The sequence below is a fragment of the Macrotis lagotis genome, chromosome 7 (assembly GCF_037893015.1).
Source record: "Macrotis lagotis isolate mMagLag1 chromosome 7, bilby.v1.9.chrom.fasta, whole genome shotgun sequence".
Lineage (NCBI taxonomy): Eukaryota > Metazoa > Chordata > Mammalia > Peramelemorphia > Peramelidae > Macrotis > Macrotis lagotis.
The window spans coordinates 43,752,070-43,824,158 of NC_133664.1; the positions used below are offsets into that span (position 1 = coordinate 43,752,070).

Here is a 72,089-nt window from a genome sequence, read left to right on the forward strand (position 1 = left end):
CAGAATTCCCTCGTTATAAATTTTAAAATATAAGCAGGCTTGAAAATGGATTATGAAGAGAAAGCTTCAGCATAAACAAAAGGAAGATGGAGTAGCATTCTTGTCAGTCAAGCAGTGAGAACTCAGCACAACAAATCTACATAGCCTCTACACATCGAAACACTGGCTGACTTGGAAGTCTTTCTCATTAGCTTAAAGGTCATTTAGAAGATGAAAAAAAAATCCCTTTAGAGGATATATATATATACATAAATATGTATACATAGAAATATATATATTTTATGCATTTTACTTTGAGGCACTGGTATAGAATGTATTGGGTTCCACATAATTGAGCATCCCCTTCTAGACTTGAATTGCTGGGAATTCAGAGCAAAAGGTTAAGGAAATCAGGATCATGTGCTGGCAAAAACATTTGTATTTTTTTTTGACAGTCTAGGCTTTGATTTGAAGACCTCCTTCCTCACCCTCCATCTCAGCAAAGTTTGAACAACCTTGAAAAATAGAATGGTCAATGATGATTTCATTATTTTTTATTACACTTAGGAAGATCAAAAACAACAACTGATGAAACCTAACCATACCTCTTGGAGCTATAATGAAAACAAATATGATTTGTCCCTTGGTAGTATCAAGGATGTTCAATGAGGAAAATCAAATGGGGGTGCACTCTCAGTTTGAGAATCCTTCCTTCAGAAATAGTTTTAGGGAAAAAAAACTGCTATGCTTTTACTTTTTTTAAAAACAGGCTCAAAGTTATTTTTGCCTAGTGATGCAAAATGGAAAATGGAAAATGGAAAAGGGACAGTTGTTTCTAGGCACTTTGGCTCCTTCCTTCAGTCTCCTGCCCTTGTTATCTTGCTGCAATATGTTCCTGGCATCTACTTGCAAGGTAACCATCGACCACTTTTCCATAAACAGTAGCATTTGTCAGTAGGTGAGAATAAAATTCTCTTTCACCTCAAGGAAGATGGTTAAACTGTAAACACATCTTTCCTCTCCTTCTGCCATAAGATGAATAGACGATCCTCAAAACTATGAATTCATATTACTGATTATTTAGCATTGTTGTTGTGGTTTTTACCCTTTAACCAGACACATGACTTCTTAAGAGAGTCTAATTTTTTTCTTTTTAATCAGTGGAGATCTTCAAAACAACAGGCTAATTCCTTTGAAATAACTGTCACATATGAATTTTCCAGTTAGGCTATCTCATAAAGCATTCATATGTTAAAAAAATTCTATATACTTCTATCACGGATAATACTACCTTGATTCCATACATATCTGCTAATGGCTAAACCAGTTTTTTTTTTTTGGTTGAAAAGTGAAATGGAGGTAGAGGTAGGGAAGGGAGGGATGCTTTTCGGACAATAGGCATGTGGAATATTGACAATAACAGGACATCTTGTTCTGTATTTTGTTTTAGCATGTGGGGGGAATAATAATTGTATTCAGACTTTAAATGGCTTGGGTTATGCAGTTCAGAGCACAAGCACCTGCAGCAAATTAATTTGTTGTAGCACATTAATTATCTCATAGCTTCTATTTAGGCTGCAGCTGTTGCTATTATGTTAATAATATTTTTATCACCACTGTATACAACAGGTTATGGCAATAATAGAAATATCTCTTGGGGGGGGGTTCCTCCCCTGTTTTCAATTTTTCAGTGTGAGTAGAGAAAACTGAAATTTAGGCAAACAAGTCCCGAAGTACCTTCTAATTTTCTATTTCTTAACTGATTTGTAAGAGAATGGGCAACTGAAATTAGAAAAGAATAAGCCCACATAAAGATGGCGCGTGCAGAATTTGTGAAAGCGAAAAAGAAGAAGAAGAAGAAGAAAAAGAAGCACATGGAACACCGCAGTGCTGGGGTGGTGAGTGTTCAGATGGGGGCGGGGAAAATGCTGCAGTTTTCATGAAATAATAAGGTGAAAAAAAAGGCATACAAAGAGTAGGTTTTTCATTGTTTGTAAAATATAAACACAGATGAATTCTGTCTTTGGTTTGTTCATGCTTTTCACTCTGCACAGCAGGGATGTTCTTAAGAAGTTGCCCTCTGCGAAATTTCACTAAATGGGAACCGTGGACCCTGCATGATGTGATTATAATCACACCAGCCACCCCTTTTACATAATTTTTTGTTTAAGATCCAGTAAGACTCCTTGTTTTTAAAATATAGAGACAAATAGTCATATAGATATGTGTATATGTCGATTAGACTATATGGTTTTTGTGTCCCTACAGCCAAGTATGAGCTGAGACTAAAACCAGTAATATCTCATCTACAAATCTCAATGGACTCAAAAAACAATATGAAAATTTTTAGCTGACAAGAACATGTCTGCTGCCTGCAGTCACTGCAATAGCTCACCATGTTGCCTACTAACCGAAAGATCAAAAATTATCGATTTCATGGCGCTGCGTGCTCGGGATAGAAAGGCTACTTTAAAATTTGCATTGTTTAAGAAATGAATTAAAAGGAAAGGATCATGTTTTTGGAACACTTTGGAAACTAAAAATGGCTTGATGTTTTAATCTTATCAATGATTTACTATAATTCTATTATTTTTGGCAGCTGGAGTCCAGAAATGATTTTTTTCGATGAATTTAGGATTTTGCCGCAGTATACATCTGCAGTCCCAGAATCCTCCGGTAAGATAATCCTTCTTGCGATGGGGAAACGCCTTTAACCTTTTCGTGAATGAAAAATCTGCAACCATTTTGGAATAAAAAGGGGGCCAGAATCATGATTTCTAAGGGATGGGATGATATTTATCTTGTACTTTAGAAATTCTCAGAGATCCTCACCATTTTGTGTTTCGTATAGTTTAGGTGATGTGTCCATTGCTCATCCACTACTTTCAATGGTGGTCATAAATATTTACTCGTTGGGTCTGAGTAGGACTGTTGTTTCAGTCTGCTGAAGAACTAGGGGCATGAAGCAATGAAATGTGCTATGTTTTCTTTGTATGATTATAGAGCGGACATCGCTAATGCCGCCATTACTGCTATCCCAGTTACCATCACCACCACTAGGATTCTATCTCGCTACACTGAAGACCAAACACAAGTTGAATTTGTCCATTCTCCATTGAGAAAAATTCTCCATTGAATTTGTCCAGTGGATTCTTAGATTGCTCCTGAGTATGAGTGTAGTCAACGGTCTAGTATGATAAAAGATATTTACAACTACTTAGTCTGCTCAGCTGGAAAAAAATCAAACGATTAAGCTTTGAGATGATGTATTGCAAATCAAAAGTCGCAATCCATACATAGCCCACTTGGTGATATATTCAATGAACAGCTTATCCTGATGGTTGCCTTAATGTTTTCAGGTTTGCCTTAAAGCAAGGACAAGGGCAGTTTCAACAAGGGAACTTGGCCTTCTATTCCAAGCAGACTCAAGTATTTATTGACAAAGCCAGTATATGGTCTTACCTTTGCATTGAATCTTGGTCGCTTTCTTCTTTTAGACATGTTAGAGAGCTGTCCATAGGTAAAGGTAAGGGGACTTGTGCAGTTGAAGACATAGGAGAGAGGAAAGTCACGTCTTGGCTGTTGTGGCTCTTGATTACTGACTCGAAAATTCTTTCCCTTGTAAGTCTGACTTAATACTGGAAACATGCACTGACTTAAGGTATACAATGTGAGGAATCGAATGTCTTTTTTTTTAATATAGATAGGATGTTTATTACTAAGGGATTTATCCATGTTCAAATGGGCCTTTTGCTCCTAATGTTGGCTGACTTAATGTTTATTTCTTTTATTTACAAAACAATCTGGTTATTCATTTGCCTATTAGTGAGTAAAAGACACATGTTTTAGTAACAGAAAGCTTTACACTCATGTTCCATTATAACTACTGCTTGATAAGCCAATAATCAGATATTAAGATGAGTAATGCCTCCATGGTGAAATCAGCTGGAGACATTTTTGGTTTCTATAAACACACCCTGAAATTCAGAACTTAACGCCTGCTAAAGATTCACAAACTGAATTAATTTATGTCAGATCAAGGGGATTGGTTCTAAAATAGAAAAGTGAGTAAAAATGAGTCATGTGTATTTCTGAAACAATTGTCCATTGTCAATAATAATATTTAATATCACTGATTTGATAGCTTACTCTTATATTTTGACCCCTGATATTCTTTCTACCAGGATAACATTACCTATCTCCATTCCACGTGTTATTCATCTCATATTTTCAAGGAAATAATTGGAACCGCTACTGTCAAATTCAGCTAGCTTGTTTTACTGTGATCATGAACAATGGTTCTTTCATAATTGGAGTTTGATTGAGATAAATAATCACTTACTTTGTCACTGCAATGTTTCTGATTTACATTAACAATCAGAATTTATTTAGGCTCAGGAATTGAAGATTCTATTCCTGCAATTGGATTAAAATACTCAAATTGCAAAAGCAGACCATCCATTTGTGCACCTCATTGGAGAATGTGTAAGTGTGTGGGATTTTTTTAAGCTTTTAAATAGCAATAAAAGGAAAGAATCATCTATTTCAATGTAATAGTTTGCTGCATTTAGAAATGATAAATGACATGTGAATGGCATAATTTCTTTTAAAACACCACTTAGCATTTATTCAAGAGTTTTTTTTAAATGTACATAATTCAAACAAATTAATCATGATATGTATATATTTAGTCTATAGGATCAAAGATTTCAGAACAGGATGTTTGATTTGCCTTAAATTGTCAGGAACTTTGTTACTTTAAAAAAAATTGAAAGGGGGAAGCTATATTTCATTTTGCTCCATTGGAATTATGACCAATTAAGATTATCTCAACCTACGATTTATACTTATCTATTCTTTAGCAACAATGATGATATAAGAAAAATCTCTAGAAGTCCTAGCAAAGAACAAATATAAACAGGGAGAGCATTATTCTAAGCAAGGGATTTAAGTCATTATCTGAATATCATCTTTGTAGTTAGGCATTCTCCACTGCAGATACATACATGTTTGTATGAATGGTATTTGACATAAAAGCTAGAGCAAAATTGTCTTTAGTGCAGTCACAAAATAGATCTGTTTAAAAAACAAATCAGTTCCGAAATAGTCTGAAACTACAAAAAGTATACCATGGATCCATCCTGAGAAAGTGAATAACTAAATTTTCACTGTATTACCTATGTGTAAAGAGGTCCATTGTTTGTGAGAGCATTAATTATAGCTTTGCATTCTATAGAACCACTAAGATAACTTTTGTTGCCTTTCTTTGCATTCTCTGTGTTTTAGATAGGGGCAAATTCAAGACAAAAGATTATGAAAAGTCATTCTATTATATGATCCAGTTTTGGCAAATACTAACATTGTTAGATTACTATTGGATCTCCATTTTATTTTTCCCTTGGAAAAGCCCCTAATTTCAGCCTGTCAAAACAAATTAAAGAAGATAGGTCTTTTGGAGGATGTGGGGGGATGTTGCCAGATAAGATTTTGTTTGAAAATAAGAGATTGTTTATTAGAAGGGGATATTTAGACACCATATACTTGAACTTCTTAGGACAAAAGGTATTACAAAAATACACACACACACACACACACACACACATACACATACACATACACACACACACACACACACACACACACACACACACACACACACATCTACCCCTAAACCCACAAAAAAAAGCCACAGACATGACAATGCATTTCTCAGCACAGTTGAATTAAAGTTAAAAAAATAGAATTTTGCAAATGATTATCAGGAAAGCAAAGGTAGTTCAAATCTTGTTAGTCCAAAATTCTAAATTAAACATTGACAGCACTCAATAAAGGCATATTGAACTTGGATTTCTTGATTATTTAAAAAATAACTCACAGTTCTATGGTAGGAATGGAAAGTATTATTCTGAAGGAGTGTCTCACAAAGTTATACATATTAGGAAAATACTGGTGTTACCCAATCTGGGTTCCGGAGACTGAAAGAACTTTCCCTCTTTCTTAGAAATAGCTTTGGGAACAGAATATTGTATTGTATTGTATTATCTATTAAAGTCAGACACGATGCCCTATGGGTTTGTTGAACTTGGGTTTGACTTAAAAGTTTGTTTTGGGGGGATTTTTTTGGTTGTTGTTAGGAGGATGGGTTCCTTAAGGGATATATTGGAAAAATAACAGTGGTAAAGAAAACAGCATCAATAAACCACTGTAAAAACAGTTAATATCTTAGAGAATCTACAGGATAAAGGGGCCCCTGCAGGATTTTCCCAAGATAGACATATATGTTTAGGGAAAATTATATATATGCATATAGGCATATGTATACATATGTGCATATATATATATAATTACATCATTTATGGCTAATTTCTGCTTTCTATACATGCACTTGCACGTGTACGTAAACAGTTCCATTAGATTGTGTTTGAGCGATGGCTTGGTAAATGAGATCTGTAGGGGCATCCCAGATGAACTTCAGACCAATTACACAAATTTCCTCGGGGGGCGAAGGATCTATTTGGGTTCTCTAAACCATACATTTTCCTAAAGGTGAAAGTTATCCTTTCCTTTGTGCGGTGGCCAAGCACCCTGACTCACACCCGAAGGACCCCGATATTGAGACTAGTTGCCCCTGGAAAAAAATGCGAGCAAGAAGCCGGTGCCCAGCGGGCTGGGCCAAGCTGGGAGGGCGCGGGAGGCCCCAGCCCCTCTTTGTCCGGATCCGCCGCTCCGGCCTTCCGAGTCCCAGGGGGAGGAAGGGGGAAGCCCCTTCCCTGCAACCCCCGTCGGCGTTCCCGCGCCTCCCCGCCGGTCGGAGCGCCTTCCTCTGCCCAGCCGGGCTGGCCATGTGCGCACGGCGGCCGGAGGGCCGGCTGCCCGGCCGAGCGCCCGGGGCCCGGGCAGCCCAGACGCCGCTTTCCTCGGCCGCCCTCGGGCGCGCCTTCCTTTCGGGCCCCAAGCGAGGGCTCCCCGGGAGCGGGGCCGGGCCGCGGCGGCCGAGAAGGGCGTTCTCGGCTCTCCCGCCCGCCCGGCTCCCGCGGCAGGCCCGGGGCGCGGACCCGAGCCTCCAAAGTGGCCCCCTTCCAGCCGCCGGCGGCGGGAGGAGGAGGAGGAGGAGGAGGAGGAGGAGGAAGGGACAGGGCACCGGGGGCAGCCCGGTGCGGCCCGGCCCGACCGCAGAGGGTCGCCCCGGGGCGCGGGCGGGGCGCGGGGAGAGGAGGAGGCCCCGCAGCCTGCTACGGAGGAATCTCTGATTGGATGAGAGAGGAAGGGGCAAAGGAAGGGCAGGGGGGGAAGACGAGAAAGAAAAGGAGAGAAAAGAAGAGAGAGAGAGAAAAGAGAAAAGATGAGAAAGAGAGAAAAGACGAAAAAGAGAGAAAAGACGAAAAAGAGAGAAAAGAGAGAAAAGACGAGAAAGAAAAGGAGAGAAAAGAAAAGAGAGAGAAAAGAGAAAAGATGAGAAAGAGAGAAAAGACGAAAAAGAGAGAAAAGAGAGAAAAGACGAGAAAGAGAGAAAAGAGAGAAAGAGAAAAGAAGAGAGAGAAAAGATGAGAAAGAAAAAGAGAAAAGACGAGGAGAGAAAAGAAGAGAAAGAGAGAAAAGACAAAAAGAGAGAGAAAAGACAAAAAGAGAGGAAAAGAGAGAGAAAAGACAAAAAAGAGAAAAAGAGAAAAGATGAGAAAGAGAAAAGGAGAGAAAAGAAGAGAAAGAGAAAAGACAAAACGAGAAAAGATGAGAGAGAAAAGACGAAAAAGAGAAAAAGAGAGAAAAAGAAAAGATGAGAAAGAAAAGACGAGAGAGGAAAGAAAGAGAAAAGATGAGAAAGGGAGAAAAAAAGGAAAAAGAAGAGAGAGAGAAGACAAAAAAGAGAGGAAAAAACGAGAAAGAAAGAAAAGACAAAAAAGAGAAAAGGGGGAAAAGATGAAAAAGAGAAAGGAAAAGGAAAGAGGAAAGACGAGAAAGAGAGAAAAGGAAAAAAGAGAAGGGAAGAAAAAAGACGAGAAAAGGAAAGGGAAAAAGTGAGAAAAGACGAGAAAGAGAAAAGAAGGAAAAAAGACGGGGGAGAGAGAGGAAGAAAAGAGGGGAAAGGACGAGGAAGAAAACGAGAAAAAGGAGGAGAAGAAGAGAGAAGAGAGGAAAAAGACGAAGAGAAAAAGAGAGAGAGAAAAGGAGAAAAAGAGAAAAAAGAGGAGAAAGAGAGAGAAAAGAGGAAAAAGAAGAGGCGAGGGGAGAGAGGTGCAAGGGAAGCGCAAGGTGAAGGGCAGCGGGCCGGGAGCGCGGCGTGCGGGAAGCCCGGGGGGCAGAGCCGGGCCGAGCAGGGGAGGCCGGCGTGCGGGGGGCGGGGGCGGGGGCCCGGGCGGCGGCGCGGGGGCCCCGGGGGTCCGGCTGGGCCCGGCCCGCCCCCGCCCCCGCCCCCCGCAGCTCAAACTTCTCGGAGCGGGAGGGGCTCCGCGCCGGCGGCCCCGCAGCGCCCCCCCCCGGGCGCGCCCCCGGCTCCGCGGGCCCCGGCGGGGGGGGTGGCCCTCCCCGAGCCCCGGGGGCGCGCGGCCCCGAGCCGCCGCGGGGCGGGGGGGGCGGGGCGGGCGCCCATTGTTGCCGGGGCCGCGGGCGGGGGGGGGGGGCGCAGTCGCGCCACCGCGGCCCCTTTAAGGCCGCCCCCGCCCCCTCCCAGGAACTCGGCCGGAGCCGCGCGGCCTCATCACAGCCCGCGCCCGGCCGGATCCCTGCTCCCGCGCCGCGGCCGCCCCGCGCCCCGCCGCCTCCCCCCGCGCCCCGCGCGCCCCGGGCCGGCCTCGGCGGCGGCGCCTCCCGCGGGCTCCCGCGCGGCGGCGTGGCGGCGGCGGCGGCGGCGGCGGCGGCGGCGGCGCGCGGGGACTATTTCGCCGGCCGGGCCGCCCCTCCCCCGCCCCTCCCCCCTCGGAGCGCTCCGCGCGGCGCCGGCGGCTGCGGCGGGCGCGGCGGCAGGATACAGCGGCCGCGCCGTATAAGAGCTCCTCGTGCGGCGCCATTTTAAGCCTCTCGGTCCGCGGCAGGAGCGGCGGCGGCGCACGGCGGCGGCGCGGGCGGAAGGCGGAGGGCGCTGGCGCCGGGGCGGCTCGGGGCGGCGGCGGCCGGAGCCCGGAGGCCCGCGGAGCCCGGCGGCGGGCGGCGGCGTTCCCGGAGGTGCTGGGCTCCCGCTCGCTCCCCGGAGCGAAACTTGCGGGGGGCGGGGGGCGGGGGCCGCGGGGAGCCCCGGGGGCGGGCAGGGGGCGCAGCCGGGGGCCCGGCGGGGGCCGAAGCCCGGGCCCGGCCCCTCGCGAGTGCGCGGCCTCGGGGCCCCGGTGACCCCCGGACCCGCCGCTCGGCGCGGGCCGGGGCGGGAGCGGCCGCGGGGGGACCCCGGCCGCCCCGGGGCCGCCCCAGCCCGCGGCCGCCGCCAAACTTTTCCCCTCGCCGCGCCGCCTTCCTCCTCCGGACGGAGCCGTGAAACTTGATCCGCGGCAACTTCCCTGGCGGTCGTGCGTGCGGACGGGGCTCCGGGGGCCGGGGAGGAGGCTCCCCGGTCCCTCCCGGGGCCCCGCATTGTTCCCCACTTGGCCTCGCAGCCGGCGGCCTCCCCTCCCCCCAGGCGGCGCGGGCCGAGCAGGGAGGCTGCTGCTGGTATGCGGAGGTCGGCGGCGGGGAGGCCCGGGGTGCCCGCACCCGGCCCCGGCTCCGTGCAGCAAGCACACCGGGCTCCTCGGGGCCGCCTTTAGCCAAAGCAGCGGCTTCGCGGTCTGAGAGGGCGGTGAATTCTCCCGGTCCTTGCTAAGGTTTGCTGACTTCCAGGGAGCTTGCAAGTTGTTTCCTCCAACTTGACCTGAAAAAAAGCGCAGTGGACGTGTTAGGGTAGCAGCTACCTGATGGTTGAATTAAGGAGGGAATCCTTTGCGCTTGAGGCAGACTGAATTTCTAGAGAATACTTCCCTCTCCAAAGTTCACAGACCCGAGGTCAAGAAAAGGCTTATAACTGTGGAAGTCGGAGGTGATTGATTCGTATCCATATTTGGAACTTTTGGGCTTGATCTGATGTTTGTTCTGTACAGTGAGTGATGCAGGAGAAAGCTGGGCTCTGGCCACCGGCTCCCCGGAGAACTTTTTTAAAGTTTGAACTTAAATATGTTTTCTGAGATGTAACTGTAGAAGCTCTTTCAGTCTGAAAGTTTGGAGAAGTCGATTTAGACTTCAAACTACCTTAAAACCAGATGTCATTCTAATAGTTTATAGAGATAGATTCAGATGATTAAGGGGCTAACAAGGTTCAACAAAACAGTTATTACAATATTTGGAGTCTAGAGTCTGTAGATAAATATTTTGGATATTTTTTATTTTTCAAAATTGTGATTTCATTGTTATGGGAACTATTGCAGCCTCTTCTGTACACAGCCTACTTGGGTCCCCCCTTGAAAATTTACCTGGTCATTTTCTGATGGTTTGACTTTGAAGAATTAAATATCTTGCCTTTCCCCCTTCAAGTCACAGTGAGGTATTAGTGGACCTTAAGTTGAAATCTACCAGCAGGAATCTTATTCAGGTTTACATCCTCTTCTCACTTCACCTTTTGGTTTTCTTGCTCCTTATGCCTGGGAGTGCCTGCAGTTGTACCATTCCCGGCTTTTTAATATAAACTGATTGTCTTTCAGGACTTAATCCTCCAATATTGAATATGTATTATATATAAAATATGTGCCTAGCATGAGTATGATGAGTGTCGCTTACGTTGGGGGCTTAGAAATCTATCCTCTGTGATCTACAATTAGAGTTTTGTAAAGCACTATCTTTGTACGGCATCTTCCTTATGAAATTGTTAAAGCTACTTAAGTTCATTTCACCGTTTAAGAAATTTGAAGCTCAGAGAGAGGTCCAAAGTTGCAGTTATTAGAACTACATTTGAAACCAGGTTTAGCCTTGACTTAAAGTCCAAGACAGTATTAGTGTTTGGAGTTGCCCCTCTGAACCTTGATTTCTCTCTGTCCCAAACTTTGAGGTGATAGTTCTCTTCCTTCTAAACCTTTTTCTTAAGATCATAATCTGTTTTTATTTGGGTGTGTCGTCCCCATTAGTAAATTCCTTGTGAACACTGATTATTGTATTTAGTTTTGTTTCTCTTCTAGTATCTACCACTAGGCAGGTACTTCATAATTTTTGGTTAATTAATATGTTGCTGAAATAAAAACTATTACTGCTTAACAACTGTTACTGGTGTTAGTAAGAAATAATAAACAAGGACCGGGAGGAATAATGGAAATCTCCTCAAACATTCATGCTCCTGCCTGCAAATCCTTGGTGATTTAAGGCGAGTTAAGAGTCTAGGAGCTTGGTAAAAAGTTGAGAGTAGAAGGCTAAAGAAAGCAAATTTGTAAGATTTCTTTTCAGTTTAATTGAGAATTAAAAGCATTTGAGAATGATCATTATTATCCACTTGGCAAATAGCAATGAATTTTTAACCCCAAATGGGACAGCCTAAAGAATTTAAGACTAGGTCCAGGCACTTAAACTACATTTTGGAGTATAAATGTGCTAGTATAATTGGAAGAAAAAATTTTTAAACCAATCAGGACAAATTGAAATTCAGTAATGCATTTATTAAAATCTGTCTTATGTTCCATCAGTATATTTTAGAGATGGTAGTTTATTGCTCTTATTCAGCAAATGAGTACAATTAAATTTGTGCTTTGTGTATTTGAGTACAGAAGGGAGAAAAGTGCTATAGTCATAAACTAAGAGACTGACTAAATTGCTATCAGAATTTTATATTAAATTAAGTATAAATTTGATGAAATGTAGCCTTAGAAAAAAGTTGGGGTTTGGTTTTGTTTTGAAGACAAGAATTAGCTTTTATCAGATTTAAATAACTTTCTACAATAACTAATAGTAAAGTGTTACTTTAATTAAAATGGTCAGTTGTAACAAGATGTAATTGTATTAAAGAAGAAGCAAATGACCCCTAGTAAAATACTAACCACCTGTCTTATAGAAGACAACTGTGTAACAGTTCTTAAATTCAGTCTTATTTACATACTTTTCCTGAAATCTCTTGACTGCTTCTAATCTTGTAGACGCAAGTATGGACAAAGTGACTAGTTATTTCCCTCAATGGGAGGGGGGTTGATCTGATAGATAATTTAACGTTTTAATTATTCAGTAGTTGATTCTGAGAATAATTTGATTGAAATGGAATGTATTTATCTAGTACTTTGGAAAAAAGATTTTTCTCTGCTCAGACTTGCAGAAATGATTTTAAAGCTCTACCCCCTCCCCTATAAGAAAAGCTTTTATGAAATTGAGAACAGGCAGCATTTGTCCCTACATCTAGGAATAGAAATGTGTATTACAAAGGAAATTTTTTTTGTTGCTTAGCAGGCCAGACTGTTGTATTAGAGTTTGTATAGTCCTGTGAGACTTAATAACATTTTATCTCTAATCTTTGTTTTAAAAGGAGGGTGAGGGTAGAGATTGTTATGGGGACTAATTTTATTAGAACCATAGTCTCTTAGGTGGGATAGAAATTTCTATTTCAGATCCTTTAAGCATATTGTCATATTTATTTCAAGTTGACTGATCATATACATTGGGACTTTTTTCATTACACAACATGAGGGACCTTCCTCCCATTTAGGTTGCTGTAAAGTTTGAGAGTATTATGTTTATTGGTCAATGTGGGTGCCCTCCAGTGGCCAGAATAATACCTATTTCTAAGAAGGTAGGTATTGAATAACCTGGTTTGTCATGAACCTTTGTATCATCGAGGTCCTATCAACAGACTAAATTGAAGTCTGTGAAAACTGCTCAATCTGATTTTAATTTGTATCCTGTGGCAGTAGCTGTTACTTTTCCTTAGATCAAAATGTTCGCACGGTGAAACATCTATTCTAGATGTTTCTGTGTATTGAGTTCATGATAGCCAAGGTGCAAAGACTCATTTAGATACTATCAGTATTGCTTCTCTAGAGTCATCAAAAGACAATGTCCAAGTAGGTAGGAATTAGGAAGTTTTTGCTCAAATTACTCAAAAGAATAGACACCTCTGCTTTAGTTTTTTTTTTCAACCCTAAATACAGTATTTGGGAAGGAAAAACATAAAATGCTCAAATAAATTACTTATTTAATACTATGTTTTCCAAAACTTAAGGTCAGCTTGTATAAAATCACTGGTGCATTAGACTGTTCAGCACAGTTGTAAACCTAAAAATCCTCAAGTAAAATTAACATTTGTCTAAAGTAATTGCTCTTCATTTTAACCCAAAATGGCTAAAGCTAGTCAAGAAAGGCAACTCAGTTCCTAATAAAGTCAATTTTTTTCCATGTTTCTCTAGTTTCCTGTGTCAGATTTCATGTGGTTTCTATTAAACATTTTACTTTTGTAAATTTAAAACAGAATCTAGTAAAACTTAAGGTTTGATAAAATCAATCTGCTTTTTGAATTAGATAAATATCAAATTTTCAAGTAATTTAACAACAAAACCTAGATTGGTGGAATCTTTTAAATTTAAACTAAGTATGAACCCATTGAAAATGCTTTTTCAAGTGTGTGCCACCACTTACTCTTAGTGCTCTTTATGGTAGAATTTAGCACCCTTTGATTTATTTTATTATGGGAGCATACCTGTGAAAATAGTATAGTAATAAGTGAATTGTTTCTAATGAACTGGTAGTTTGAAATTAACCTAACAATTGTTTTATGTAAGCTGTGCTTCTAAATAATACCTTATATTTACATTGCTTTCCTAATAATGTCTTTGTATTGTTTCCATTCAATGACTGAAGAAACAGAAAGGAAGTTATGAAACAATGGGAACTGAATTTCAAGTCTTCAGATTTCAGATCTTGTTCCACCAAATTTAACAATAAGTACCTACTTTCTTGCCACTAGAAATACAAAGTTGGGGATATTAGAATAATAATGCTATAGTCCCTACCTTTAAGTTGCTTATATTCTCTTACAAAGAATCCTATTGAACGATTAATAGACATAGAACCTGTTTTAAGGATTATTGATTAAAGGTAATTTCTAATATTGTAAACTTTTGTTGTTGTTCAGTTGTTTTCAGTGGTGACCCCCATTCAGGGTTTTTCATGATATCTAGTTCATTTTGCAGGTGAGGAAATGAGGCAAGCAAGGTTAAGTAACTTGTCCAAGTTTCTGGAATTAGATTTATTTTTTGTGTTTTTTTTAATTATATAAATATTTTATTTGTTTTCCAATCACATAACAATGGTAATTTCTACCGATCACTTTTTTTTTTTTGGCAGGGTTTGAATTTTACAATTTTTTTCTCCCTCCCTCCCTCCTCCCAATAGAAGGCATTCTCAACATTTGCTTCCATGCTATGCATAGATCAAAATTGAATGTGTTGAAAGAAGAAACAGATCCAAAGGGAAGAAAGAATATATTAGAGATAGCAAAATTATGTACTGTATAAGACAACTTTTAAAAATTGAAGATAATAAGCTTTGTTTTTCGTTTAAACTGCACAGTTCCTTCTCTGGATACAAATGAATATTCTCCGTCACAGATAACCCTAAAATTGTCTCTGGTGATTGCACTGATGGAGTGAGCAAGTCCAAGGTTGATCATCACCCCATGTTATTGTTAAGGTGTACAGTGCTCTTCAGCTCATCTCACTCAGCATCAATTTATTTTAAGTCTTTCCAGGCTCTTCTGAAATTCCATCCTTCATGATTTCTTATAGAACAATAGTTCTGTGCCACAATTAGGATCAGATTTGAAGGAGTTCCTGTCTCCAACTCTGGCATTCTATCCACTGATGTTTTTTACTGTCAAAAAATGTTTTCATAATAATTCTAAGTTATATTAATTTCTATTACAGTAAATGTCGATTGAGATAACTGTCAAGCAAAAACTCTTTGTGGTCCTCAGGAATTTTTAAGAGTGTTGAAGGCTCTTGATACCAGAAAGTTTGAAAACTGATGTTTTACGATTAGTCGGTTCTTCATTGTAAAAACATGCTATCTATAAATCCTACTTGATGAACTACTTGATTGTATTAATGTACAAGCCATATAGAAGTATATTAAAAAAGGTTGCTTTTACAACCCATGACAAATAGATATTTCTTTATAGGCACAAAATCAGTAGTTAACTTGCTAATGCTGATTGTCAAAAGTCATTTTTTTTCAGCATAATGTTTTTATATAATAGTAAGAATAAGATGGTAGAGTTACGAAGACATGGGAACCTTAGAAAGAAAGGATAGAGATAATTTATATTAGAGGGAGGGATAAAAATGTGCGACTCAAAATCCTACCTAAAATGATTGTTGAAGCCTATCTTTACATGTAGTTGGGGTAAGAAACTTAAGTCTAGAACATAAAGTGATCATCTTGATATTTTCTTTAGGTTGGTATGTGATGACCTGGAAGGGGAGGGAAATCATTTTTTTCACCAGTCATATTTCTGAAAGGTGGCATGATACAGTAATTTGAGAGCCATTCTTGAAGTTAGGTAGTCCTTGATTAAAATCCTGCCTCTGGCACAAACTATTGGTAAGAGTGAGTTATCTCACCTGAAATTTCCTAATTGGAATGAAATCACAAGTTTGATCCCTATCCCTATATATTATAATTCAAACAAGTGAATTACTATTTGTCTTTTGAATTGTATTAAGTAGGCTCCAAACTTAGTTGAAGAGGAGGCTCTTTGTGTGCAAAGTGTAGAAAAAAATTCATAGGAAACATTCTGAAGTTATGCTTCATTACTTTTTTGCCTTTGAAGAAGTAATTTTGCCTCCAATGTTTCCTTTAATCCATAATTTGGGATAGCCTGTTAATTACTAAATAACCAAAATGTTTACTTTTGTAGAAATTATGTATTATAGGAGTGGGGACTGTACCTGTAATTTCAGTGGTGTAGGGGATTCTGAGGAGGAAACTTAGATCAATGCGTGTCTCCATCTTCTCTCCAGCATGAAGTCTTGGTTTCCCCTCTATACTGAGAGAATGAATGTCTTCAAACCCCATCTTTCCTGGCTTTGAAGAGGGCTCTATCTACTTAAGCACATTGCCTCTTAATACATTCTAAAATTAAATTTCTTAAATTTGAGTGCTGAACCTTGATTATAAAAACTTGATACAAATAACTTTGTACTTGAATTGGGTTTAAATTAAATCTTCCTTACGTTACATGGTAAAGGCTTAGCTTTCTTCTTATGAGAATTTGTTATAAAGTGTTTTCCTTAGTATAAAAAGTTATTCAGTCAGCATGTATTTGTTTTTATAAACATCATAGCACTTCTTTGTTTTCTCAATGCTGGTGGTATTTTTTGCGTGGCTGTATAGTTCTAGATGATAGATTTCCTGATCTAATGATAAAACTTCATTAGAACCTAATTTACCACTTGATTCAGGGGTAAGAAAGACTTGGGATGGATTTTGGTTATAGGCATCCAGTACTTTCTTTTGAATCTGTTCTTAAATATCTATTATTTCCTAAAGACAATTTCAAGACTATATGATCTCACCTGAACTTTAGATTTTGAGGTGAAAATAGATTATGTGAAAGACATTTAAAATGCTTATTTACCTACACTATAGTGTGCCCTGTTTGAATGAATACATATATTCATGTTTATCTTTTTATCTCAGAATTCAATAAATCTTTGGGCTTGCAGATATTTTCCTCCATCCTAAGATTTGCCATGGATTCTGCCAATATTTACCAAGATTATCCCCTTTTCCATTTCTTGTTTTCTTTCTTAAAAATTTAAGAAAAAATTATGGAAATAATATCACGGAAAAGATTTTTTAAAATATCTTTATACTAATTTTCTAAGGTTATTTTTTTTTTATCAACACTAATTTTGCCTGCCAACCATTGCTAATTGAAGATAGGTTTAATGAGGACTGGAGCTAGAAGGTGAAATGTTGGCCAGATAGTGACCTATGGCAGAGGTCTAATACTACGCACCATCTATAGCCCAAACATTCCAAAGTGCAACCTGAACCAGATTAAAACGTAATTGGGAAATATTTAACGAAATGAGAATTTAATAAAATATGAATGAATATTATATTTTAAAACTGTAGTACACAGGGATCCTTTTATGATTTAGTGACACCTGTTTCCATTTGATTTTTGACACCACTGGCTGAGGGTTCTTCTGGGTGGCAACCCTTTATATTTTAACAATATAATCTATTAAGCACGTTTTTTTTCCCCTGGATCTACTATGTTCAAGGCACAGTGATGCTTATTATTATACTTAAAGAATTATTTGTGACCTATCAAAATGTCCTTATTTTGAAGTAGTGAAGCCACAGTGTACTGTATACTACAAGTTGACATGCCCCCCGAATTTCTAAGTGAAAGCTTAAGAAAAGTGTGTGTTTGGAAATCTTAGGCCTATTGTTTACCTTTTTTTTTTTTAAAGCATGTGTCTGGGTAAGAACTAAGGAAAGTAACAAGTGATATAATTGCTTTCATTTTAATTTCCATTGCTCTTCTAAAAGCAGCTAAGAATATCAAATAACTGTTAAAGTAATAAGGTATAGTTCATAGATTTTAGATATGTTAGCTTAACTTTGACTTTAGTTATCTATTTGGTGGGCCTACTTGCTATTGTGTTAATGTTATTAATATTAATATATACACTTTGGCATTTTAGGAAGTAGTATGAAAATATTACAACTTTACATCACAGAATAGCAGCTTTTATTAAAAATGCAACTTGTTGCACATTTTTCATGATCTACTCTACCTTTTTATCACAGAAAACACAAAAGATAGATTAATGCTGCTAAGGATGATTTGTTAATCCTAAAACACACGAGTTGTTTTAGTTATATGATACAAGATTGAGAACCACTAACATTGAATACCAAGCTTTCTAAGATGAACTTACCTTGGCTTAATGTAGTTGTGATAATTTGTATGTGCTTAGCTTAACAAGTCAAAAAAACTTTGTAACTGGAATTGAGCATTCAAATTCTTTTGAGAAACTTAATTTGATAACTTTAAATGTAGATTGATTTCAAGAGATCCATGAATCCCAAAATCATGGACTTAAAACATTTTAGAACTGGACATAATTTTAGATATCATCTTATTTACTTTATCCCAAAACCGAAATCCAGAGATGTGAAATCATTTACCCAAAGTCTTCTAGATAGTGACAAAATTGAGACTAGAGACCAGGTCTCCTGATTGCACTGTTATATAAAATATCTCCTATTCTGCTTAGTATTTTTAAAACATTCCCTTTCAGAGGGATTGTTTGATCCTATATTAGCTGAAGTTGGGTGCAGTTTTTTTTTTTTTAAAGTATGTGTGGGGGTGGCTAGGTGGCGCAGTGAATAGATCACCAGCCCTGCAGTCAGGAGTACCTGGGTTCAAATTCGACCTCAGACACTTAATAATTACCTTAGCTTTGTGGTCTTGGGCAAGCCACTTAACCCCATTTGCCTTGCAAAAACCTAAAAAAAAAGAAAGTATGTATGGAATAATTTATGAAACAGTAAGCTTTTTTAAAAGGTCTTGAGCATGTGAGTAGTTTCTAAAATAACCTTTTCAAGATTTAAACTCAAGAAGTAGCCATCACACTAACATGTGAAAATATTGAATAGATTAATTTATAGTGAAATAATTTGACAGAATTTTTAAGTTGTTAAAAACTTTGATATCTCAATTACAAGATACTATCCTTCAGCAAAAGAAACTGGAGAAAGACTATTTGCAAAATAACATGAGCAATTTTTAGATAGAAAAATCAGAACCACAAGGTGCATTCATTTGGGAAAGATACTAGTTAAGTTTTAACTTGAGTGATCTGAAATATCAACTTGGTAAACCTTTACAAAAATATTTTTAAAGAAGGGATTGGTAAAACTTAATTTTTTTTCTGGAGTCTATTCTATATATCTTAACATTTTTCTCTTTAAAAATTGATTTTTAAAATTTCAGATTAAAACTCATACTCAATCTACTTTTTTGGTTGTTATTTTTTTGCAAGGCAAAAAAACCTAGCTGCCCCTCAACCTACTTTTTGTTTTTTTTAAGGCAATGGGATTAAGTGACTTGCCCAAGTCACACAGCTAGGCAATTATGAAGTGTCTGAGGTCACATTTGAACTCAGGTCCTCCTGACTCCAGGGCCGGTGCTCTATCCACAAGTGCATTTTAGTTGATACATAGTAAATTATTTACTTTTTTATAATGTGTCCGATCTTCCACCCTTTTCAGAAATTTAGTCTTTTAAAGGGAATTTTTCAAAAGGGAGAAAACTTAGTTTAACAAAATTAACTGACAGTATATGCTGTCCCCAGTTATGGTCTTTTCAAGCCTTCTTTGGAACTAAGGAAGGAAATTTTTATTATGTGCTTACTATGGGCCTTCCCCAATTCTGCTAAAAATCTTACAAAGACTATCTCCCGTGATCCTTAGAACAACCCTGAAAGATAGGTGCTATTGTGATCCTCATTTCTGAGATATTAAGTGACTTTCCCAAGGTCACTCAGATGATGAGTATTTGAGAATAAATTTTGACTTGGATCTTCCTGACTTTAGGCCTAGAAATCTTATCCACTGACTACACTGCCTAGTTATCCAAAGCTTAGTCATTAACCTTAGCGTTTAGTTTTGATCTTTCTATTGCCATTGTGTGCACTTTTTCTTAGTTCTTAAGTCTTTTTTAACAGCACAGTAGTATTCCATTACATTCATGGACCACAACTTGTTTAGCTGTTCCTCACGTTGATGGGTGTCTACTTTGTTTCTAGTACTTCTCTCCTACAGAAAGGGCAGTTGTAGTTTTATATTAAGACTGATTAAAAGAGAAAAACAAATATAGTTTTGTTATGGATGAGGAACCGTATGCTGAGAGAGGCATGTGGACACACAACATTACCAATTTTGGTCCCTGGTTATTTATTCAAACTCATGTACGTGTGTGTGTGTGTGTGTGTGTGTGTGTAAATCTGGCTTTTAGTAAATTGCTCTGGACAACTCAAGATATAAATTGCAAAACAGGTATTGACCTACCTTAGGAGAGGAAACTTTTTGATAACAGTTTCTGGTGACAGTGAAATCACAAGTTCAATACCTGTCTCCTTGTCTATGATCTCAAAAATGCAATTTTCACGTTTTTCCTCCTGTGCCTAATGAAATCAAAGGTTCATTTCAATGTCTGCCCTAAAGCAGTCATCATTATTTTATTTACTATGTACTTTTTAAAAAGTGAATTTGGCTTTAAAAACTTAATAACACTTAATATACAATCATAGAAATAGTTTATCAGATTTTATTTCCTAAAAGATGACAATAAATGAATAAAATTTGCTACATAAAGCTTCCTTTAAAATTAATATGATTTCTAAGTCATAGTGTATATACATTTTTAGTTTTTTGAAAAATTCTCTTGGGGGAGTTCCTTCTCCCTCCCTCCCCTTGCCTTTCTGTCTCCCTCACATATACAAAAAGCCACAATAAGTCAATTATATGCTTTTTCATGTTTCTTTGCCTTGTAGTTGAAAATATTTTACTTAGGATGTTATTTTCCAGAGTTTGAAAGAGCCTTATAGTAAATGAAATTGAAGGAATTTCGTTCTTCAAACAAAAGCTCTGTTTCTGAACCCAAATTATAGGGCAAGGACTATTTTTCCTTTTTGTTTTTATCTTCAACATGTAACACAATGTCTGGCATAAGGTAAGTACTTAATAAATATTTGCTGATGGATGTTCTAAACTTAGGATCACTCTGAAACTATTTGCTTTTAGTAAGCATATTACTGGTTGTATACAATTATAATAGAATTTTCAGGAAGTTGGCAGAATAAAGATTAGGTGTATAACAGGGTATATATTGATATATTTTAGAACTTAAGGTATGTAATTGTCTTTGAATCAGAGGAGCTGGTGTCAATGGATATTGCTAGAGGAGGTTGGTTAGACCAGGATACGATAGTGCTAAAAATGCACTGAAAATAAGACTGGACAACTGGGCTTGGGAGCACAGTCTGGTTTTCCAATAGCGTGAGAAGTTACTTTTATCTCAGGGTCCTAAGCGAGATAAAGGGATCCAATTTCTGCTTTGTAGTTCAGAAAATGTCTTTGGAAGGTGAGTAGCTTTTCTCCTAAGTGTTTACTTAATTAGCCTTAATTAGTCACATTTAAATTTAAATACAATTGGAATAGCTGAGCTAAAGAATGGATGCTACTAAAGTCATGTAGCTAAAAACAGTTTTTGAGGACCAGAGGTCTAGGGCAACTTATTATGCAGTAACTGTTGAGTAAGACCTTTTCCTAAGGGAGTTAGACATCCAGGAATCAGCCATAGTACTTCTGGATCAAGGCAGTTTTCTACTTTTGCTGCCTCTCCCCTATTCACTTTTAAAATTTGAAATTAGACTAATTTTGGTTTTTATCTTTTCTGTCTCCAGCATCAGGCACAATAAGAAATAATAGCTAAACAAAGTGTTCTGTAGATTTGATTTGTTGAACTGGATGTAGTTTTCTCCTTTCCTAAGAAAGAGTAATTCAAGGAATAGGAACAACAGAATAATCTGGTAAAATCCCTGTACCATATATTTCTTGTCACACTGTTTCATGGAGAGCCCAGCTTTCTGTAGTTTTAGTAGAGAGATGACAGTTTTTTACTTTGTAGAGCAAAGTTAAGTTTCTCAGGGAAAGCATGGACTCTTCATCTTACAGTTAGCACATGTAGAAACTAAATATTTCAGTTTTTGAAAAGCTTAAAATAATTTAAAGTCTCACCTCTTAGGGAGAATAGATTTGTTTAGCATTGGCAACTAATGGTTGATCATTGGCAAAGGTCTAATGAAGTTGTTACCCATGTAAATCGGTATTTAAATGTTCTGAAAGGAGTTTCTTCTAAATATACACCCAGGTTAGATAAGGCAAATGTATTAATAAACTCCTTTCAAATATATATCAGCTCATATGTACCTCTTAAAATATTGTGAGCCATGAAAGAATGTTGAATCTTAAACTATCTGAGTATAAATGTTAGATGATTAACATTGTGGGGAAGTTTGCTGGAAATGTCAGTTGATTTTATTTTTTATTGGAGGCATAAATTGTTGCAGACTGCCCAAAGGTTTACTTAACACCAAGTAAACTGATTCAGAATTGTGACTGGTTTTCAAAACTGTCCCATGCTTTAAAGGGAAAGAAGTTGAAAAGTAATCCAGGGGTTTGGGGGGGAGGTAAGGGTGCAGTAAAACCGCTTGTCTTTGAAGTTTTCTGTAGATGAATTCCATATGTATAAGGGAGGAGGCACTAGAGTGTTGGAGAAAATTAACTGCAGACTTCCAAATGAAGTTCCATTTCACTGCAGTGTAGAAAAGTGCTGACGTAGGCAAAATTACTACAGGACTGAAAGAATGCAGTCCTGTCTAACTTCACTTATACAACAGTTTATTTAGAAGTAAAGTATTTCAGTATAAATACTATTCATAGTTACTCTGAGCAAGATACTCTGTATACTTCAGGAGTATTGTGTTACTTCTTAATTATTAAAATTGTTCTTAGCTCTTCTGTTCTGTAAACTTTTGTCTCCTGTCTGGGATCACTTTTCTATAGGAATGATGGTATACAAAGTTAAAAAATAATGCTCAGGTTAGTTTGCATTCATACATATTTTTGTCCTAAAATTTGTCTTGCATAAGATTTCAGTAATGTGGACACTTGGAGATTATTGAGTCTTGGGTCACATAGAATCACAGAATATGAAAAAGTAAGAAATAGGAAATATACAGGCAAGGAAAGAGCAGTCCTAATAGTAGAATATAGTAGAATATAATCACAGGGCCACTAGTTCCTTTGTGATAGGATTGAGTGTGGAAATGTCACTTGGAAGATCAATTTGTATTAAGTATAGCCCCCAGAATTTCATTTCCATGCTATATGAATGGAATGTTTTTAGGAAGTGACTACCAGGCAACCATAATAATACTTAATAATAGTAAGACTACTCATAATACATGAACTGCCCCTCATTATTTGGCCTTACTGTTTTCAGGGAACTTGATGTGTAGGTTCTTTGTTGTAATTCCTTGGAGAATTTGGCCATAGAGATCATAACATTGGGGCAGCTAGGTGGTGCAGTGGATAGAGAACTGACTTTGAACAGGACTTCGAATCCAGCCTCAGACATTTACTGTTTGTGTGTCCTTGGGCAAGTCACTTAACCCTGATCACCTTCCATCCAGGACCATCTCTAGTAGTCCTGATCCTCCCCCCTCCACACACACACAAAGACACTCAAATCCAATTAGTGTGCTTGTCCTGGATAGCATGGTCTTCTTCAAGAATGAAGGATAACCATTATTAAGGGAACGTCTAGATGATGTTCTTCTAACTACTTGTCATTGGTAATTCTAATTTAAACCATTTACTTGTTTTCCCATGCATATCTCCAAGGATAGGGCTAGTGCGGCAGTTTTTTTTAACAGCCCTTTCTGGCTAGTGCTTCTTTCATTTTGCTACTTATTGGTAAAAGTGGATAGCCCAACTTTGAAAGTTAAAAAATGCTTTGAGTATTCTCCTGTAGGTCTTGCTACTCATGTAATATATCATACATTGCTTTATTAGCGATATGAGATAACCATAGTATATTTATTGCCATATGAATTATCTGATGGGTTCACTCTCTAAATCTTTAGTATAGTATGCTATCCATAAACTAGAAAATTACAAACAAGTTTCTATTTTTTAAATGATTTCATCATGTAGGCACTCCCTCTGCTGACAAGGATCATAATTCCTACAAATTTGTGCTGTACTTGTTCATTCTTTACTAGAAGTCTTCTCTAGAGAAGATTCACCTCAGAGTCCAGCAGACTTTAAGCAAAATGAAATCATAACACAGGGGCTGTTAACTTGTTCTCTTTCTTGGGTATTTACTTGATGTCATATTGGGGTTTGCTAGATTTTTGTGGAGCTTTATTTAATATATTAAGAATGTAAATTGATGACTAGGACTCAGGCTGTTATGCTTCCTTTAAAGTTTGCAAAGTATTTTGTTAATATGATCTTGTTGGGGTCTAACAAAAATTCTTCTAGATTAGGATTGCAGATATTATTCCTATTTTATAGATAAATATACTTGGGGCCTCTAGAGTTGCTGAAGTTGACCAGGCCATGCAGATTTTCATTTTCATTTCATTTCATAAGGTAATATCCTGAAACCTTACATCACTGTCTAAAAACACCCTTATCTCCCCCACCAACCCCAGATATGTGTTTTAAAACCCTTTTTTGTTGATACATTTTGTTTTGACTGCAGATATTTTCTAACATCCCCTCCCCCTAAAAAAGGTATGTCCTAGACTAATATACTACTTAATTTCTATTTTTTGAAGAAGTTTATTGATTAGGTGAAAATGTGTGTGCTTTTTACCTTTAATACTATGGTTCCAGCATAGTTGTATTTGCCCCATGTCTTGTTGTCTAAAAATTTTCTTTACATTTATTAAGACAAAGGCTTAAATTTCTTAATAAATCAGGTTTATGATTTACATGACTGGATCATATGTATATATACATATGGAATACATATAGAGTATTAATTTTGTAGAACAAAATAAATGAAAGAAGAATGCATATTACAGAATAAAATCTTTAAAGTGGGTTTTTATTTTATTGTTCATTTATTTTAAACAATTAAAAATTTATAGTTGTGGATTTGGTGACATCTTTGGACTCCTTTTTAGATTCCCTTTTTGATTCTTTGTTTTTGCCTATATTTTAACTAAATGAGGTTGTTATGGTGCTGTTTTGGCCATATACTTAGATTACATTCTGTTTAAATAGGCTTTTATGGACTCATCTTCAGATACGGACAGTTTTGATATATCTGTGATCTAAAATACTTCAATATTTCTTCCAGCAGTACCAATTCTAACTCATCCATTCTGTATGGTTTTTATTCATATTCCCCCTTGGATCTCCATCCAATGTCCTGGATAACTTCCTCTTGTTTCTTAAGTACTTTTGAGAATACCAGATCAGCATTCAGGCTTTGTATCTGATATCTCTTGTTCTCCTTACGTGAACAGTCAATCTTTTTTAGTTATTTATTTCCTAAATGGCATACTTTATTCCACTTCTATATGGCTTAGGTCACTTTGGAAATAGTCTCCAAGTCTACTTGTGTCTGCTATGTGTTTTTCTATTGACTTTTGAGTTGCCTTCAGTTTTGATTGTGATCTTATTCCATATTATCTAATAACATTTGTATTTTACAGGGGCTTTTTGTGTCAAAGAACAGTTTGGGATAGCTAAAAGGATTGCATAGTTCTCCAAATGTATCTCTCCTGCTTCCTTTTCTCCTTTTGAATTGTGAATGCAGCTCAGCAGTCTGCAATACCTGTATCAGATAGATATTGTGTCTGTCTGGCACTCTGTCTGTGTCCAGCTATTTGAAGACATTTGCTCCCTGAGAATATAAGCCTATAATGTTTCTTCTAGGACCTTATGTAAGCACTAACACTTATTGAATGAAGAGATTGATAGAGAAATTAAGTTATAAGCAGTATTAATAAAGCAAAGATTTTAATAGGACATATTTACTCACTAGATGGCCACTTCACCTCCATGGTATTGATGGTAGAAGATTATTCTGAGCTTCTAACTATAAAAACTACTGTAAAATCTCGCAGGGCTTAATTAAAGGGTTAGACCACTTACAAAGTCTGAGGTGTAGAGTGTATTCAAAGAAATGTAGTTAAATCCCAAGTACTTTCAGCAACTTGAACTAGACTAAGGATATCGCCTTCTAAATTCTCCTTAATACTCTGGTGACCAAAGGGAGTTCCCAACTCTAGTTACTTGCCACTTAACTATCCATTTACTGTTCTTACCTCTTACCTGTTCTTCCTCTCCAATCTTTTCCCACACAGTTGCTAGAGTAATCTTCCCAAGATAGTCTGACTATGCCATGTTTTTGCTCATGACCCTATTAAACCTTTATAACAAGATATAAACTCCCAAGTCCTTTCTGGCAAGTCCTCCACAGTCAGGATCTAACCTACCTTCCAAATCTTCCTATGTTAACCCCTTATATATCCTTTTTCCTGTCAGACCAGACAATATTAGCTATGCATTAAAAACTAATGATGTAGCGTTCCGTTTTTTATCAGAGATTTTCCTCCTGCTTCATTTTGTTTTTATCTCTGCCTTTCTTTCAAGACTCAGTTCAGGTGTTGTACCTTACTGGTCTTTGTTAGTACTTTTTCCTTCTTCCTAAAATTATTTTTATGATGATGGTGTTAATATATAACAAGCACTCTGGAGTTTCCAAGGTGCTTTATATACATTATTTGAGCTTCAAAACAGGTTCTACTTGTGTGTATTATTTTCATTTTACAGATTGGGAAACTGTGGTTTAGAAAGATTAGGTGATTTACCTGAGGCCCTGATGTTGGTCAGTGTCAGAGGTATAATTTGAAGCCTATGCTTTGACTCCAAGACCAGCATGTTATGTATTACACCAAGATAATCTAAACTTCTTGAGGGCAAATAGGGACTGGTTCTGTTTGGTTTTACCCTCCCAGCCTATGTCTTAACCTAACTTAATTCCATTGAATTGTAATTAAATTCTCCACTGTCAGGGTGCTGACTGCCATTTCCACAGCACAGCCTGTCTCCTGCCAATCTGTGGAGGCAAAATTGGAATTTATCTGAGTTATCAACAGGAATGTGAAAGGAGTTGGTGGCAGTAACATCTCTACCATTATTTCATTAATGTGAGACACAGGCTTTCCTCATACATGCATCATTTTATGGTAATGTCATTAAGATATTCAACCCCACCCCGGTGTTAGAAATTTGTTTGAACCTAAATTGCTCTAAGCATCTCTAATGCTGTTTGATTTACTCTCTTAGTCCTGCTTCTCTTCCTACTCAAGTAGTTCTGGCTCATAGTTTTTTCTTCCAGCCTTGTTCTTGTTTCTCATCTTTCCCTTAGGATACTTGCAATATGTTGGCTTCCATTCTCTTTCCTCTTCAACACATTTGCTAAAGTAATCTCACAAGATACAAGTCTGACATTGTAATGTTTTCCTTTTTCATATCTTAAAAAAATCTTTCAAATGCTCTCCTAACATTTAACAACCTTTTCTTAAACAGAATTATGACTTTTTATGTTAAAAAGAAGAGGTTATTGGATATTCCTATTCTTGAATTTGTATTGAATTCTAAAAAATTTTTAACCTACATAGTCTTTATTATTACTAGTGTTTCATTGCATATTGTTCAGCAATTTTAACAAATAAGATTTTTTCCCTTTTCAGACAATAATCAGAATCAAATCTGAAACATAATGCCACTATGTAGCACTATTCAGAATTGGTTATTGGCCTATTTAGAGAATAAAACTTTTTCAAAGGAATTTTTTTGAGGGGTAGCATTTGAATTTCTTAGAGGATTAAGATAATTGATGAGATATTTAGGAGTAAAACATGATTAAATATCCATTAATTTTGATCTTTATCAGAAAATAAGACTTCTGAAAATGAGTTGAAAAGTGCTACTGAAAAATTAATTTGTATGTTTGATTAAGATCCCTGAAAATGATTTCATATGCAGGATAGTGTACATGAATGTAAAATAGTTTATTGATATACTTTTTTGATTTTTTTTTTTACACCTGCCACAAATTTTTACATAGGTGAAAACCAGGAGTCTGGAACTAGTTCCCACATTCTTATAATGATTTCTCAATTGCCAACTGGCGACTCAGCCCTCATTCTTCTTGACCTCTCTACAGGCTCCAACACAGGCCTTCTCTGGGCATTTGGGACACTGCATTCTCCTGGTTTTCCTGCTCTCTGTTTCTTCTCTGACTTCTTTGTGGAAATTTCATCCAGAGCATGCCCTAAAATGTAGGGGCCTCTTCTCTTCCCTTCTGGGCCCTTTTCTCCTCTTCCTCTAGACTGCTGATATCATCTCTCAAAAGTTTAACCTACTGTCTCTATGCTCAAATCTGCTCATCCGCACCCTAACTCATCTCCAGTCTTGCCTTTCCAACTGCCTTTTAGACATCCCAAACCAGATTTCTAGTAAACAGTTGAAACTCATTATGTCCAAAGTGGGATTCATTATCTTAGCCCCTCTCCCCCTTCCCTATTACTATAGAAGGCAACATCCTCCTCCTAGTCCCTTAGGCTCACACCTAGGAGTCCTCCAGGACTCCTCCCTGTATCACTCCACCCCCAATATCCAAGCTGTCGCCAAGACCAGCAGATTTCATCTTTGTAGCATCTCCTGATTACCAGCCTGCTTTCTCCCTACTCTGATACCTCCTTCATTCATCCACTGAAGTGATTTTCTTAAAGCCTAGGTCCAATGGTCACCCCTTCCTCCCTTTTCAGTAAACTCCAGGGGCTCCTCCATTGACTTCAGTCAAAAATGGCATTTAATATCATACCCTTCATAACTTAGTCCCTTCTACCTTTCTAATCTTCTTTCACCTTAGTCTCCAAAATGTACTCTGATCCAGTGACATTGGCCTCCTCGAGCTGTTCTACCCACAAGACCTTCCCCTGAGTCTAGGCATTTTCTCCATGCTTGGAACACTTCCCTCTTCTGTTCTGCCTACTGACCTCTCTTTTTTTAAGGCCTAACTAAAATCCACCAACTTAGCCAATCTTTCTGAAATCCCATGCTTTCTCTTTAAAAATTTTTCCTATTCATCCTGAATGTAACTTGGTTTGTCTATATTTATTTGCACATTTAATTTAACTTAAGCCATAAAAAAATTTGAGATCATGATCTATAGTTTGGATGCAAGAAATGCAACATTTTAATCCATTCTAATTTCAACAGATTGGGATCTGATATGTAAAAAATCTGGTGCTTGCTCTTTGATAAATCCAAGAATATAAATTAATGGGTGGAAGAACTATAAAGGAAGAACTGCTGAATAATTGAAAAGGTGCTTGGTAGAAATTAGGTTTAGACTAGCATTCTATACAATGTGCCACAATAGTATAGAATTGTAATAGGAATATAAATTGATCACATTATAAAAAATTACGGAGTATTGAGAAATAAATTTCATAATTGTGTCTGGGGGAAGATTCTTAATGAAACACAAGATAGAACTGGTAGTGAAAGAAAAAAAGACTGTTTGAGTCACCTAAAATGAAGTTTTATAAAATTCAATGAAACTAAAATAAAATGAAAAACATCCCTTTGAGAGGGGGATTTAAATATTTGCCTCAAATATATGTTACTAGTTTAATATCCAAAATGTTTAGAGAATTGACTTAATGTCAGACTTTGCAGGATTCATCCCCCCCAGTAGATTAATTGATAGTTTAGCATGGTAGTCTATCAAATTATGTGAAATTATGCTCCAAATAACTAGTGATAAAGAGAAATTAAAATTAAAACAACCCTTGAGGTTTTACTATACACCCAACAAATTAGAAAAATGAAGATGACCTCCCCAAAATGGAACCTTTTTGTTGGGACCATGGGAAGACAAACACTGAAACATTTTGTACTCTTCCAGATTTTTTTTTTCTTTTAAGTTTTTTTGTAAGGCAAATGGGGTTAAGTGGTTTGCCCAAGGCCACACAGCTAGGTAATTATTGTGTCTGGGGCTGGATTTGAATTTAGGTACTCCTGACTCCAGGGCCTGTGTTCTATCCACTGAGCAACCTAGCCACCCTCAGATTTCTTAAAACCAAAGTTGTTCATGTCCTTTCACCCAGCAACTCCATATAGCTTTAGGAATCCTTAGATAAAAGAAACAAAGGACCAAGATATTTAAAAATATTTATAATGTCAGTTTTAGTTTTAATGAAGTGGATACCCATTGATTAGAAAAATGACTAAACAAACTGGTATGAGTATAATGGAAATTGTAAACTGTATGAGCAATTCAGATAAATCAGGAATTTGCGAAAACTGAATCAAACAACATGAAGAATGAACCATAAACAAAATAACTACAATAATGTAAATGAAGATTGCTGAAAGGAATTCATACTGATTGTAATAACCAACCTTGATCTTTGTGAACAGATAATAAAATATGCTTTCTCCTCTTAGCAGAAAGGCGGTAGACTATTCAGAGTTAGAATACTGCCATTTATTGTGGGATATAGCCACTATATCATTTGCTTTTGTTTAATACTTGCAAGAAGGAAGGATTCAGTAGTTGGTAGATGGTATAACTGCAATAAGAGAACAAGAGACAGTCATAACTATCAACAAATAATTTTTTTAAAAATCTGTTCTTTTTTTATAATGGTAAAATAAATTACTGCCAAGTAGATGATGATTTTTCCCTAGATGCTCAGGAATCCTACCTCAGGGATTTACTTTTGACATCAACTTCCTGTGTCTGTTTCCTCTTTCACAATGTTAGGATGATGATACCTCAACAATGACAACATCATTTTAACGTGACAAAGCACTTTTCATACAAATTATGGTTTAACTTTCAACAATCCCAAGAGCAGATAATATAATTTATAGATAGGAAAATTGATGCTGAGAAAATTACATGGCTGGTCTGACCATGATAATACAGTAAAGGACAAGACCAGGTCTCCCCCATACTGGTCTGAGTGTTGTGTTCTTTCCTTTGCCATACTGCTTCCTTCTTTTAGGATAGGTTTGTGACTTCACTTAAAATAGAAGAGAGTTATAATAAAGTGGCATTTTTCCTCCCTTTGATCTATGTATGAAAGGTTAAAATAAGAATCCGGTAAACTGGTGTAATTAATTGTGGCAATTAATCTAATATTCTGGCCTATAGTTTGACTAATAACATTTTATTGACCATAGGCTACTTACCATCAGTAACAATTTATGGGAATTGTTGAGAGGAGCCAGGATAAAAATTCACAAGCTAGACATATGAAGCTTGTAACTTAAAAATGAATTCACTAAATTCCCCTCAAAGATCAAATTATTTTAATAGCTAGCAAGTTGCCTCAAGCACCAATCTTGTCTCTCAACAAGCTCTCCACGACAATTGATATTGTTCTGTTCCTCCCTCCCACTTTAAACATGGAATTTGCAGTTGTTTAAAAATGGTGGGTTTAAATGCTTACTTAATTTAATTGGGTATGTATTTGTGTATATATACATACATATTTATTTTATTAGCTCCACTAATACTGGAGATGGAAATATTTAATGAGAGCCCTTTGAACACTGCTTTTTTGACCCAGCATTTGTGTTTAAAGGGGTCTGTGAACTTTTTTTTTGATAGTTCTATTTTAATAATTGGCTTCTACTTTTTAACCTTAGATATCAAGTTCACAGTCTGAGTGGGAATCCTCATCCTTTATTTCACAAAACCAGTTATTTATCAGAGTTTGTTGCTTCTACCTCTGTTCCTCCACAACATTGCCCCCATCCTGGTACAGACTTTTATCACCTAATTGGTCTCCTGGACTCTCCAGTCTTTCCCATTGCCACCTGTCCTCACACAGTTCCTAAAGTGAGAGTTCTAAGGTTTGGGTCTGAACAGGCCGCATTTTGTTCAATAAATTTCAATAATTTTCTATTATATCTAAAATCAAACTCTTCTGGCATTTAAAACTCTTTATTACAATATAGTTCTACCTTTAACATCTTCCTAAATTGGCCCTCTTGCTGATCCTCACGCACAGCTTATTTGTGCATTTTTCTTAGAATATAATTTTCTCGTTACATAGACTTGATTAAAATCCATATTTTTCTTCAAAGACTGGCACCTTTAGGGGGCCTTCCCTCATTTCCCTACTAACTAGTTATCCCTCACCTAACTCTTCCCCTCATAACCTTCTAATTGTTTTGTATTACTCTATAGTAGAGGTTCTTAGGGTGGTGGTGGTGGGGGGGTTAAACCCATTTGGAAAAAGGATGTTTTAAAGAATCTTATAATAACATTTTTGAATGTATAAAATATATAAAATAAAAAAGGAAACCACTTGTTGAAACGCAATTATCATGTAAACTTCCTGAGGACAGAGACTTTAATTTTTGTCTCTATAAAACAGTGCTCAGTATATGATGAATACTTAATAAATAATTGTTGATTTATTTGATTTATGTCAGTATGTTAATAATAAGGATCTATATCCCATATGTATATAGTTAATAAGCTTTTCAGTGCATTAATTTACTATGATTTGCCCAAGGTCACTCAGCTAGTGTCAGGTGTCTGAAGTCAAATTTGAATTCAGGTCCTTCTGATTCCGGGGCCAGTTTGAAATTCTAATGTTACGGTATTGGACAATTTATGGTGTATTCTTATCCTCTTTCAAACCTTTATTTTCTTTCATTTCTGTCCATTCACAATTACTTTTTTCTGATAGGTCTTATCTCCTCAGCTAAGTTAGATAAATATTTTTTTTTTGGTTTTTTTTTTAGGTTTTTGCAAGGCAGTGGGGTTAAGTGGCTTGCCCAAGGCCACACAGCTAGGTAATTATTAAGTGTCTGAGGCCACATTTGAACTCAGATCCTCCTGACACTAGGGCCAGTGCTCTCTCCCCTGCGTCACCTAGCCTCCCCCATAAATAACTTTTTGAAGGCAAGACACTAAAGTCTTTGTATCCTGACTTGGCTTTAGTTTAAGTATTTGATTGTTGGAGGGTGAGTGTTGTTATAATTTTAGTCATTCAGCAAACATTTATTTAGCACCTGCTGTAATAAACTGTGCTGAGAAACTGGAAATGATCCATGATTTAAATACATAGTTGGATCACTCATTAACACCATTATAAAAAAAGTAAATTGGAGGAGCAGCAATACAGAGAAGGCTGGGAGCTTCTCTTGGTTAACTATTAACATGACTATAAAAGACTATCTGATACTGGAAATATTCCTAGGTTGTTTGTATCTTAGTATCTCTTTTGGACAAAAGCTCAGAAATAGTTCTTAATGCTTTTTTTCATCTAAAACAACTTCTTTGGTCAGGGTATTTTGGTTAGCATGATCACTCAGAAAACTATTGGTCAGATCCATTCAATGATATTGCTTATTTCATGTATATTTTAAAAGTTTAAGAGAATTTTATTAATGATAGGAATGTTTAAAATCATTACATTACATTGGGGAAGGGGAGATCTATACATGTTGGAGATTTTAATTGCCTTTTCTAAAAAACAACTGAGTATCCTATGATCCACCCATCCCATTCTAGTAGATAATATGTATGTAGATGTTATAGATGACTCTATTGGAAATGTCATAAAGTTGAAATTTAATGAGTAGAATTTATATTTCTAGGAATAAGGATATGTGGATGCATTTCTAAAACTTTATTTATTTTGAATTTTACATTTTTTGCCCAATTTCGAGTCCCTCTCCTCACCCCCCCACAGAAGGCAGTCTGTTAGTCTTTACATTGTTTCCATGGTATGCATTAATTTAAGTTGAATGTGATGACAGAGAAATCATATCCTTAAGGAAGAAAAATAAAGTATAAGAGATAGCAAAATTACATAAAATAATAGGGTTTTTTTCCTAAATTAAAGGTTGGTCTTTGATGAAGCTCCCCAATTCTTTCTCTGGATACAGATAGTATTCTCCATCGCAGATATCCCAAAATTGTGCCTGATGAAATGAGCAAGTCCATTAAGGTTGATCATCCCCCACCCCCACCCCCCGCCATTGCTGTTTGGTTGTACAATGTTTTTCTGGTTGTGCTCATCTCTATCAGCATCAGTTCATGCAAATCCTTTCAGGCTTCCCTGAATTCCCATCCCTCCTGGTTTCCTAATAGAACAGTAGTGTTCCATGACATACATATACCAGTTTATTAAGCCATTCCCCAATTGATGGACATTCACTTGATTTTGTGGATGCATTTTTTAATCTTTTCCATAACTTATTAAGGATTACTAAATTGTATTCTTTTGATTCCTTAATCTTAGCCTTTTATATAGATATTTTACATGACTTATTATGCATGAAACATTTATATTTATTCCCCTAGATAGCCCATACATAAGTCATCCCTTATAACAAAAAAAAAAGAAAAACAGCAGGTCAGAAAAAATACACATAACTGACTATGCAGTTACATACCCATAGGCATTGGTCTTATTTAATCACTGCTTAACTTAGTTTTGATGTAGAAATAAAGTAGTATGGTTTTGAAATAATTTAGATCGCTAAAGATGATTTATACAGAGGATATGAAATTTTTTCCTCTAAGAACTCCCCAATTAAATAATTTGTTTAGATTCTGATATATATATATATATATATATATAGAGAGAGAGAGAGAGAGAGAGAGATATCTTATAAAGAGTGATATTGAGATTTCCTCATTTTTTAAACTTTAAAATATGAAAAATATCAAGCTTGCTTTTTTTCAGAAAGCCTCTGTTGGGTAGAATGAGGAAAAACCTCCATTAAAAGATGGGCATCCTTTCTGATAATAAACACTGAAGTCAGGAAAGTAACATTAATTGAAGCTACCCTATTAGAGGAAGTTTTGCTTAATTGTTTCTAAAGGGTTACAGGATAATACTTGAGAGGTTACATTTTTTTATATTTTGTGAGGCAATGGGATCAAGTGTCTTGAGGTCAGATTTGAACTTGGGTTCTCCACCTAGCTGCCCTACAGCAATAATTTTTTTTAAAAAGTTGTTGACAGAAATCATAAATTGTTTTTATATCCACTTGGCTTTTTAAATTTTGCAACAGCATAAAAGTGGGACTATAAAATTTTATTTAAGCAGTAAATTTGGCTTTAAGAGTAGTTCTTTATAATACTAACTTTAGGTTAGATTAGCTCTGCTTGATTCTAATTTATTAATTGTGTGGATTTTTATGAAAAGTATTTGTACTGGAGTCGTGAATGAAGGAAAAGGTATAAAAGTAATTAACTTAAGTGTGGAAACAGTGTAGCCAAAGGGGCTTTTTAAACCCTCCAGTTCACAATTTAATCTTTCCCTGAATTCTTAATAATTTTAACTTTTGCATTCTGGTAAAGTTTTTTGATACTAGAAAATAAATTGATCTAAATACTTTTGGAGTTAGATTTTTGAGTGTATTTTCACCCGGGAAAGAGAACAGAAAATTCCATTAACCCAACTACTGTACAGAAAACAGAAATTGAGAAATTGAACATAATTTGAGAAAAGGAACTAAGCTGGTAACAGTATAAGCACTAGATGCCTATCTTGAGTGCACATTTATGGGGAGAAATAGTTATGCATGGTTCCTGGACTTGTGACTTTATGATGAATAAGCTTAGTTTAATGATTTCATGACACTGGCATCTAGTACAGGTTAATACATACATTTAATGTTTTTTTATTCTTGGTGTAGAGATCGCACTCGTGCTCTGTGTGTGTGTGTGGGGGAGAAGAGAGAGATGTAATTGTTTTTGGCTGTCGGTATCAATTTTGGTAAACATTTCATTGGATTTTAGCCCTGTAATCCTCCAGTTCTTTCCACTATGCCACACTGACTTCCAGTTATTTACAAAGATCAATTTATACTAGAGTGAAATAGGGAAAGGAAATTGGCCAATGGAAAAATAATGTCAGTTCCTGGTGAGAAACATGAGATTTACTTTTCCCCCTCCTTATCTGTCCCGAGGTAGAATATAAAGCTTCTTGAGAGCAGAACTGTTGGGGTTTTTATTTTTGTTGGGGGGTTTTTTGGTCACTGTTCTCTAGCACCTAGAATAGTGTGTCTTTCATTGTTGATAAATGCTTGTTGTTTTAATTAAGATCTGATAAAACAAAGAATATGTTGTGGAGGGACTGCTGGGGTTATTTAGAAATAATTAGTAATTTATTATTTATATATTTCAAGTTAAATTTACACCATAATTGCTTTTTAAAAACATTGCTAATGGCATTTAATTAACTTTTTAGGGTCTGTGACGGAGAATAGGCTACGATTCTGAAAACACTGCAAGGACAATGGCCACTCAAGGTTTGTTTTATAAGTCTTCACTCACTCTATTTGGGGCTCTGCTTTATTTCCATTAACCCAGTCTGGCTCAGATCCCCTTGCTTTCCTCTCTCCCTGCTTACTTGTCAGGCTGCCTTTTTCTCCATTTTCTGCTGACCAGTACTAATGGCTTGGTGAAATAGCAAACAAACAAGCCACCAGCAGGAGTACAGTCTGGATGACTGCTTCTGGAGCCTGGATACAGCCATTCTTCTATTGATTCAGTGAGTAACTGTTAGGTGGTCTCCCAAGGACTTGACACATCATGACTGAGCTGATCCTGGCTATTACTCTATTCTTGGCTGTCTTTCAGATCAGACTTTATTTTTGAAAAAAATTTCAATGGGCCATAATCACAAATATTTTCTGATTTGTAGTAAAATATTTAAATGGTTATAATATTTCTTATTATTTTATTTCTTCCAGCTGACTTGATGGAATTAGACATGGCAATGGAGCCAGATAGAAAAGCAGCTGTTAGCCACTGGCAGCAACAGTCTTACCTTGATTCTGGAATCCATTCTGGTGCCACAACAACAGCTCCCTCCCTGAGTGGCAAAGGAAATCCTGAGGAGGAAGATGTGGATACAACCCAAGTCTTATATGAGTGGGAACAGGGCTTTTCTCAGTCCTTCACACAGGAACAGGTGGCTGGTAAGTAAAGTCCAAGTCATTTTGGGAATGGAGAGAAGCTTGTTCAGTTAAAGGTGGAGGGTCTGATAGTTTTAATGGCTTACATTTTGGGGTGAGGGAAGGGGGTTTATTTTCTTTTGGGATTCAAATTTCACCTTAGTCAATGAGGTTGAATTTTGAGCAATAAATGCTGTGTTTTGACTTGATATTTTTCAGATATCGATGGGCAGTACGCCATGACCCGAGCACAGAGAGTGCGAGCCGCCATGTTCCCTGAAACACTGGATGAGGGCATGCAGATCCCTTCCACTCAGTTTGATGCAGCTCATCCAACCAATGTGCAGCGTTTGGCTGAACCTTCTCAGATGCTAAAGCACGCCGTGGTGAATCTGATTAACTACCAGGATGATGCCGAACTGGCCACTCGCGCAATTCCTGAATTGACCAAACTGCTCAATGATGAGGATCAGGTGAGGAGCATCAGTGTACCCTTGTGGACTGTTCATTTTGAGACTAACTCACAATGCTTAAGAAACAGGTTACTTCTTCCAAAGTTTGATGTTTATCACAGTATTGAAGAACCAAAGCAATGTTCTTTTACATTCTATTCTAGGTAGTGGTTAATAAGGCTGCAGTCATGGTTCACCAGCTGTCTAAGAAAGAAGCCTCCAGACATGCCATCATGCGCTCTCCTCAGATGGTATCTGCCATTGTGCGCACCATGCAAAATACAAATGATGTAGAAACAGCCCGTTGTACTGCTGGGACACTGCACAATCTTTCCCATCACCGTGAAGGCTTATTGGCTATCTTTAAGTCTGGTGGCATTCCTGCCCTTGTGAAAATGCTCGGGTAAGGTAACCTGAGAGCCAGTGCTTTATGGGTGGAGAAAGAAATTAACTACTGTGGGTGATCTAGGAGTACTGATAAGATTGTGTTTTCTTTCTAGCTCCCCAGTGGATTCTGTGTTGTTTTATGCCATCACAACTCTCCACAACCTTTTATTACATCAAGAAGGAGCCAAGATGGCAGTGCGTCTTGCTGGTGGACTGCAGAAAATGGTTGCTTTGCTCAACAAAACAAATGTTAAATTCTTGGCTATCACAACAGACTGCCTTCAGATTTTGGCTTATGGCAATCAGGAAAGCAAGGTAAATCCAATTTTTTGAGAGCTTCCTATGGGGAAATGTGAGCTCAAGGGATTGCAGGAGGAAAAGCTGTGTATGAAGTTCTGAGAGTAGGTAGGAGCATAGCAAATAATGCTTCATAGAATTTGGTGATGTGAGTGAGGGAAACTTTAAAGTTTCAAAGTCTTGGAAAAACATAGCAGTATCTGTTATTTGTGTTGATTATATTGGCCATAATCCACCCAAAGGGCCATTGGCCAGGTTGGGGAGTGAGGTCTGTTTGTTTAATTACCATCACTTTCTAGTCTCCTACTTGATAGAAAAATCCATCCTGAAAAACAGTTAAGAAAAAAAAAGACACCAACAATATCTAATAGTTATACAGAATTTTTTCATTAGATTTAGGCATTTTTTTTAATTGATAATACCTCTTAAACATTTTTGAATAGTGAGTATGATCTGAATAGGGATACCTTAGGATGGTTGGGATATCTTACATTTATTTGACTTTTGCAGTTAAAAACACATATTTTGTCTTTCTAGTTGATCATTCTTGCTAGTGGTGGACCCCAGGCTCTGGTAAATATAATGAGAACATATACCTATGAAAAACTCCTGTGGACCACCAGTAGAGTACTGAAGGTGTTGTCTGTCTGCTCTAGTAACAAACCAGCTATTGTGGAAGCTGGTAAGTATATTCCAGCCAACACTGTCTGGGCAGGGTTTCTGCAACTGTTGCTTTTAACAAGTGTTCTTGCTGATTTTTGATTTTAGATTTCCCTTTAAACTCCCCCTTTGAATCCTTAGTTAAAGCAAAGCTAAACATTTAAACCAGACCAGTTGACACAGCAAATCTCAGTGCCCACATCTGACAGTATCATGATCCCCACCTCTACCCTGAGAGGAGGCTGTTTCCTTATTCTCCTGGATGGAGATTCTTCATTATGATTCAAAAATTTGGTTGCTTTTTAGGGTTACCTCAACATAATTGTAATCATTGGGAGTTTTGTTCTTGTGGTTTTGCTTTACTTTATTACATCAAACAAGACTTCCTATACTCATCTTTTCTTTCACTGTAATACTACTTTTATCAAATTCATATTATCATTTGGTCATTCTTCTGTTTACAGGAACATTTTATTTATACAGAACTTTTCTGTCATTAACCCTGAGGAATATGTCAGTAGTAATGTCTCTGGTCAAAGAATATCAGTAGTTGAATGACTTATCCTTGCATAATTCCAAGTTATTTCCAGAAAGGTTGAACCAGTTGACAACTCTGACAGCATTCTCTTAAGGGTGTTCTAAAATTATTGTTCATATAATAATACAAGTAGAAATTGAGCCTCCAGAAATTGAAAAACAGAATTTTTGGTAAAATAGCATCCTTTCTATTTGCCACCTTTATTTTTTTGTCACTGAGAGCAAAGTTATAGGTCATTCATAATAAAAATGACTCCTAAAATTATTTGAGCCCTACTTTTTATTCATTTAACGAATTTATCAAGTTTTAAGAATGTGAAGATCATGGTGCTTAAAAAAAATTGGCAGATGAATTTTTAACGTGTTTTATTATGTAGTTAGATATAAGATAATGCTTATATTCCTTTCCAATTATATTATTTATAATGTAAGATCTGTTGAGGTTTTGGATGCTATCTCATTTAAGCATTTTATATTCTATAAGCCACCTTCTTATTGTTAGAATTAAATTGAAGAGATTTCTGTTAGCCAAAAAGTATTTTGGTGGTAGAGATGCCCAGGAAAAAAAAAATACTCAAAAAATGGGAGGAGGGAGGGGAAAGAGAAGAGCAATGACTTTTTTTCCTTCATCTCGCTCTCTTACTTGAAATTCAGAAAAAAATGTGGATGCCAGGTGAGCCAAGTCCAGAAGTAGCAGCTTTGAGATAAAGAATCCGACACTGTGGAATTGCTAAATAGTCCTCTGTTGTTTGTCTATAAAATTCATACTTTATTTTTTTTGGTCCTATTTCTTTTTGACCAAAAATGAGATAGATTGGGAGGATTTTTTAGCCTTTCACTGGAGAAAATTATTTTATCATAGAAATAACAGGAGTTAAATGAAGAACTTTTCTAAAGGAGGTGGGAAAAGATAACTCCCTTTTCTGAGATGATGGAATGAGAGGGTAATTTGTTCAGAGGGAGACTGCTAATTTAGTTGCTTAGATTTTCTACTAACATTCAGTAGGGAAAATATTACATTCTTAAAAGTCCAGCAAATTTATTTTTATTTTCAAGGTGGAATGCAAGCTTTAGGACTTCACCTTACAGATCCAAGTCAACGTCTTGTCCAGAATTGTCTCTGGACTCTTAGGAATCTTTCAGACGCTGCAACTAAACAGGTAATTTCTTTGCTTGTCAGCAGTAGAGTTGTGGCTTCTTGATTGATGAAATCTAAGTTTCTCCCATTTTTTTCATTTCCATAGGAAGGAATGGAAGGTCTTTTAGGGACTCTGGTTCAGCTTTTAGGCTCAGATGATATAAATGTTGTCACCTGTGCCGCTGGCATCCTTTCTAACCTCACCTGCAATAACTACAAGAACAAAATGATGGTGTGCCAAGTTGGTGGAATTGAAGCTCTCGTTCGCACTGTTCTTCGTGCTGGTGATAGGGAGGATATCACTGAACCTGCCATCTGTGCACTTCGTCATTTGACCAGCAGACACCAGGAGGCTGAAATGGCTCAAAATGCTGTCCGCCTACATTATGGACTCCCCGTGGTGGTTAAGCTTTTACATCCGCCATCTCATTGGCCTCTGATAAAGGTAAATGGTCATCACAGAACAGCACAAACTGTTGCAGAGTGAGAACCTCTGTGTTGTCAGTCAGTTGAAGTATCCGTGATAGCACAGAATAGAACCATGGTAGAGAATCCCAAGACCCATTTCTAGTCCTAGCCACATGCTGTCTGCCCAAGAACAATGCTGTGTGAACAAGAAGAGGTCATTTGAGAGGAATGGTATTTCCAAGTCCTGGCTGTGTGACCCAGGGTATAGTCTCCTCATCACTGCTACTTGTGAAGAGTAAAGCCCTCTACGAGGGGCCTTGGAATGAGTGCTTAGCTGTGAGGATCCTTATACAGATATTCAAATTTAGAATCTTCATGGTTTCTAATCTAAGCTAGTCAGTTTAGCAGGTGTTTCTTAGGGTCTTTGGTTTTTCATTTTAAACAGCAGTTGTTCAGCTACTGCCTGTTTTGTTTTTTACTATTTTTAATAGATCTTGGAAGGGGAGGCACACACAGGTAGTTAATTTGTTCCTTAATTCTTCTCCTTTCTTGCAGGCTACTGTTGGTCTCATCCGAAATCTTGCCCTTTGCCCAGCAAATCACGCACCTCTACGTGAGCAGGGTGCGATTCCCCGGTTAGTTCAGTTGTTGGTGAGAGCGCACCAGGACACCCAGCGCCGGACCTCAATGGGTGGGACCCAGCAGCAGTTTGTGGTGTGTAGACTTTTAAATGTAACAGACAGCTTCACCATTACATTTGGACAACAAAGAATAAAGTCCCAAATAAAATGTTAAGATCCATACTATTTCTATTTTCCCTTATGCATGGTAGTCATGACACTTTTTGTACTCATGGACTGACTTTTTGTTGATACTGGAGAAAGTGCTGCACTTAGAATCAGAAGACTTGGGTTCAAATCCCAGCTTGCTTTATTCTTGCTCCCTCTGTGACTTTAGAGTAATTTCACCTCTGTGCCTCAGTTCCTCCTTAATAAATTTGTGGGGTAAGACAAGGCTGTTTTTCAGCTTTGAGTCTTCCATCAATAGTAGAACCCAAAAGCACTCTGTTTCTTTAATAATTAACTTTACTTCTTTGCTGTCTCTTTTTAAAGATCAACGTGTAAGAAATATTTGTGTTATCACCCTCTTGAAAGGAAAAAGCAAATTTGCAATAAAATGACCTGAATGTTGGGCAGAATAAGATGGGCAGTGGTAATAGGAAATTCATCAATAATTTACTGTAAATTAAGATAATCCTTCTACATTTTTCATTTCCTAGACTTCGTATCTGAAAAAAACACTGTGCCATTTGAAAAGTATTCTCCAACTTGGGCCTGTGAGGAATCATATAAATAATTTTCTTGGAAGAAAATTTCAAAAAAAATCAGAACATAATTTGTGTCAGTAATGAGCCAGTAGACAAAACAACCTGGATGGGCAAGCAAAGTTCTCCAATGAGACCTTTTTACATTTCCTGTCTAATTTGTGGTCTCAAATTGTACCCCCTCAAAATGGGTCTTTCTAAAGAGGTGTTGGATTGCTTTAATTCCAAGATTGAACTTTATTAAAAAGGATTCTAAAAAAGAAATGTATTGGTTCTAGGAAGCCTTGTAGGGAATATAGATTGCAAGTTCTTAACTTAGATAATATCTCACTAGAATATTAAATTCACTTGTACTTTGTTGATTCATCATTGGTATAGTGGACACTTGAGTTTAGTTCTGTCTCCCTCTGATGATTTTACCACCTGGATGACCATGGGCAAGTTATTCCTTGGAAATTGGATTGGATGATCTCCAGAGTCTCCTTCAGCTCCAGATCTAGGATTTTATTAGTCATTTCATTTTGACCTTTTGATCACATAGGTTGGTGGGGGCTAGTTCTTCACAACTTCACTGCAAAGCCTTTGTTATGGAGGTTACTAAATGGTTACAGAAACAAAATGAATTGCTAATCCTTTTTTGCTAATGAAATATATAAAATTCCAGAGGTTTGGGGCAGTAGAGAAACAAAGGGTCTTGAACACTCCACAAGCTAGATAAAAAAAACTCTAGAATAATAGAATTGCCAATTATGCAATTAACAGTAATGATAAAGGTATGTTATTGACAGATTTAATTTTTCCTGTCTAAAGTGGAGCATCCCCCAAATAGGTGGGTGAGTGGGATTTTAGGAAGAATTGAAAAAAGTTTGAGAAAGGGTTTTGCTTTGATGAGTTTTTTCCCCCTCTGTTTTCTTACAGAGAAGACCAATCATTCTGGAAGTATCTTTTCTATAGTCTTGTCAGAGTCCATCTATGTGATCTAATGTATCTCTGGCATGTGCAGAAATAGATTTGTATTTGAGTATAAGGACTTTGCCTTTGGATTAATTTCTGAGTTAGTGTAATGAATTAGGGGAAAATCAGATTTTCTACAAGAATAAATGATGAAGAACTAGCTCCTTTTCAGTGGGGGAGAGGTGGGATATCAGCCTACCGAGTTCTTCTTAAGGTATCAGTGAGGAACAGACAAGCTTTACAGAATGCTTCATCTCTGCCTTCTTCCCTAGGAGGGAGTTCGTATGGAAGAAATTGTGGAAGGCTGCACCGGAGCCCTTCACATCCTTGCACGAGATGTCCACAATCGAATCGTCATCAGGGGCCTAAACACCATTCCACTGTTTGTGCAGGTAGGTGATGTCAGGGGAGCACGTGGCCATCTCCCTCTTTGAATTCAGATAACAGAGCTATATGTTTTCCCCCTTAGCTGCTGTATTCCCCTATTGAGAATATCCAGAGAGTGGCTGCGGGGGTGCTCTGTGAACTGGCTCAGGACAAGGAAGCCGCTGAAGCAATTGAAGCTGAAGGGGCCACGGCTCCTCTCACAGAATTACTGCACTCGAGAAACGAGGGTGTAGGTAAGTGCTGGAGCCAGGGACTCGAGGAGGCTTCTCTCTTCACCTGTCCAGGCTCTGATAGATGCTCCCTGCTCCTCTCTCCCAGCTACCTACGCAGCTGCAGTGTTGTTCCGGATGTCTGAGGATAAGCCACAGGACTACAAGAAGCGTCTCTCAGTTGAACTGACAAGCTCCCTCTTCAGAACCGAACCGATGACTTGGAATGAGGTAGTGCAGCTCAGCAAGGGGTCCTGGCATTTCCCTTCATAACACAGACCAAAAAATGAGGGACAATGCATGCTTTTGCATCGAGTCCATTCAGAATAATGTAGTGAAAAGATGATTTTTGAGGCTACAGAGAGTGCTAAACATTGAGAGGATTTAGGAAAAGGCCTTAGGGAGGACAGGAGGACCAGAGGCTGAGGTGAGGGAAGGGGCTCTATGCCAGACTTGGAAGAGGTAGGGAAAGTGGCTTTGAATGCCAAAACATCAGGTATTGCCTGACTCCACCAGTATTAGAACTTTACTCTTTTACCTATTTGTTTTGCTGTAGACCTTAAAGTGTTTTGAAAGGTGCTAACACCCAGATTTTTAATAGTAAGCCTCTTTCAGAACCATTTCACTGATAGAGGAGTGTTACGGCTTTATGGACATCTTAAAGTTCACTGGACAGAGAATGTGTCTTTTCTAGTTAAAATGGTTTGTTTGGCTTGTTTGGAGTAAGTCTTGTTTGTCCTTGTTGCTTTTTCTTTAGACTGCTGATCTTGGACTTGACATTGGTGCCCAAGGAGAGCCCCTGGGTTATCGTCAGGATGGTATGTGTGTCTTGTATAAGTACTTGGCAAATTTGAAATCAAGCTAAATTTCCAATCCTAAATCAAAAGAACCATTTCAACAACTTGGGAAACTAAACTTTTCTTCTCCTCCAGTAGCATCTAGTGGCTAAAGTAGTTTTAAATCTTTCGGATTAAATGATTATAAAATTTTTCTGTGATCTAGCCGCTTCACTTGAGGGAGAAGAGACAAATTAAGTGTACACACACACACACACACACACACTGCTATTTTGTTAGCCACTATTTTGGCAGCAGGGTATTATCTTGTGGCAGTGTGCCCCTTTACAAGAACGTTGAAAACAGAGAAGTAGAAAAAATGTGCTACAGTGCTCAGATATTCTAGATCAGGACTGTTCAAAGTGAGGCCCATGGCTGCATGAGGCCCACAGTGCAGAGCTTTCACTAAAACGGCAAATCAAAATATTGTCTATTGTTTCAATAAAAACTTTTAAAAGTAAGATTGGACAGTCCTATTCTAGATGATTGGATATATTCTTGGTGACAATGACCTTGTTTTCCTTCTTCGAAAAAAAATATTTGAAATATGAATAGTTAAGTGGGGAATTATAAAAGATGTACTAGTCATTTAATTGTTATTTCTAAAGGTTTAACTTTCAAATTAATTCAGATGAGAGATTGTTAGATTAATTGTATTCTATATCTAACAAGCTTTTTGAAAAGAATAAAAAGATTTAAGTACTTGGTTTTAATAGTTTTTCTAGGCATTATTTGCTTTTATATTGGGGAATAGGTTGACTGTTGGAAATCCCATTCTATCATCTCCCTTTACTCCACCCCCAAAAAAGGAGACCTTACTAGATGACCATGAAACTTTATCTGTGGGTTCCCCAACCAGTGGCCAGTCCCAAATTATCAGCAGCTTTTAGGGATCCCTAGGTAGATGGTGAACATTGTCACTGGTAACTTTTGTGCCATAGTTGGTTCTCTGCCCCTTTCCTCTTCCTTCCCCATCACCCATTTGGGAAATCAGAACAAGTCTGGGCAATTGGGATATAGACTGACCTGCCTGAGGCTTGCCAGCACAGTCTCCATCAGAACACTGGAACGAACACCTGCTAAAACTACATTGCACTGAACTGAGCTACTAGAAGCCTGTCTTAGACGCAGGTCACTGCTGTCTTTGGTTATTGCTAACTTGAGTGTGAACGTTTATTTTTCTTCCTCCTTTTCCTTTGTTGCCTTTCTAGACCCTAGCTATCGTTCTTTCCACTCCGGTGGCTATGGCCAGGATGCCTTGGGTATGGACCCAATGATGGAACATGAGATGGGTGGCCACCACCCAGGTGCTGATTACCCAGTTGATGGACTTCCAGATCTGGGTCATGCCCAGGACCTTATGGATGGGTTGCCTCCAGGTGACAGTAATCAGTTGGCTTGGTTCGATACTGACCTGTAAATCATCCTTTAGGTAAGAAGTTACACATTTGGGTAAAATAGTTTCCCTCCAGACCCCCCCTCTGTGGGATTCATTTGGTAGGGAGGGAGCCATTGCAGCATCCTTGTGACCATTGCAGTAGCAGAGGAGTCCCTGGAAGGGTGTGACTGTGAGTGATCTCTGGTTTCTGCTCATTCCATGGTCCTTCAGGGTTTTGTAGCTCAGTGTTTTGCAGTGGATTCTCATGGGGAATATTTGCTGTTTTAAACATTAATAGCGGCCTCTCTCTTTCTACACACAGCTGTCTTGTCTGAGTGAGCTTGCATTGTGCTTGGCCTGTAGAGTTGCTGAGAGGGCTCGAGGGGTGGGCTGGCATCTCAGAAAGTGCCTGACACTAACCACGCTGAGTTTCCTATGGGAACACTTGAAGTAAGCTTTTTGTTTTGGTCCTTTTTGGTCGAGGAGTAACGATACCAATGGATTTTGGGAGTGACTCAAGAAATGAAGATGCACAAGAATGGATCACGAGATGGAATTTATCAAACCCTAGCCTTGCTTGTTAAAATTATTTTTTTTAATCTCTGTAATGGTACTGACTTTGCTTGCTTTGACAGTAGCTTTTCCTTTTTTTTCCTTTTTTTGGGGGCAGTAACTGTTAGTTTTTTAAGTCTCGTAGTGTTAAGTTATAGTGGATACTGCTACAGCAATTTCTGATTTTTAAGGATCGAGTAATGGTGTAGAACACTAACTAATTCATAATCACTCTAATTGTATTCTGAATAAAGTGTAACATTGTGTAGCCTTTTTGTATAAAATAGACAAATAGAAATGGTCCGATTAGTTTCCTTTTTAATATGCTTAAAATAAGCAGGTGGATCTATTTCATGTTTTTGATCAAAAATTTTATCTGGGATATGTCTGGGTAGGGGCCAGTAAGAACTGGTATTTGAAACCTTGTATTGGACAGTTTACCAGTTGCCTTTTATCCCAAAGTTGTTGTAACCTGCTGTGATACAGATGCTTCCAAGACAAAATGCAGTTATATTAATGGTTCAGAATTAAAGAAACTTTTAATTCATTCTACTGTGTCACTTTGTTTCTTTAGAGGAATGCCTTCTTTGTCCCAGTAGTTCACATACACTATTTTTAAATTTGTCAGAATCGTTCATGTAAGCGATAAGTAGACCTTTTTTATTTTAATGAAAACACAAATGTTTTAAAGAATATTGTAGGGGCAGCTAGGTGGTGCAGTGGGTAGAGCACTGGCCCTGGAGTCAGGAGGACCTGAGTTCAAATCCTACCTGTGTGGCCTCGGGCAAGCCACTTATCCCCATTTGCCTTGCAAAAACCTAAAAAGCAAAGTAGCAGTAGTAGTAGTAGTAGTAATAATAACAGTATTTTATCCAAAACTTTTATTGTAACTTAAAATCATGTTAAAACAGTTTTGAGTTGAGATTGGAAAGCTCAAACACATTGTAAAAAAAGCAAAAGAATTGATTAAAAGTCTTCTCTGAATCTCTCCTTCCTCCAAAAGAATAGTAGTGATTAGGGTTTAATGCAATATTGAAGCCAGTCTAGCAGAATAATCCAGTTGTCAGCATAGACCCACCTATCCATGCTTGTGTTTAGAGAAATCTGGGCACAAGTCCATAAAGCTAAAAATGAAGGGTTCCCCCTTGACATGACTTACTCTCTTAACAACAGCTATAGTGCTTAGATCTCAGCAACTGGAGCACCCACGCTTGACTGGAGGTAAGGTACAGTATTGGAAGTTAGTAGCATGATGAGTGGCAAGTCTCTTTTGTTTTTTATAAGAAGCACTAATTGTAGAACTTGCCAATTACAGTTCATTTTTTCAAGATTAAATGCCATAGGGATTTCAGTTTTATAAAATATAGGATCAGTGATGGAGATGACACTAGTAGCTCATGTTTTATGTAATGCTTTAAGACTCGACAAGTCCTTTACATATAATCTTACACAGTAAGTCTCCAGACTGTTGCAAAAATTATCCCAATTTTATAAAATGAACAGATTTTAGGAAGTGACTTATCCAAGGTGATAGTAATAGACTATTAAAACGTTATTGAGAGCAGCTTGTTATAACTTCAAAATGATTGTGGTTCAAATTATAGGAGCTTCTCAAAATGTATTTACTTTAAATTCAAAAAGTCCTAGCTATCTGGCTTCTTCCACAAAAGGCCTACTTGCAATGCCTCATTGTGGAATGAAGGAGACACTGGCAGAAAAAACAAGTTGGAGAAGTTTCTAGGGACTAGCAAGTAGTTAATCCTCTGAGGCCTAGAGTAGCTTAATTTGGAGCTGTTCTTGCTCTGAAGGATGGCCCCCAAGCAGAGCAATGAAATTTACCATTGGCCCCTCCAGGATATGAATGTATTTAGTGTATAACACAAAAAAAAAATCCCCATATTTTTCATACTGTATTTAAAGCTGCTTTGATGAAAGTATTGCTATTTGCTATCCTCAGTCTTACAAAGATAACGTGTCGGTGTCCTGCGGCAAGGTGAGGGAAGACATCAAAAAGTCTTCAATGCCATCTCTGCTTCCTTCTCTTTTGCTCCCTTGGCCACTGCCAGCCGCAGCCCCCCCCCCCCCCAACAGAAGGTGGGACAGGTCTCGCCAGATGAGAAAGTGAACCAGAGTTGTAAAGGGAGGCAATGCAGATCTCTCAGGGTCATGAACCTGCTTGAACAGTAAGTAATCTAGTTCGTAATGAGGCAGTAGACTCAGTAAAAAACAGGTTTTGAAACCACACTAGTGAGATTTTTCTACTAGTTGAAGGAGCTGTCAAATTGGGACATTCTCTGAGAGGCCGGGCAATGATGGGCAAGATCTGGAAAGCTAGGGGTGGTCCTGCTTTATAAACAAGTACTTGTTGGAGCCTCCAAGAGTCCCAGTTCCAGTCTTCTGATTACTTTGAGGCTTGAAAGCAAAAAGAATTCATGATGGATCAAAATCCCATTATAACTCCATAAGAAAGCCGTAGTATTACTTGGTGCCCTAAGAACATGGGTGGGACCAGTAACTTGGCAAGTCAGGATCTAGTGTGCATAGAACCCTGTGGAGAGATGCCCATTCCCAACCTCACACTGGCAAGTAAGAAAAATGGAGTGCCTGGTGTGGCCAAGGCCTTGGCTGAAGGGAGGGGTGATAGTGGATGTCTGATTCTGAAGAGTTGTTTTCTCACTTGGGCAAAAGGGGCAGCTTTGCCCTCTGGCTTTGGGAGGCAAGCAAGACCCCAAAGCCATTTCTGATGGTTTCTATGGTGAAGGTAAAATTGCCACTTTGACCCGGCTGGTGATGAGAGGAGAAACCAAGCAATCTGTTTTTATCCTAAAAGAACATGGATAACTGGACCCCAGATCTAGATCTGGAAGGAAGCATCTAATCCACCCTCTTAATTTTACATGGGAGGAGCCTGAAGCCCAGAAAAGAGGGGTTACACAAGAACTAAGTGGCAGAGAAAGGATTTGAAACCCGGTCCTCTGGCCCTCAGACCCCATGTTGCTTCTCTGTGGGCTGGTGAAGAGACAGGGAAATGAGCTGGAATTCATCTGTTGGAATCCTGGGGTTTGAGAAAGGAAGCTCATTTAGACCAAGTCCTTATCCTTAACTTCCTGTCGGTGAATTGAACCAAGACTGGAGGCAAGATGGGTGCTGGGAGAATCTGCCCATACTGGGGGAAGGTTGCCTGCCCAAGGTCCCAGCGGTAGCCTATAGACCCAGGGCGATCTGTGCTTCAGTTTGGTGTCAGTCTAATACTTCTCTCCCACTTTCTTTTGGAGCCTCCCAAATGCTGAGCTAGCTCTGACAATGAGTGCCAATGTGTACCCCTCCCCCCAGAAAGGACACTGCCAAGGGAAGTGACCTTGCCCACACTACTCAAATCTTCTCCAGTTGCTGTCTTCACTGGTTTTACAAAGGATGGGGTGGTGCTGGCTGATGGAGCCCCTGGTTTTCCATCGGTCCATCTCTGGGACCCCAGCTTTAGAGGCTGCATTGAGGCACAGTCATCTACAGACAGAAGATCCAGCACCAACACTCCCTCTCCTGGGGTCTTGGCTTGTTGAGGAACCTGCCCTCGGTTGTGGTAGCTGATCCTGAGGCCACGTTCATCCTCATTGAAGGTATCTGACTTCACCTTCCTCTACCTCACTGTAGCACTTAGCTGCTCCCCCTCTACTCAGCATCTGTACACCTGCCACAGCTACTTCTGGGGTCAAAACAGGCAGTGTTTATGGAAAATTACGTCAAGATTTGGTTGCCTGGAGAAGTTCAGTACTGTGGATCAGCTCTGTGAAGGTGTGTGTGCCCAGGGTCTGGCTGGTGGACGATGCTCTCGAGGTTTCCTGTGTACAGCCAGGCCGTTAAACACCGTCATTTGAGTGTTATTAACTTTTCCAGCAAGAGATCCCATTGTTTCATCCCTTCCCCATACCTAGGACATTCCCTCCTGTCCGTCCCTAATCACAGCGTTCAATGCAAAACATAGCTTTGGTGAGCTCTGGGCCTGGAGGGTGGATTAGGAGGGGAGAGGGGGAGGAGAAAGCAGAGTTTATCAAAGAATGGGCTGGGCTGGGCCAGTTGCTTTTCGTTTCAGAAACTGGCTTCCTGGAAAGCCTAGGAGCCCCTCAAACTATTTCTTGTCAGGATCACGCCCAAGCCCCTCTAAGTACTTTTTCTTCCCCATCCAAGGAAAAGGAGGTCCAAGGTTCTGATCTATAATCCCATAAAAGGGAAAATTCTTCCTCATGTTACTCCTAATTCCTTGATGGCAGACTGGAGTCCACGGCCCCGAAGCTTCTCGCTGTGGCGCACACCTGCCGACTGTTGGGGTTTTAAAGCGGCATCCCCCCCCCTTCTCCCTAATCTTACCATCTTCTACCTGGGCAGCCACCCCCATCCTGGGGCTAGTCCTCCCGAACTGGAGGTGAGCACCCCTCCCTCTCCCAGCGCCTGCTTCATTCCCGGGCCAAGAAGCCTGCACCGGGGACCCAGAAAGGCAGCACGCGAGGAGCGCGGAGGCCAGGAGGGGCGATCTGAGGGAGAGGAGGGGGCGGCAGAGCGCTAGGGACCAGGCCGCGTGGCCGAGGGGCTGCACCCCGCTCGTGCTCCATTCCACAGGCCCGCCTGCCTCGGGCGCCTCGCTTCAAGCCCGAGTTCCCTCAGGCCCCTCGGCCTCCAAAGGCCTCTGAAGCAGACGCCTGGCCAGGCCGCCGGCGCGGGGCAAGGGGCAGGGGTCCGCACGCCCGGCCATCGCGGCGCGGCCATCGCGGCTGGGCCATCGCGGCTCGGCCATCGCGGCGCGGCCATCGCGGCGCACGGCCCACTCTCGTGCAGAGCTTAGGGGGAGTTCAGGTCTAGAGGGCGAAAGCCGACGGTGAACTTGAACCCGCGAGTCCCGCCAGGGCCCAACGTGCAGTTTTCCCGAGGAGACGCTCGCGCTCGGCCGCCCTGCGATGAGGGGCGACAGGTGGGAGGAGCCCCCGTGCCCGCCCCGCGGGAGGGGCTGGGCGCGTGCCCTGCCAGGCGTGCTTTCCCGGGCACCACCCGGCAGCTACGTTTGCATCTCAGGGAGGCTGGGGGGGGAGGCTCGGGGGGCGGCTGGGGCAGGAGTGCAGGCTCAGACTCGGGGGCCACGGCGGGCCCAGCTCTTTATTTCTCAGGGTGCACGGGGGGGGGCGCCCACGTCAGCCACTGCCCCTCCCTGAGAGACAAGCCGCGGGGACGCGCTGCTGCCCGAAGGCGGGGCCCGCTCCGGGGGTGTCACTCCGGGGGTCTCGCTCCGGGGGCCTCACTCCGGGGGTCTCGCTCCGGGGGTCTCCTCACTCCGGGGGCGCCGCCTTGTCCAGGATGTCTTTGGCCAGGGAGCCCACGCCGCAGTCCTGGGTGCTGCGGGGAGAGCGCAGGGGGGCCCTGTGGGCGTGGCCAGGCCCGGCCCCGCCCCCGCAGGCCCCGCCCCTCAGGCCCTCCCGGCCCCGCCCCCTGCCCGCGGGCCCGCCGCCCGGGCTGCCTCGAGGGTTTCCGCGGCCTTCCCAGCATCCTCCGCGGGGCGCCGGCACGTGGGACCAGGGTGAGGAGGAGCTGGCCCCGCCCCCCGACATGCAGGCCCCGCCCCCACCTCCCTGGGCACGTGCAGGCCCCGCCCCCACCCCGGGCACGTGCAGGCCCCGCCCCACGCGAGCCTCACCTGCCGGGCGGGGCCAGGGCCCCCAGGGCGCGCAGCAGCGGGGCCCCCTCGCGCTTCAGGCTCTCCAGGTGCCTCTCGTTGGAAGTGACCTGGGGGGGGGGAAGAAGACGTTTCCGGGCGGATTCCCGGGGCGCTGGGGGCCCCGCCGGGCCTGGTCTCGAGGTCTGTGCCCTGAGAAGCGCCCCCCCAGCGGGGGCCCTGCACCACCTTGGGGCCCAGCCGGGCACCCCCGGGGGCCTCCTCCCAGGCTCCTCGCGGCGCATCTGGGCCCCCCAGGGAGACTCTTGGGGGCTCTGAGGCCGGGGACCCGCCCGGCCCGGGGGTTCCTGAGTCCCCTCCCCCCCAGCTGACAGGCCCCCCCCCACCTGCTGCCCCACCTGGAGGGAAGAAGAGGCGGCCAGGGGCGGGGCCAGAGGAGGGCGGGGCCCGTGGCAGGGCGGAGACAGAGGGGCGGGGCGGAGGCGGAGGGGTGGGGCCAGCCAGCCCCAATGCTTCCCCAGGGGTGAGAAAACGTGCAGTGTCCCCCAAAAGTGAAGCCCCGCAGGGTCGAGCTGTGACGCCCGGGCACTGCCGATGAAGGGAGGCCCACCTGCAGGGGCAGGGGCGGGGACCCTGAACTTGGGGAGCGCCGGCCTGAGCACCCCACTTCTGTTCCACCTTCGGGAAATAAAGGGGGGCTGGTGGCAAAAGGAAACGGCCCTTCCCTTCCCGGGCCCCGGGAGGCCCCGCTCCGCTGGGGCGCGTGGGGTTGGCCTTGGAGCTTGGCGCCTGCTTGGGAAGCCGCGGCATCACAGGCCGCGCCAAGTGCACGGAGAGCGCCTCCTGATTGGTCCTGCGTGGGGGGGGGGGGGCAGGCACTGGGAAGGGTCTTTTCCAGGCAATACCTTTAAAACACCTTTTTCCTCTATAAGGCTTTATCTAATTTCTGCTGGGAAACACAGGACTCTTGGGGACCTGAAAGATGAACCTCATGGCGCCGAAGGCCAGAGTGTGGGCAGGACCGGCTTCTTTACTTCATGCCCACACCCAGGAGGATAGCTACAAGTGGCTTGAGGTACCAGCCAGGAAGTAGACTGGAAGAATTGGTAAATAAAGAATCCCACCATAAAAAGGGCATTGTGATGACAGGGACCCTGAAGACAAACCCAGAAGAGAATGACTCCAAAATATCTGAAGACAGAGTTTCAAAGAAAAACACAGCTTGGGCACACATTCAGCTAGAATTTCTGGAGGAGATAAAGCAAGTTTTCTTGTTAATGTTTGATCAATGGGCACTAAGGAAAATATTGGAAAAGAAATGAAAATTAGAGAAGAAAGAATGAGAAAGGTAATTAACAATTTGGTCCAAGAGATAAAAATTTCACCTAAAAAGCAAACTTCCCCAAAATTAGAATGGACCAAACAGAAATGAATAATTTCATAGGACTTCAAAAAATATTAAAGCTAGTCAGGAGGACCCTTAAGACACTTAAGAATTGCCTAGCTATGTGACTTTGGGCAAGTCACTTAACCCCATTGCCTTATAAAAACCATATTTTATTTATATATATATATATATATATATATATATATATATATATGTAAATATTTTATGTATGTATTATATATATATATAGTATGTATTATACATATATTTACATATAATAAAAAATTAAAGGTATTTCATAGCAAGGCAATTGGCCCAGAAAAAAGAAAACAATTTAAGAATCAAGGGACTACCTGAATGCTATAGCTAAAAAAAGAACCTAGACATCCTATTTCAAGATATCTCCGAGCACTTCCTAGATATATTAGAATTAGAGGACAAATGAAAAAAGAAAGAATCCTATAGTCATTTCCTGAAGGAAAACCCTGAATTAAAACTCCTAGGAACATGATAGCCAAAATCCAGAACTATAAACAATAAGAAGGAAAGAATTCATGAACCAAAAAGCCAGTCAAGATCACTCATCATTTAGTATCCACTATCACAAAGGAGAGATGAGCTTGGAATATGATATTCCAGAAAGCAAAGGATGTAGGTTTACAGCCAAGGATAACTTTTTCGGAAAATTTTAGTATACTGTTATAAAGTAAAAAAAAAAAAAAGTGTACTTTTAGTAAAATAAAGTCTTCCAAGCATTCTTTATGAAAAGATCAGAGCTATGTAGAGAAACCCTGACTTTCAAGCCAAGGAATTACAAGAAACATTAACAAGGCAAAGACAATGAACAATCCTAAAAGACCAAACAAGAATAATCTGTTTAACATGCAAATATAGGCAGATAGATTCCCTCCATGGCCCCATTAGGGAATCTAATTAGACAAGACCTGGGAGTGGTTCTGTTACATCTTGATAAGTGAAGAATGGGAAGAGAAGGGAAGAGGAAGAAATACACTAGGGAGATAAAAGGAAGATAAGGGAAATGGAGGTGGGGAGCAGCTGACACCTGAACCTGACTCTCATGTGAACTGATCAAATTACAGGCCCTAGCCAGATCAATGGAGAGATCAATAGAGAGATGCAAGGTAACCTAAGGCACACATATCTGCCTGGAGAGTTGGGTCCAGAACCACATTTCATTGAAAAGATAAACAGGGAAAGGGGAGAAGGGAGACCTAGAGGGAGGATAGATTTAAGAAGAGGTTAATCTGAATCAAAACAAATTATACCAGGATGTTCACAGATATTTAGAACTATTTTTTGAGATAGCAAAGAATGGGAATTTGAGGAGGGTATCCATTAATTTGGGAAGGGCTGAACAAGTTTTGTTATATAAAAGTGAGGTCACTATTGTGCTGTTGTAGTTGGTCTTTCATTTTTGAAGACCAGTGACATCATAGACTGGTGAATTAGGTGTGAATTGGGTTTAGGTGAGACAGAATTGCACATTTATCAGTTTGACTCTCTTCCAGAATTATGAAAATCCAGAAATAGTGGAAGGAATTGGTTTTAAATAAACTGATTAGTGATATAATCAACCATGATTCCAGAGGATACAAGACAAAACAGAGAGACTGTGAGGACTCAAGAGTACAAAATAGCACATATACACAAATATGTATAAATATATGAGAGAGCTGATGCAGAAATTTGTTTATTATACATATTTGAAACATAGGTTGTTTTTCCTTTGTTATCAATTGTGAGGAGTTAGTGTAGAGAGAAAACCAATTTTTGCTGATTTAAAAAAAATTAGCTTTTTTTGGGGGGGGGGAGTTGCAAGGCAATGGAGTTAAGTGACTTGTCCAAGGTCACACAACTAGGTAATTATTAAGTGTCTGAGGCTGGCTGCACCACCTAGCTGCCCCAAAATATAACTTTTAAGAAATAAGACATAAGTATAAACAGAGCCCAACATATTACTCAGATGATTTGTATAAGTAGTCTCAACAGAGACAAAGAGGTGGCCTAAGAGTTGTGCCAATATCTCAAAGAAAAGATGAAATAGAACCCCTATGGAGATTTAGGGAAAAATTATACAGGATAGAAAGGCCTGCTGTCAACTACTCGTGGATAGAAGTGGGAAGTGTGAGGAGGGGAGTAACTATCAATGAGATCACAGATCCATTGAACAATCAACAAAAAAGTATTATCTAGGAGATGCACTTTAGATTTAACTTCTTTTAGTTCCTAATACATTTATTTTCAGTACTGCCTGGGAAGAAAGGCTTAGGAATATATCTTTGGTTCTGGTACTGATTTTTCTCATATTAAATTTAAATCTTTATTCTATTAGTTATATTTACCAGGAAGCTCCCCACAAGTGGCAGGCATACAATAAATATTTGTTAAATGAATGTATTAAACACCAGTTGAATTCATTAGATCTACACAGGACATCAAAATTAAGGAGAGGCATTATACCCACTATTATGGTAGAGGTCAATGCTAGCTGGAAAATACCTTTTGCATAAATGTACCAGTTCTATTCATTTTATCAGTGATTTGGTCTAGTTCATATCTTCCCTGATTTGCAGAAGAGGCTCCACCAACTAATCAAGTTGATGGGAAGGTTCATTAAACCACACTGATTACTCTGCTCTTTATCTGAATGAGCTTGCATCTTGTTTAGATCCTAATCTAACCTCTGTGTATGTCCCAGTGATCAACTTCCAGTTCAACTAATGAAGGTGATTTCTGCAGAGACTTGCACTTTAAAAAAGCAAAAGTTAAATTTGTTCTGAAATTATACCCAATTTGATGAGTTCAGAGGGCTGCCATTTGAAAATGTCAGCAGCAGTTGAATCATGTCTGACTTTGGCAGTACAGTCATCCTGAAGGTGCACTCCAAAAATTAGAAACCATTTCCTATGGAATTTGCACTTGTGAAGCTTTTGACATATCGATCATCACTTACTTCTGGACATTCTTTCTTCTCTTGACTTTCAAGCTGTTGTTCTCACTTAGTTCTTCTTCCTGTCTGATTGTTTTTTTCTTAATCATCTTCTTTGTATAATTCATATTTTAATTAAATTATCCCAAGATTTGGCCTGGAACTTCTCTCTCTCTCTCTCTCTCTCTCTCTCTCTCTCTCTCTCTCTCTCTCTCTCTCCATCTTCTCTTGGTGATGATCTCATCAATTTTTATCTCTGTGCAAATAATTTCTAAATATATATCCAGCTCTAAACTCCTTCCTGAACTCCAGTCCTGAAGCTCTAAAACTAGTTGTTCCTTGGACATCTCAAATTCGGTATGTCTAGAATGGAAGTCCTTTCCCAAACTTTCTTATTTCTGTTGAGGGTATGTCCCTCCTCCCAGGCACCTAGTGTGGCAAATTCAGGTATCTTGAATGCTTTACCCTCCCACTGCTCATATATGCTGAATTATCTAGCTGGGTCACCCAGCTAGTGAGTGCCCGAGGCCAGATTTGAACACAGGAAGAGTAGTCTTGCTCCCAGCCCATTGTTCTATGCACTATGTCATCTAGCTGTCCTGCTTTAGTTTAGAAGAGGCTAAGTGGTGAGTGGATATGACCTGAGTTCAAATCTATCCTCAGATAGCTCCAAATATGTGACCCTGGGCAAGATACTTAATCTGTTTGCCTCAGTTTCTTCAGTTGCAAAGTAATAAAATAGTACCTTCTTTTCAGAGTTGTTGGAATTATATAAAATATTTGTAGAGTACTTCACATAGTGCCTAGTGCATGGCAGATGCTGAATGAGTGTTTATTTGCTTCCTTCTTTCCTTTGCCACCTTGTTCTTGGGAAAATGATGCACTACATTTCTTACATTCATTCCAAAATTCTGGCCTGTCAAGATTTTCTGGATTCTGATTCTTCTGCAGATTTGATAAGTGTCCATGCCCCTAACTGTACTGACCCCCAGTATGTTCTACTAAAGATATCGTGTTTGTTGTTGAATAGAATTAGTTGTTCCTTTTTGGACCCAGTCATTTAACCACCTGTAGATATACCTAGGCCTACTATTGTCTAGTTAACTCTTCTCCAAACTTGTTAAATGATTTGCTGAAATCTAGACCTACAGCACTGATTTACCCATCTCAACGATGTAAAGAAAAGAGGAAATGAGGTTAGTTTGCCATGACTTACTTTTGAGGAAGCCATACTAGCTCTTTCTCATCTGTTTTCTTTTCTAGACTAATCATTCCTATAGTACATTCTAGATTTTGCCAGGAATCTAAGGCAAGCCCACTGGTGTAATTTCCAGACTCCAATCTCTTCAGTTTTTGAAAATCAGAATACTTGTTCCTCTTAAATCTTGTAGTACCTCTCCCATTCTCCAAGATCTTTTCAAGGTCATTTACAGTGACTCAGCAATCACATCTACCAGTCTTCTAGCCCTTAGGAATCTAGTTCATTCAGCCCTGGCAACCTGAAACTCATCAAGAATAGCTAGGTCCTCTCTTACTATCTCCCTATTTCTTTTCTTTTTTTTTTTAGGTATTTTTTTGGTAAGGCAAATGGGGTTAAGTGGCTTGCCTAAGGCTACACAGCTAGGTAATTATTAAGTGTCTGAGACCAGATTTGAACCCAGGTACTCCTGACTCCAGGGCCAGTGCTTTATCCACTATGCCACCTAGCCACCCCTCCCCTATTTATTTTCAATCTAAACTTTTTAAAAAATTTTATTTGAAGCAATCAGGTTAAGTGACTTGCCTAAGGTCACATGGCTAGGCGATTATTGTGTCCAAGGGTGGATTTGAACTCAGGTCCTCCTGATTCCAGGGCTGGTGCTCTATCCATTGTGCCACCCAGCTACCCCCCTGGATCTAAAATTCTTATGACCATTTTTTTTTCTATCCTTTTCCATCCAAATCTTTCACTCATCAACAGAGAAAATAAAAGTTCTCTTTTCTCAGTCATCTATTATTGTCTTCCTATATGTAACCCAAGAAGGGGTTCTACCATTTTTAAGCTTCCCTTTCCCTCAATATGGTTTTAAAAACTCCAAATCTTGGATCTTCAAATGGTACATCCGTTTTCGAGATGTCAAAGGGCAAGTCAATCACTTGCAGTTGTTCATCTTCTAGATTTGATGTCTCATTTTGCTTCTATTAAATCTTTAATCATTATGAATCCATTTTAATAACCAATTAAATAATCTTTATTTTAATGAATTTAATTAATGTTAAATTATTAATTTTGCTTCTGTCAAGCTGCCTCAGAGAGAAGCAGGGTATGGGGGAAAGACCTCTGACTCCAGAGTCTGTGGTCTTTAGTTCCATTCTCCCTGATACGTGCATCTATAAAATAGAAGGACTGAACTAATTAATTAACCTTTGGGGTTCTTCCCTGTTCACCACAGACACCAACAGAGATTTATCTGACTTATTGAACTTTTTTGGTGGAAAACTTTTACAGAAATGGAACAAGTAATCAGAACTCTGAGGTTTTAATCACATAGCTCCAGTATCTTCTCTGTATTTTCCGGATGAATTTAGAAATTACAGCCCAAACACAAAGCCAGAAAGACCACATTCCTTTCCCAGAGTTACCTAGCCACTGCTGACCCAAGCCACGCCCACAAACAATTTGATCTACTTTGGGGCTTCTGAAGGCAAGCATGGCTCACTGGAAGATAACTGATAAGGGCAATGGAAGAACACTTTTAAACTCATAGTCAGTTTATTCTTTAACCGGATAAGCAGAAGCCAAAGGGTTGAATCTTTTCTTCTGACAACCCATCCCAACCCCTCCAAATTTCCTATGGTGGCTCCAAAATATTGGGGAAGAACCTTCCTTGAAAAGTTGGTAGACTTTGGTTTGGGGACAACAACACGACCATGGATTCAGTGATATCATCAGGAGCTTTTCTCTTACTTAAAAAAAATGTAATTAAATCTAAGTTTAGTTTTATATTTGTGGCGATTTAATAAAAATTTGAGAAAGTTTCTTCCCCTCTTCCTCCCCAAGAAACAAATTACTGCACAGTAGATTTCTTCCGTTTGCCAATAGTGCTGAGCCGAAATGAGTTATAAGAACAACCTAGTCCACATGTAATTATGATTACTTAAAATAATGACTCACTGCTCAGGTAATGGCAAATACACTAAAGTGAAGAGGGGAGGACCCCACAAGAAGAACCAGTCATAGAAACCATTTTATTTCAGATCAAATGAGCTTCATTCATGAGATCCAAAAAGGGATATCAAGAAAATTGTTTCTTGCTTTGATTCTTAGGATATGACACAAAAATTTGTCCTTTATGAAAAGATGAGGGTCTGAAATTATACTGTTAGGTTCTTTAATGCTGGGAATCCAAACTGTTTTCTACAATTAGTCACAGTTTGTGGATTTTTAAATTTTCAAGTGGCTTTGAAATCAATGAACCTGAGAAGCAAATTACTCTCTCATCCCCTGAAGGGTCTGGTTTCCTCCCACCCCATTGAAAGCTGTAAAAAAAAAAAGATGGAAATGCACCTTCTAGGAAGGAACATCTATGTCAGTCTGCAAGTTAATGTGATTTTTCTTTGACTCAATACATATATATTGATTCCCAATAATGTGTGTGTGTGTGTGTGTGCACGTGCACGCGTGTGTGTTTTCTCAAAGTTCAAACTCTTTATGCTGATATCTGGATGAAACGAGAATTTCATAACTTATTTTTCTTTGGAACCAATCAGTTTTGGAGGATGTTTTCTGAACGGCTTCGTTAAAAAAAAATAAGGTTTCTTGAAGTCTTTTGTTTTTTATTTCAATGTCAATTACTGATGATATACTGCTCCAATCCCATTAAAAATCTCCCTTGTAACAAAAGCAGATAGACAATGACTACTGGACAACCTGCTGGTGCTTCCATCATGCCCTCACCTCTCTCTAGCAAGAGAAAGAAGTGTGATCTGTGGGACCACATCTAGCATTTCTAGCTAGATAAAAACAGATAACACTTTTCTTAGAGTTCCAAAGGAGTTAATGTTTAGTTCATCACTAAATGACATGTGGTGAACTTTCTGTGACTGGTTACCAAACCAGAAAGTTATTACAATATTGTCATATGGTAACTATCTTGAAACCGGATGGGCCTCCTGGAAGGAATGTAAACCTACTGCTGCCGCCTTATAATTAGTAAGAATGTTACTAGCAATCAGTTGCTATTTAGCCATGAGAAGAAAGTTTGACTTCATCTGGCAAGAAGTTAAAGCTCTGATTTTGGGAGCCCAGGTCTCTGACCAGATTGCCAGGCCCAGGGTATCCGATGGGACGCCTCTACCTGCAGCCTGGCAGCATTTCGGACTTCCTCCACGTGCCCCCCAACAAACCTCCTCTTGAGGGCCCCCCAGGACTGGAGCCTTCTGGTCATCCCAGATTCCCCTTGTCTGAACCTTGAACCTGGCCCTCCCCAGCTCGAGGCCATCCTAGTGGCCTCCCTCCCTCTGGTCTTTCCCTCTCCTCTCCATCCTACAGAACCATCTTCCTAACGCACACATCTGGGTCCCTGCAGCCCAGCAAATGCCAAAGGCTCCCTGCCGAGTCCTCTGACATGGGTAAGTTCACTTGGAGCTCTCTTCATACTTGGCTATTCAGGAGCAGCAAGTATATTCATTTCTTTTTTAAAAAGAGCAGCATTCAGAGAATTCTATAATTCACATTTCCTCTGATTATCTCAGAATGTAGAAAGAAAAGAAAGACAAAATATGCCCATTTTTATATAATTCTATTATAAGTCTTCTCCTCCCACAACACTAACTCCTTAGCATTTTAAAGGGCAGTGGATCGGTGCTTGAGGGAAGACCATAGCTCTACACTTTAAGCCCCATATTGTACCCAGCACAAGGTTCTGATTCTACAAGTGCAAACTAGAGGGAACGATCTTGGTTTCCATTTTCTGTAAAACTGAGCAATGCCGAGGTATTGCATCATTTTTTTCAATTTAAGGCAATGGGGTTAAGTGACCTGCCCAAGGCCACATGGCTAGGTAATTATTAAGTGTCTGAGACTGGATTTGAACTCAGCTCCTCATGACTCCAGGGCCTGTGCTGTATACATTGAGCCACCTAGCTGCCCCATATCATCATTTTTAAGGCAGAAAAGGATGTTAGAAATCATCCAATCCAGTCACCTCATTTACAGACATGACACTGAAGCACATAAAGAATGTATGATAGTTCTCTTAGTGGTGGAGTCCCAGTTCTCTTTCCATTTATTCTTAATTTGTAAATTCTTAAAGTTAGAAAACTCCTAACTATCTAATAGAAAGAAATTTAATTTAATGAAAATCATAATCATAATTTTATGAGGTGGCTTCTGGGACTTCCATCCTTAGACTTGGGAATCTTGTGAAATTCTTCATTCTGAGTTTGCATATTTATCAATTTTCTGTCTTTTGGTCAGTGATCTAGGCACACATACATGTATCCACTTGTGTGTCTTTAAACACACATGTATGTGTGTGTGGCAAAGGGAAGATGAGCCAATGTGATGCTGCTCTTTTGAACAGGTATGGGCAGCCCAACCAGACTTTAAAAAACGAGACGAAACTGCCAGCGGCTGGCTGTGGCGTTCCAGGTGCTCTGGGGCGCGTGTCATTACAGACACAGAACTCATATGCAGCAGGATTACTTCAACTCGGTGGCCTTCAGATCTCATAAATGCATGTAAAAACAAGCAGGTAACCATGACAACAAATCTTCTAAGAGTTTAAATTTCAGAACTAACCCTGCCCACCCAGCCCCTCCTCTTTTGCTTTCCTGCTGTATATTTTGTCTCTTCTTCAACTGGTTGGTTTTTGTTTTTGTTTTTGTTTTTTAATTTTATTATGTTTGTTGTTAGTTCAAAGCATGTTCAACCAGTAGCTTATCGAGACACACCATCTCCCTTCTATGTTATCAGTCAGACTAGACTCCAGATGGTTTGACGGGATCACTATATTCCACCTGTGTTTGCTATCAGCTGCTGCAGTCTTCTTCCCAGGTGGTGTGTGTGTCTACTCACTACAGAACCATGACTCTGACTTGTCTACAGGATAAAACATGACTTTGCATCTCTCTGTTTGGGTCCAGACGCATATCCCAGATGGACAAACGACTCTGCCTTTGTGTATGTTGACACAGATGTCTGCTGGGCTGGATGGAGTCATTAGAGATGCTAGAGGAGCCCACACAGTTTTTAGTCCTTTGTCTACAGAGTATTCCTAGATAATGAGATTCAGAGTGGCAAGGAATAGTAGAAATACTCTAGCCCAGTAGAAATAATCTAGCTCAAGAAGTCAACAGATCTATTTTGGCAGTCCATGGACTTGGACGGAGAAAAATGCATCTTTATTTTCAGTAACCTCTAAGGGAGATTTAGCATTTTGTGAATTATGCATGGGAGTAACAAATATTGTTTTGAGAAGAAGTCTATAGTCTTCACCAGACTGGCCAAGGGGGTCTATAAAATAAAAAAGTTTAAGAACCCCCGAACAAACAATAGTCTCATTTAAAAGATAAGAAAGCAGAATTTTAAGGTGACTTGCTTACGGTTACTCAGTCAGCTATATAGCCTGAATTTGTCTGACCCTAAATCCTTATTAAGGTTGCATAAGCTATCTTTCTGAAATTCATTTTTCCTCTTTTTATATATCCTTACCCATCAAACTCCTCCTAGTCTAAAATCAACTGCTGCCTCCTCCATAAAGCCCTTCTGGATTTTCTCCAGGACAATAATGGTCTGTCTCTTGGACCTCACCTGCAAGAGACCACTCAGTGTCTTGGACCCTTATTTCCCTTAGGCAGGCTCCAGGGATGCTTCTCCACAGCTCAGAATCCTTCGGTGGCTTCTGACTGCCCCCTGAGTAGTCTCAATGTGCTAGCCTGGGGATCAAGGCCTTCTATGTGGCCATGGGGCACCCTGTCCTTCCAAAGTTATTCATATTCTTTCAGTGTGCTCTGGACTCTTCCCCCATATGCATCCTGGGCTTTTGCTTAGTCTGTAGCCTCCAGCTCTACTGGAACTTCCTTTGGGAAGCATTCATTAATTGTCATGAGCGATGATAGCCTTCCCCCTTTCAAAGTTAGCCCTTTGCTCATGCAACAAGGAATTTTTTTTGCAGGGAAATTACTTCTATATCATAATAGATTACAAATTCTGTGATTACAGATCTGTCTTATTGACATTTTATACCTCTCTTAGCACCTAGAAAAGGAGGGAAGGAAGGAGAGAGGGAATGATGGAAGGAAGGAAGGGAAAAGGGAAGGAGAAAAGGAAGGAAGGAGGGAATAAAGGAAGGAGAGAATGAGGGAAGGAAGAACTTGTGAAATGTCTATCATGCATCTGACATCATTCTAAGCATTTTATAACTCTTTTCTCTGATTATTCCAACAGCCATAGAAGATAAGTGCTATCTCATTTGACAGTTAAGGTAACTGAAGTGGACAAGGGTCACAGAGCCAGTAAGTTTCTGAGGGGGGGGAATCTGAATTCTGATGTTTTTACTTCCACATTTGTTTGTGGAATAGGACTAAATTGCACTAAATTATCACTTTTTCATGACAGTTATTTGGATATGGGTGATATTATTTTACCTGTAAGCTCCATGAGGCCAGGGCCTGTGTGGTATCGAATTTTACTCTGCAAGTAATGGCCTTGTGACATGTTTGTGGAATAAAAGAGTGAATGATCTTGCCATAACCTGCTCCCGTTCAGGGGATCTGTTCCTCCCTTTTTTCCTTTCCTACCCAGTTCTGTGTCTCTACTAATGTGTGAACTGTTCCATGAGCCCTGGAAATGGCTTAATGAAGTTTCCTTTTTAACCCCACAGGGTATGGTTACTTAGACGCATCTAAAATAAGCATTTTTAGAAGAAAAAAAGTCTCTGACTTCTCCTTCCTTTATTTTAAACTTTCCAATGCTCTCAGCTGTTTTCAGGGCAGTACAGAGGTCCTTCTTACCCTGAAGGTGTTCACCACTGCAGCCATTTCTAATCATTCTATCCAGTGGCTTCGGAATGTTGAATATAACAGAGGTGGTTTGGGAAATCTGCTTTGGCCTATTCTAATCAACTGGCCATAATAATTATGTACACAATATATGGGGGAAAACAACTCAACAAGTCAGAGACTGGAACCTGAGTATCTCCCTGGGGAAAGCACCAACCCCCTGACAGAGATATGCAGGGCAATGTGGCAGAGCCCATGTCATGTGCCATAGGGGGTCCACCATTCAAAAATCTGAAGATGATAAAGGCAGGCTCATGGAGGCACAAGATAGAAAAGGGTGTGCTAAAATAGCAGAGCTAGCATCTTGGGGTTCAAATATATAATACTGGTAAGGCAGAATACTGAGATGATTACTGATGTTTAAAAGAATGAGTGGAGGGGCAGAACCAAGGTCTCAGACCACTTCTTTAAAATAATGACTCTAACCAAATTCTAGAGGGGCAGAACTCACAAAAAGACTGAGTGAAACAATTTTCCAGTCCAAGACAACTTGGAAGATCCATGAGAAAGGAATATTGCACTGGCATTAGAAAGGACCCATAGTCCAGGCCCACACCAGAGAAAACCCAGTTCTAGTTATTCAGGAACAGTCCATGGGTATCTGGGGGCACCTGGCACTTAGCTCCTAGCTGTGGGGCAGTTTCCAGAACTCTCATCCCAGAGATTGCCAAGAAGAACAACTGGGAAGCTCAGAAGGAAAACTGACACACAATAATGAGAGGGGAACCCAGTCCAACACAGACCTCAGCACAGACTCGGCCCCAGGACCCAGGAGCCACCCCACAGGGAGCCATCCAGTAGTTGCTTCCAGAGCACTCAACTATGGTGAGGGGGTTGGGGGAGATGTCAGAGGTCTCTATGCTATCTATCCTTGAGGCAGGACTCTGTGGCTTTGCCCATACTCAGATTCAAGTCGCAGTCTGGGATCCCTTTTACCATAGCAGAGCAGAGACTCTCCTCACAACTCCAGGGCAGAGGGGAGGGTTTATGCTCATCTACAGACTAGAGCACAGGCAGGAGAGCACTCAGAGGACTTTATAAGATGTTGAAGGAATTGAGGCGGGGAGGGTAATTCCTGAAAAGAGCTGCAAAAACCCTCAAAAACTCCACCCTGGGAGCAGAGCCCTATCTTAACAAAGAGTTAAAATTAAGTCATAGACTGGGGAAATGGGCAAACAACAAAAGGAAAATATCTGACTACAGACAATTACTTTGTCCTATGGAGAACCAAAATACACGCTGAGAACATAACAAGTCAAAGCTTCTGTATCCAAAGCCTTCAAGAAAAATCTGAATTGGTCTCAGGCCATGGAAGTGCTTAAAAAAGATTTTGAAAAGCAAGGGAGGTAGAAGAAAAATTGGGAAGAGAACAATGCAGGAAAATCATGAAAACATGTGAACAGCTTGGAGAAGGAATTACAAAAATAAAAAATTGAAGAAAATAACATCTTAAAAACTAGTGTGGGTCTAATGTAAAAAGCACTCAAAAAGGCCAATGAAGATAATGACTTAAAAAGCAGAATTGGCCAGATGGAAAAGGAGATATAAAACATCTCACTCTCTGAAGAAAATAATTCCTTCAAATGTAGAATGGAGCTAAAGGAAGTTGATGACTTTATGAGAAATCAAGAAACAATAAAACCAAAACAAAAGAATGAAAAACTAGAAGAAAATATGAAATATCTCATTGGAAAAACAACTGCTCTGGAAAACAGATCCAGGGCAGATAATTTAAATATTACTGGACTACCTGAAAGTCACAATGAGGAAAAGACCCTATACTTCATTTTTGAAGAAATTCTCCAGGAAAATTGCCCTGGTATCCTAGAAGAAGAGGGTAAAATAGAAATTGAAAGAATCTACCAATCTCTCCCTGAAAGAGATCCAAAAATGAAAATTCCCAGGAATGTTACATATATAGCCAAATTCCAGAGCTCCCAAGTCAAGGAGAAAATATTGCAAACAGTCATAAAGAAATAATTAAAATATCATGGAGCTACAGTCAGGATTACACAGGACTAATCAGCTTCTGCATTATGGGCTCAATAGGCTTGGAAAATTATATTCCAGAAGGCAAAAGAGCTTGGATTAAAATTGAGAGTCAATTCCCTAGCAAAATTGAACATATTCTTTCAGGGGAAAAAGATGGACATTCAAATGAAACAGGGGACTTTCAAATATTCCTATTGAAATGACCAGAACTGAACAGAAATTCTGATCTCCAAATACAGGACTCAGGTGAAGTATAGAGAAGGTGGATGGGAAGAGCTAATTATGAGGGACTTAATGATGTTGAACAGCTTGTACTCCTGCAGGAAGATGATAATGATAATTCAAATGAACCTTCTCATTTATTAGGGCAATTAAAGGGAGCATATATAGACAAGGAACAGGAGGGAGCTGAATTTGAAGATATATTAAAAAGAGATAATGAATGGAAAGGAATGTACTATAGTGAAAGGCAAAGGAGATGTAGAATGGGGCATTTTATTTCATATAAAAGGTAAGAAAAAGCTTTTGCAGTAGCATGGAAGTGGGGGAAGGTGAGGGGGAGTGAAAGAGCTTTTACTCTCATCAGAAGTGGTTCAGAGAGTAACATACACATTCAATTGGGTATAGAAATCTATCTTACCCTAGAGAAAAAATGGAGAGGAAAGGAAGACTGGGGGTATAAGTAATAGAAGAGAGGAAAGATCATGGGTGAGGGTAGTCAGATACAACACACTTCTGAGGGACAGAATTAAAGGAGAGAGAGAGAGAAAAGAGTAAATGGAGGTGGGAGGGAATAGGATGTAGAGAAATACAGCTAGCAAATGGCAACTATGGGAAAAAATGTTGAAGCAATTTCTCTGATGGATTTAGGATAAAGAATTCTATGCATCTGAAAGAGAGAGCTGATGGTGTCTGGATACAGATTGAAGCATACTTCCCCCCCACACACACTTTATTTCTTGAAGTTTCTCTTTCCAAGTTGGGGGGGGGGGATTATGTTTACTTTTACAAGATGACTATTGTAGTAATGAGTTTCATGCCTACACATTTTTAAACTATACCAAGTAACTTGCTTTCTCAATAGGCTGAGTGGGGTGGGAGGAAGGGAGAAAATTAGGAACTCAAAATTTTGGAAGTAAATATTGAAACCTGCTTTTGTATGTAGCTGAGGTAAAAAAAAATTAAAAATATATAAAAATAAAAGAACAAGTGGAAAACAGGTCTTTGGTACTTCAGATGATGAGGCATCAAGTCTCGTATGGACAGATGCTCAATGCCCCCCCCCACCCCGTCACTCAGTCAATTCTTAAGTATGATCATGGTAATACAAGGTGTAAGACTAAGGTACCCATTCTAAAATGCTGTGGCTATCGAGCATTTTGCAGGAAGGGGTCTGGTCCAGAGTCTTTTGGCTTTTCTGAAGAATCATACTGAAACTACAATGACATGAAATAAAAATTATCCTTTAGGCTAGTAGCTAAGTGGCACGGGAGAGAGAGCACTGGCCTTAGAGTCAGGAAGGCTTGAGTTCAAATTCTGCCTCTTGATGATAACATCTTCATCAACATCTTTTAGAAATATAGAAACATTATTGAAAAGCATGGTGCTTTTGGGGTGGAGAAGAATTAATTGAATCACCAGGCTTAAAAACTTTTGATTTCTGGATCCGTGTCAATGAGGATGATAATTTCATTTAATAACATCAATAATAATGAGAATAGCTAACATTTATAGAATACTTATAATCTGCTAGCATTGTGCTAAGTGCTTTACAATTATTATCTCATTTGATTCTCACAATAACCCTGGGAGGAGGGACTATTATCCTCATTTTTCAGATGAGGAAACTGAGGTAGACAGAGAGTAAATGATTTGCCTAAAGTCCCATGTCTAGGATGTGTCTGAGGCCAGATTCGAACTTAAGTCTTCTAGGCTCAGCAGACAGAAGCCTGGTCTGGAGTCTGGAAGATTCAATTAGTTGTGTAACCCTGGGCAAGTCACTTACTCTCTATCTCAGTAAAATAAACTGGAGAAGGAAAAGGCAAACTCCTCCAGTCTCTTTGCCATGAAAACCCCAAATGGGATCACAAAGAGTAGGATACAACTAAACAACAGAAGCTCCTGGACTCCAGGTCCAGTGCTCACTGCATCACCTAACCCCTAACTAATTTCCAGTGGAGTACTTGTTCAGGTCAACATTTAGATCAGTTCTGTGGATAAAAGATACAGGTCACTATTCCTCTTAGCAGCTCCCATCTGTTTTAAAAACATGTAAAGACAGGAAGGAATGAGAAGGAGTTAACACAAAGTGTGACAAAATAAGGATTCCAAAGAAATGTTTGATAGTCCAAATTGAGAAATATAAAATTTATTAATAATAAATGTAAATTTTACATGTAGATGAAAAAATCAATGGTAGAATATCTGATAGAGGAAGATAAAAACCAACCAAAAATTCATGTGAAAAAGACTTGGGGACTTAAATGGACTGTAATTCAATGTAAGTCAATATAAGAGTGACAGTAACTCACTACAAGTCAATATAAGGGATATGTTTTAGGTTGAATAAATGAAAGGATGTTGATAAAAGGAGGGAGGTTACAACCCTACTGTGTATGAACCTAGTTCAACCATATCTAGAGTACTGTGTAGAGTTTAGGGTTATTATACTTTAATTCAAGTTTAACAAACACTTATTGATTTTATTTATCTTTGCTGGAAAGGCCAATGACAAACTCACAGAGAAGGAGATAACTAGGATAGTGTAGGGATTAAACATCAAAAAAGTATTGGTAAGAGAATATGAGGATGTTTGGGACCAAAGAAGAGAAAATTATCCGTCAGATGGGAAATTTACTACTTATTGAAGCAGTCAAATTCAATTTTGGACAGCTAAAACAGCAAAGAAAGCCTCTCAGTACCTTCTATTCCTAACTCTTCTCTGAAGCTAGGTGAAACAAGCCTCTATTTCCTTTGACAACTGGCATTTAGTGAGCAGTCACAATACAATCTCTGCTTCTTCCATTAACACCATGACCTCATCCCCTCCTTTCTTTTCTTCCTGTTCCACCAGTCCTCCCACTTCTTAGCTTAGAACAAAACAAAACAAAACAAAACTAAATTCAGATGAACATCTCTTATTCTCCTTTCTCAACCCATGGAGAGGCAAGATGGGGCAGAAGCCAATGGAGGAAAAGGACAAAAAAAGTTTGAAATTTATTGGCATGTGACTAAGTAATATGCTTAAATATACTGGGAGCAAGAAAGGAAAAAAATGAGTATAATTCCCTCATTTTCATGTTTCAAGAACAGAATTCTTTAGTATTTTTTTTAACCAGACACAAAACATTCAGAGAGCATTTTGAAGGACAGAAATAGAATTAGATTTTAAACTGCAAAACAAACAAAACCTGAATTTTTTGCATTAAAAATACGAGTAACAAATTATTAGATATTGTTCTCTAAAATAACAATATCAGATAATAAATTTGAATTTTTATAACTTGTTAATTTCTATAATATTCACAAATTGTTATCAAATGAGCTATCTCCATTGTCACGACCTTCACAAATACAAATGAAAGGATAGTTTCTCATTGATGATGAGGGACTCTATTGCTCTTATTTACAGGTGACACTGCAATAGTTTCATTAGGCCTTGGAATACTACACAGTCTAATTAGTGAAATCCCCAGCAGTGTGGAAGACTCTGGCTTGTGGATGATGGGCATTCTGCCATTTGGTGCACTGGTATTCATATTTTAGATAAACCTAAAAGATGGACAATAAAGTGAGCCCATAATTTGGGAGGTGATCTGGATGAATTGCATTTAGAAAATTCTGAAGGGTGTAAAATAACTAAGCAGACTGCACCAACAGTCTATTTCTTTAGTGCCAATACTCTTCAAGGGATGTCATTTGGCTATAAGTTTAGATAACATCATGATTTCAGAAGGATCAAAATTCAAAGGAACCCAAGTTACCTGTTAGGAAAGTGGCAGGAGTGGGTGTGAGGAGAGTGGTCAAAGATAAGCAGAAAAGAAAGTGAACTCTTCATCAATGAGCATCTATATACTCTAGGCAAAAACAAAAGCCAGCCAGTCCTCCCACTTTTAAAGGCATCAGCAAGTCAAGAAGCACTGTCCATATTCAGTCAATTTTCATTACCAAAAATTAGTCAGTCAATGCCTAGCCTATAGCAGGCACTTTGCTCTGAGGAGGGTATCAGGAATAGTTTTCTGGGCAGGGGGAGTCATGAAGGGACATGGATATGAATCACGAAGGATGAAAAGACAGGGGTTTGTCCAAGTGAGATTACGATACATCCAGTGTGAAGTTATAGAGAGCCTTCAGGCTTTCCAAGTACTTTACGAATATGTCATCTGATTCTCAAACAAGGACAGTGTTGTTGTCCCAATTTTACAGAAAAGGAAACTGAGGCTTGGAGAGATTTTTAGATCTTTCCAGGGTCACAAAACACATATGGTATCACCTCCCTGATGTTACGGTCTTCTTTGAAAATGAAGGACAAAAATCATCAAGCTAGGCAAAAATTAAAGACAATCTGCCAATCTGGAGGGGAATTTGTATATACACAGCAGACTCAAAGGCCCAACAGACTGGCAGATGCTGAGCATCTCATTGACAGAAACAGGAATTTATCTTGGCATAGGTTCCTAAAAAATTAGAAAGGAAGGCTGCAAGTATTTACTCCCCCCCCCAGATATACATATATATGTATATGTATATGTGTATATATGGCATATATAATATCTGCCATATTCATACATATGTGTGTGTGTGTGTGTGTGTGTGTGTGTGTGTGTGTGTGTGTGTGTGTATTTAGGGCAGTCCTGGCACCATCTGGAGGCAGAGAAGAGAGAGCCAGAAGCAGAGCCAGAAGCAGGGAAGGATGGTCGGCCAGGGCCCTGGAAGAATTCACCAACAGGGCTGGACAGGCAAAGGATTCTCTGAACTGAAAAGGCCCTAGGTATGAGGGAGAGAAGGAAGAAAAAGGAAACAAGCCTTTATTCAACTTCCCCTGTGCTGAGGGCTATTTCCTGACAGCATCTCCCTGGATCCTCACAACAGCCCTGGAAGGGGAAGGGAGGGATGATTACCATTCTCATTCACAGCTGCGGAGATGAAGGCAGACAGGAGCTTAGTGACTTCTCCAGAGTCACGTGGCTTGTAATCATTCTGACTCCAGGCTACCTGCAGCTAAGGTGCCAGGGGAAAGTCCAGAGGTGGCAGACAAGACTGCACAAGAGCTACAGAAGAGAGGCTAAGATCAGCAATTCAAAGGACTAGAGTTAGCACAGATGTGGGAAGTCATTCCAACCACCACCCTCATGTGATCAGTCAAGAAACTGAGTCCTGGGGGTCAACTACCCCTTCTTGCTCATATAGTTGCTTAGAGTTTCTGTTCTTTGCTTCTTTGATATGTCGTTCGTAATTTTTACAGGTATCTTTTGCTTTTTCAGCTCCCAATTTCTCTGTACCTACCAATCTGTGTGCGCCAGAGTTCTTTCTTCACGTGATGGAGTGAAGAGCCAGTTTATGGGCAACAGGAAATTAAAAAATGTTCCAGTGAAGACTTCAAAAGTCTGAAGCACTAAGTTTCTCATAATAGGGTCTGAGCGCTATCTTTACTTCCTTGCTGGTCCCTTTTCCAATGAACACATTTAGGGGAAACAAAATTATCAAAAGTGAATCCTAGAGACAAATGGAACTCCCACCATGAGTGAGCCCCAAAGTGACTTCAAGAGGCCTTGGTCATAAAACACTTCTCACATAAAATGAACCCTCATCAATCCTCAACTTTTCTATATATGACTAGCAAGATACAGCAGGAAGAGCTAGAAAAAAATTCAAAGTAACCTCAGACAATATAAAATACTTGGGAGTCTATTTGCCAAGGCAGACTCAGAAACTTTGAAAACAATTACAAAACACTTCTCACACAAATTAAATCATATTTACATAACTGGACAAAACATCAACTGCTCATGGTTAGGTTGAGC

The 72,089-nt window shown here is 39.6% G+C and overlaps 2 protein-coding genes across 4 annotated transcripts in view; one reads left to right on the forward strand and one right to left on the reverse strand.

Annotated features, from left to right (window-relative positions):
• Nucleotides 1–9,049: 9,049 nt before the first annotated feature.
• CTNNB1 (catenin beta 1) lies at nucleotides 9,050–46,582 on the forward strand. Of its 2 annotated transcripts, XM_074195882.1 has the most exons (16): nucleotides 9,050–9,138; nucleotides 35,808–35,868; nucleotides 36,313–36,540; nucleotides 36,736–36,989; nucleotides 37,133–37,371; nucleotides 37,469–37,670; nucleotides 38,190–38,334; nucleotides 39,906–40,009; nucleotides 40,094–40,432; nucleotides 40,951–41,109; nucleotides 42,946–43,065; nucleotides 43,143–43,293; nucleotides 43,379–43,500; nucleotides 44,027–44,087; nucleotides 45,317–45,537; nucleotides 45,806–46,582. In XM_074195882.1, exons 2-15 carry the CDS (start codon nucleotides 35,856–35,858, stop codon nucleotides 45,523–45,525), a joined length of 2,346 nt encoding a protein of 781 aa, XP_074051983.1. In that variant the 5' UTR covers nucleotides 9,050–9,138; nucleotides 35,808–35,855; the 3' UTR covers nucleotides 45,526–45,537; nucleotides 45,806–46,582. The 2 variants fall into 2 exon arrangements, with proteins under 2 accessions (XP_074051983.1, XP_074051984.1); XM_074195883.1 differs by lacking the exons at nucleotides 9,050–9,138; nucleotides 35,808–35,868 and adding an exon at nucleotides 35,905–36,110.
• A 4,566-nt stretch (nucleotides 46,583–51,148) lies between these two features.
• Nucleotides 51,149–72,089, reverse strand: part of ULK4 (unc-51 like kinase 4) — a 730,095-nt gene continuing 709,154 nt past the window's right edge. For both annotated transcript variants that reach the window (XM_074195881.1, XM_074195880.1), the window contains 2 exons: nucleotides 51,716–51,804; nucleotides 51,149–51,417 (listed from right to left, as the gene is read on the reverse strand). In XM_074195881.1, coding sequence (XP_074051982.1) covers nucleotides 51,351–51,417; nucleotides 51,716–51,804 — 156 coding nt within the window. In that variant the 3' untranslated portion in view covers nucleotides 51,149–51,350. The remainder of the gene's footprint in view (nucleotides 51,418–51,715; nucleotides 51,805–72,089) is intronic.

Bases quoted from the DNA above. Each gene is read 5' to 3' on its own strand.
- CTNNB1 (XM_074195882.1), top strand. The intron at 40,433-40,950 runs GTAAATGGTCAT...CCTTTCTTGCAG, and splicing joins CTCATTGGCCTCTGATAAAG to GCTACTGTTGGTCTCATCCG. The intron at 43,066-43,142 runs GTAGGTGATGTC...TTTCCCCCTTAG, and splicing joins CCATTCCACTGTTTGTGCAG to CTGCTGTATTCCCCTATTGA.